The following is a 67,810-nucleotide window of genomic DNA, read 5'->3' as shown; positions in this document are numbered from 1 at the left end:
GCTCTCCCCGGACCCCACATTCACTATAACCGGTCACCCCGGACCCCGCATTCACTATATCCTCTCTCCCCGGACCCCGCATTCACTATAACCGGTCACCCCGGACCCCGCATTCACTATATCCGCTCTCCCCGGACCCCGCATTCACTATATCCGCTCTCCCTGGACCCCGCATTCACTATATCCTCTCTCCCCGGACCCCGCATTCACTATATCCGCTCTCCTCGGACCCCGCATTCACTATATCCGCTCTCCCCGGACCCCGCATTCACTACATCCGCTCTCCCCGGACCCCGCATTCACTATATCCGCTCTCCCCGGACCCCGCATTCACTATATCCGCTCTCCCCGGACCCTGCATTCACTATATCCGCTCTCCCCGGACCCCGCATTCACTATATCCGCTCTCCCCGGACCCGGCATTCACTATATCCGCTCTCCCCGGACCCCGCATTTACTATATCCGCTCTCCCCGGACCCCGCATTTACTATATCCGCTCTCCCCGGACCCCGCATTCACTATATCCTCTCTCCCCGGACCCCACATTCACTATATCCGCTCTCCCCGGACCCCGCATTCACTATATCCGCTCTCCCCGGACCCCGCATTCACTATATCCGCTCTCCCCGGACCCCGCATTCAGTATATCCGCTCTCCCCGGACCCCGCATTCACTATATCCGCTCTCCCCGGACCCCGCATTCACTACATCCGCTCTCCCCGGACCCCGCATTCACTATATCCTCTCTCCCCGGACCCCGCATTCACTATATCCGCTCTCCCCGGACCCCGCATTCCCTATATCCGCTCTCCCCGGACCCCGCATTCCCTATATCCGCTCTCCCCGGACCCCGCATTCACTATATCCGCTCTACCCGGACCCCGTATTCACTATATCTGCTCTCCCCGGACCCCGCATTCACTATATCCGCTCTCCCCGCATTCACTATATCCGCTCTCCCCGCATTCACTATATCCGCTCTCCCCGGACCCCGCATTCACTATATCCACTCTCCCCGGACCCCGCAGTCACTATATTCGCTCTCTCCGGACCCCGCATTCACTATATCCCCTCTCCCCGGACCCCGCAGTCACTATATCTGCTCTCCCCGGACCCCGCATTCACTGTATCCGCTCTCTCCGGACCCCGCATTCACTGTATCTGCTCTCCCCGGACCCGGCATTCACTATATCTGCTCTCCCCGGACCCCGCATTCACTATATCCGCTCTCCCCGGACCCCGCATTCACTATATCCGCTCTCCCCGGACCCCGCATTCACTATATCCGCTGTCCCCGGACCCCGCATTCACTATATCTCCTCTCCCCGGACCCCGCATTCACTATATCCGCTCTCACCGGACCCCGCATTCACTATATCCGCTCTCCCCGGACCCCGCATTCCCTATATCCGCTCTCACCGGACCCCGCATTCACTATATCCGCTCTCCCCGGACCCCGCATTCACTATATCCGCTCTACCCGGACCCCGCATTCACTATATCCGCTCTCCCCGGACCCCGCATTCACTGTATCCGCTGTCCCCGCATTCACTATGTCCGCTCTCCCCGGACCCCGCATTCACTATATCCGCTCTCCCCGGACCCCGCATTCACTATATCCGTTTTCCCCGGACCCCGCATTCACTATATCCGCTCTCCCCGGACCCCGCATTCCCTATATCCGCTCTCCCCGGACCCCGCATTCCCTATATCCGCTCTCCCCGGACCCCGCATTCCCTATATCCGCTCTCCCCGGACCCCGCATTCCCTATATCCGCTCTCCCCGGACCCCGCATTCACTATATCCGCTCTCCCAGGACCCCGCATTCACTATATCCGCTCTACCCGGACCCCGCATTCACTATATCTGCTCTCCCCGGACCCCGCATTCACTATATCCCCTCTCCCCGCATTCACTATATCCGCTCTCCCCGGACCCCGCATTCACTATATCCGCTCTCCCCGCATTCACTATATCTGCTCTCCCCGGACCCCGCATTCACTATATCCCCTCTCCCCGCATTCACTATATCCGCTCTCCCCGCATTCACTATATCTGCTCTCCCCGGACCCCGCATTCACTATATCCCCTCTCCCCGCATTCACTATATCCGCTCTCCCCGCATTCACTATATCTGCTCTCCCCGGACCCCGCATTCACTATATCCGCTCTCCCCGCATTCACTATATCCGCTCTCCCCGGACCCCGCATTCACTATATCCGCTCTCCCCAGACCCCGCATTCACTATATCCGCTCTCCCCGGACCCCATATTCACTATATCTGCTCTCCCCGGACCCCGCATTCACTATATCCGCTCTCCCCACATTCACTATATCCGCTCTCCCCGGACCCCGTATTCACTATATCTGCTCTCCCCGGACCCCGCATTCACTATATCCGCTCTCCCCGCATTCACTATATCTGCTCTCCCCACATTCACTATATCCGCTCTCCCCGGACCCCGTATTCACTATATCTGCTCTCCCCGGACCCCGTATTCACTATATCTGCTCTCCCCGGACCCCGCATTCACTATATCCGCTCTCCCCGGACCCCGCATTCACTATATCCGCTCTCCCCGGACCCCGCATTCACTATATCCGCTCTCCCCGGACCCCGCATTCACTATATCCGCTCTCCCCGGACCCCGCATTCACTATATCCGCTCTCCCCGGACCCCGCATTCACTATATCCGCTCTCTCCGGACCCCGCATTCACTATATCTGCTCTCCCCGGACCCCGCATTCACTATATCCGCTCTCCCCGGACCCCGCATTCACTATATCCGCTCTCCCCGGACCCCGCATTCACTATATCCGCTCTCCCCGGACCCCGCATTCACTATATCCGCTCTCCCCGGACCCCGCATTCACTATATCCGCTCTCCCACAGTACACAGTACATGGAAATGCAATTATTGTAGTAAATATAAACTGCTAAATCCCTTTTCTCATCAGCAGTATATAGCAGTCTTGTGACTTCTATAAGTGTCCAGCAGAGCAATGGTTAAAGCTTGTAGGAGGAGTTTTCATTCTGTTCTAGGAGGATGGAGGACCCCTGACCCTCTGTCTGGAGAGTGCTGATTGGCCCTGTGATGACCACATGCACTCTCCGAAGAAAAAAATAAAAAAACCTCTCTAGCAATACACACCAAACTGAGCATGTGCAGAGTGACTCCACGCAATCTGTCTTACAAGGAGAGAAGAGGGGGTGACTGGAAAAAGGGCAGGATTAGAGAAGACAGGATCAAACACAATGCAGAGGATTAACCCCTTAGGTCCCACAGTGAGTATAACCAGCATGCTTTGCTGCATCTACAGACTGATGTCACTGCGGGGGGTTTAGTAACACTTTAAATACATTTATGAAAAACGTATCTGTGAAGAATGCGGTGAAAGGAGCGGAGGAGAGCAGAAGGCGGAGCTATGGTCTCTGAACATTCCAAAGTGTGAAGTAAGGTGACGGGGACACAAACAGCCAATCACATGCCGGAAAATAATAATAATAATTAAAAAAAAAAAAGAAACTTAAAGTGTCTCTGACGGCAGTTTGTATTTCGGATCCGGTGGGGAGGGGTGACAACTCATCAGATTCTTTCCTTTTTGTGACATCTGTTTCTCATTAGGGAGATTATTCCTACCCTGTAGAGTATTGCGTGTGTGAGGACCACGTGTGTGAGGATTGCGTGTATGAGGATCGTGTGTGTAAGGATTGCGTGTATGAGGACCACGTGTGTGAGGATCGCATGTGTGAAAACCACGTGTGTGAGGATTGCGTGTATGAGGACCACGTGTATGAGGATCGTGTGTGTGAGGATCGCGTGTGTGAGGACCACATGTGTGAGGATTGCGTGTATGAGGACCGCATGTGTGAGGATTGCGTGTATGAGGATAGCGTGTGTGAGGACCACATGTGTGAGGATTGCGTGTGTAAGGACCTCGTGTGTGAGGATCGCATGTGTGAGGATTGTGTGTATGAGGACCACGTGTATGAGGATTGCGTGTGTGAGGACCACATGTGTGAGGATTGCGTGTGTGAGGACCTCGTGTGTGAGGACCGCGTGTGTGAGGATCGCATGTGTGAGGATTCCGTGTATGAGGACCACGTGTGTGAGGATTGCGTGTTTGAGGACCACGTGTATGAGGACCGCGTATGTGAAGATCGCGTGTGTGAGGACCACATGTGTGAGGATTGCATGTATGAGAACCACGTGTACGAGGACCGTGTGTGTGAGGACCACATGTGTAAGGATCGCATGTGTGAGGACCACATGTGTGAGAATTGCGTTTATGAGGACCACATGTGTGAGGATTGCATGTATGAGAACCACGTGTACGAGGACCGTGTGTGTGAGGACCACATGTGTGAGGATTGCGTGTATGAGGACCACATGTGTGAGGATCGCGTATGTGAGGATCGCCGATCTACCCAACCAGCCCATGCAGACAAAAGGTAAGGAGCGGCCTCTGCCTACAAGTCTCTACTCAGCCAAGCCCTCTGACACGCGGGTGTCAAACTGGCGGCCCTCCAGCTGTTGCCAAACTACAAGTCCCATGAGGCATTGCAAGATTGACAGTTACAAGCGTGATGGTGTGAACCTCCTGCGCTCCCAAGTGTTATTTGAAATTTTTTAAATAAAATAAATATGTGTCTAAATCCCAAAGAAAGCTGCTAACATCAAATCATATACCAGTGACCATATACAATGAAAGTAATAAGGGATGCAGCGCTACATTCAAATAATGCAACTATGTGAATGAGGGATCTTAAATCAACAAATTAAGTGAAATTAGATAACAATGGCAACAATAATAATACATATCGATACGTGCTCGTTAAATATCATTAACACAAATAAAGTAAATAGCTCAAAACTTGTGAAAAACATGTATGAAAAACACCATCCATATATAGATGAATGAAGCAAAAATACACATATATATGGTGCAATCCCACGTGCCTATTGTGAAGTGAAATGATGGTAATAATAGTACAAACAAAATGAAATCTCAAAGTCCAAAAAAATATATATACTAATGGTGACAAAACAGTAAATGGTGCTTCCAAATAATACTGTTAGTGACCATAGGTGAAACTCGTGCAAATTTCTGAGTGCGTCCAAATCTGAGAATCCAACCACCATCTGGATTAGCCTCTCACCTCATCCCTTCGACCCTTGCGGATCAAAGAGCAGTAGTGGATCCCTCTCACGGATCCTCCAGGCAATGAAACACTCCAAGGGCAGTTTTCTCAGACCAATATTCCCACACTGGCTCTTCTCCAGGAAAAGTTGTAGTATCAATCTCTCAAATGAGACAAAGGAATCCTCCCATAGTGTAGTATATTTAATTATACCATAGGGACAAACAGCATTTTTTGCATTACACTTACGTAGCAGCCAGTTCAAGAAAAAAACCTCATGCTTTCAGATGAGGATATATCTGTTTGGGTGTACAGCTGAATCCACAGGTGTACCAAGATGGCCGCCACGCCGGAAATACGTCACCACGTCAAGCCGACGCGTTGCGTCACAATGTCATGTGACTTCATCAGGGCTCTGGATCCACTACTGCTCTTTGATCCGCAAGGGTCGAAGGGATGAGGTGAGAGGCTAATCCAGATGGTGGTTGGATTCTCAGATTTGGACGCACTCAGAAATTTGCACGAGTTTCACCTATGGTCACTAACAGTATTATTTGGAAGCACCATTTACTGTTTTGTCACCATTAGTATATATATTTTTTTGGACTTTGAGATTTCATTTTGTTTGTACTATTATTACCATCATTTCACTTCACAATAGGCACGTGGGATTGCACCATATATATGTGTATTTTTGCTTCATTCATATATATATGGATGGTGTTTTTCATACATGTTTTTCACAAGTTTTGAGCTATTTACTTTATTTGTGTTAATGATATTTAACGAGCACGTATCGATATGTATTATTAATGTTGCCATTGTTATCTAATTTCACTTAATTTGTTGATTTAAGATCCCTCATTCACATAGTTGCATTATTTGAATGTAGCGCTGCATCCCTTATTACTTTCAGTTACAAGCATGACTCCCAAAGGCAGAAGCATGATGGGACTTGTAGTTTCGCAACAGCTGGAGGGCCGCCAGTTTGACACCCCTGCTCTGACACATTTCGCCCCGCCCTCTGGAGCTTCGTTATAGACGCAATGACTAAGCCCCATTGGGTGGTCGGGGCGGAATGCGTCAGCAGCCGAGGCCGCTCCTTACCTTTTTACTGCACGGGCTGGTTGAGCAGAGTGATGATCCTCACACACACATGATGGCTTTTTGGATCGGCACACGGACACGCCAGCACCCCGCTTTCCTAAGAATTCAGGGAACAGGCTCTTTTCCTGTTTGGATCGGCACCCCAAACAATGTCTATCAGATCGGAGGAAGTCAACTCGAGGGAAATCCCTTCTTAGTTGGCTGTCACAGGTACAAATGTCTCCATTGGAAGATTCATCCACTGTTCCTGTTCTGGTGGCAACTGGGACGAAAAATATCGGGCTGGGCATTTTAGACTGAGCAGCCCCAAGCCTGGGGGCCCTTCACTTGGAGTCCGTTGGCGGAGTGCAAGTGCGACCATTGCGACCCTGGTAGTTCCCCCACTGGTGTCAGTAGGTTTTTTTTTTAATTATTATTATTTTGTAACATTTTATTTATACATATATATACAGGGAAGGAAATGTGTATTTGCTCCCCGGCTTATGCTGAATGTTCACCCCTCACACAGAATTGATCGATCTAACAATGGAATGTTCGCCCCTCACACAGAAATGATCGGTCTAACAATGGAATGTTCGCCCCTCACACAGAAATGATCGGTCTAACAATGGAATGTTCGCCCCTCACACAGAAATGATCGGTCTAACAATGGAATGTTCGGTGTAACACTGAGAGACAGAATACAACAACAAATTCAGCAGAAATGCGTCTAACAAATGATGACTGATCTGCATGTTCATGAGGGAAAGAAGGATTTGATCCCCTATCATTCAGCAGGATTTCTGGCTCCTAGGTGTCTCTCATACAGGTAACAAGCTGAGATTAGAAGCAGTCTCTTAAAGGGAGTGCTGCTAATCTCATTGTGTTACCTGTATAAAAGACACCTGTCCACAGGAGCAATCAAACCATCAGATTCCAAACTCTCCACCATGGCAAAGACTAAAGAGCTGTCCAAGGATGTCAGAGACAAGATTGTAGACCTTTTGATGTTTTTTATTATGTTTTACTTTTTCTTAGGAACCCCCGTTGGGGGTGGGGGGAGGTTTGCTGAGATAGCAGGGGTCTAAAGAAACCCCTGACATGTCATCTTTTAGACAGAGGAAGGAGATTGAGGGCACAGCCCCTCCTGCAGCACAGAATGAATGGACAGGAATAGTTCTGTACACAGCTTCCTGTTCATAAACCGTTTACTATGCTTCAGGTATGAATGAACAGAGTTAGTGATCAGTACAGATCACTGACAGTCCATTCAGACAAGGAAGGAGCTAATAAATGAAAAATTTACTGGCCCGTTCCCTGCTCTCCATCCTGACAGATCCCCCGCAGCAGCCAGCAGGAGAGGGGAGCGGGGAACCCGGCACCACTGCAGGGAAGGAAGGGGGCCAGGAGAGAGCACAGGGGCCCAGGGGCAGCAGAAAGAAGATGGATAGGAGGGTCGGTGTGTAGAGGAACCGATCCGCCCCTTTTTGCTCCTATTGCCTCTGAATGCCTGCAGGAGGGAGAGGGGAAATGGGCATTCAATGGTGGCAGGAGGGAAATGGACGGATCGGTTCCCCTATATGCCACCCCCCCCCCCACCCCTCCTATCCAGGCGGCTCCAGCCCACCTGGCAAATGCCCAGTGTGCCCTATGTTCAGTCTAATGAAAATGGGATTTCACACCCTCTATATGGCCAAAGGTATGAGGACCCCTGACCACCGCACCTCCCATTATATGGCCAAAGGTATGAGGACCCCTGACCATCACACCTCCCGTTATATAGTCAGAAGTATGAGGACCCCTGACCACCACACCTCCCATTATATAGTCAGAAGTATGAGGACACCTGACCACCACACCTCCCATTATATAGTCAGAAGTATGAGGACCCCTGACCATCGCACCTCCCAGTATATAGTCAGAAGTATGAGGACACCTGACCATCACACCTCCCGTTATATAGTCAGAAGTATGAGGACACCTGACCACCACACCTCCCATTATATAGTCAGAAGTATGAGGACCCCTGACCACCACACCTCCCATTATATAGTCAGAAGTAAGAGGACCCCTGACCATCACACCTCCCATTATATAGTCAGAAGTAAGAGGACACCTGACCACCACACCTCCCATTATATAGTCAGAAGTATGAGGACACCTGACCACCACACCTCCCATTATATAGTCAGAAGTATGAGGACACCTGACCATCACACCTCCCATTATATAGTCAGAAGTATGAGGACCCTTGACCATCACACCTCCCATTATATAGTCAGAAGTATGAGGACCCCTGACCACCACACCTCCCATTATATAGTCAGAAGTATGAGGACACCTGACCACCACACCTCCCGTTATATAGTCAGAAGTATGAGGACACCTGACCACCACACCTCCCATTATATAGTCAGAAGTATGAGGACCCCTGACCATCACACCTCCCGTTATATAGTCAGAAGTATGAGGACCCCTGACCACCACACCTCCCATTATATAGTCAGAAGTATGAGAACACCTGACCACCACACCTCCCGTTATATAGTCAGAAGTATGAGGACACCTGACCACCACACCTCCCATTATATAGTCAGAAGTATAAGGACCCCTGACCACCGCACCTCCCATTGTATAGTAAGAAGTATGAGGACCCCTGACCACCACACCTCCCAGTATATAGTCAGAAGTATGAGGACACCTGACCATCACACCTCCCAGTATATAGTCAGAGGTATGAGGACACCTGACCACCACACCTCCCATTATATAGTCAGAGGTATGAGGACACCTGACCACCGCACCTACCATTATATAGTCAGAAGTATGAGGACCCCTGACCACCACACCTCCCATTATATAGTCAGAAGTATGAGGACACCTGACCATCGCACCTCCCGTTATATAGTCAGAAGTATGAGGACACCTGACCATCGCACGTCCCGTTATATAGTCAGAAGTATGAGGACACCTGACCATCGCACCTCCCGTTATATAGTCAGAAGTATGAGGACCCCTGACCACCACACCTCCCATTATATAGTCAGAAGTATGAAGACCCCTGACCACCGCACCTCCCATTATATAGTCATAAGTATGAGGACACCTGACCATCGCACCTCCCGTTATATAGTCAGAAGTATGAGGACACCTGACCATCGCACCTCCCGTTATATAGTCAGAAGTATGAGGACACCTGACCATCGCACCTCCCATTATATAGTCAGAAGTATGAGGAAACCTGACCATCGCACCTCCCAGTATATAGTCAGAAGTATGAGTACCCCTGACCACCACACCTCCCTTTATATAGTCAGAAGTATGAGGACACCTGACCATCACACCTCTCGTTATATAGTCGGACGTATGAGGACACCTGACCACCACACCTCCCAATATATAGTCAAACGTATGAGGACACCTGACCATCGCACCTCCCAATATATAGTCAAACGTATGAGGACATCTGACCATCACACCTCCTATTATATAGTTAGAAGTATGAGGACACCTGACCATCGCACCTCCCATTATATAGTCAGAAGTATGAGGACCCCTGACCACCACACCTCCCATTATATAGTCAAACTTATGTGGACATCTGACCATCACACCTCCCAGTGTATAGTCAGAAGTATGAGGACACTTGACCACCACACCTCCCATTATATAGTAAGAAGTATGAGAACACCTGACCACCACATCTCCCATTATATAGTAAGAAGTATGAGGACACCTGACCACCACACCTCCAATTATATAGTAAGAAGTATGAGGACACCTGACCATCGCACCTCCCATTATATAGTCAGAAGTATGAGGACCCCTGACCACCACACCTCCCAGTATATAGTCAAACTTATGTGGACATCTGACCATCACACCTCCCAGTGTATAGTCAGAAGTATGAGGACACCTGACCACCACACCTCCCATTATATAGTAAGAAGTATGAGGACACCTGACCACCACACCTCCCGTTATATAGTCGGACGTATGAGGACACCTGACCACCACACCTCCCGTTATATAGTCGGACGTATGAGGACACCTGACCAACACACCTCCCAGTATATAGTCAGAAGTATGAGGACACCTGACCATCGCACCTCCCAGTATATAGTCAGAAGTATGAGGACACCTGCCCACCACACCTCCCGTTCTATAGTCGGACGTATGAGGACACCTGACCAACACACCTCCCAGTATATAGTCAGAAGTATGAGGACACCTGATCACCACACCTCTCATTGTATAGTAAGAAGTATGAGGACACCTGACCATCGCACCTCCCAGTATATAGTCAAACATATGAGGACACCTGACCATCACACCTCCCAGTATATAGTCAGAAGTATGAGGACCCCTGACCACCACACCTCCCAGTATATAGTCAAACGTATGTGGACATCTGACCATCGCACCTCCCATTATATAGTCAGAAGTATGAGGACACCTGACCATCGCACCTCCCATTATATAGTCAGAAGTATGAGGACACCTGACCATCGCACCTCCCATTATATAGTCAGAAGGAGGATGTTATAGCCACGAAAGGGGGGCAACTCCATTTTAATGGCCATTGGGGATAGGGACAACTCCATATTAAGGGCCATGGGGGAGGGGGACAACTCCATATTAATGGTCATGGGGGAGGGGGACAACTCTATATAATGGCCATGGGAGAGGGGGACAACTCTATATAATGGCCATGGGAGAGGGGGACAACTCTATATAATGGCCATGGGAGAGGGGGACAACTTTATATAATGGCCATGGGGGAGGAGGGCAACTCTAATGGCCATGGGAGAGGGGGACAACTCTATATAATGGCCATGAGGGAGGAGGGCAACTCTATATAATGGCAATGGGGAAGGGGGACAGCTCTAGAATAATGGCCATAGGGGAGGGGACAACTCTATAATAATGGCCATTGGGGAGGGGGACAACGCCATATTAATGCCATGGGGGAGGGGGAGAACTCTATATAATGGCCATGGGGGAGGGGAACAACTCTATATTAATGACCATGGGGGAGGGGGACAACTCTATATAACAGCCATGGTTCTGGAATGGGATACCCAGCGTGCCCATATAGATGTGGCGGTTGGGTGTTCACAAACGTTCGGCCATATAGTGGATATTACCAAAGGCCAGAAGAAGAACAATGTATTTGGGCCGCATTTTTCTTTTACAGTCAGAGATCAGAAGAAATCTTCTCGCCGTCCGATCTCCTACCCTCGGCTGCTGTCAGGTTCTAGTTGCTGCCGCTGATGTGAATCCTAAATCCAAACTCATTCACAATGTGTAGTATTGGATGGAGGGAGAGAAGAGTCAGAAACGTCCCGATCTGTGTTCTGTCGGGAGATTTCCCCCAATTCCTGGCACAGTGGAGATAAATTGCCAATATTTTATTACTGTTTGTTGTCCCCCTGAAATGTTTTCCTCTCACTGCCTGTGCTGGTGACACCCTGGGTGCTCGAATGTCACCAATCTCTCTACAGACGATATTGGAGTTGGGGGAAATAATATCGTTTTCTGTTCAATGACACTTTATGGGGTTTCCAACCCGAGGTCCATGTTTTCCCAGAGGCCCGCTCCTGCTGATTGTACACAGGCCTTATGAGGGGAGATGTGAGCAGCCATTAGACCCACCCTCCCCCCATGTGTGTGGGGTCTGTACAGGGGATGAACAGACAGGAGGGAGCTGTATGTACTAATGATGAATAGGAGGGGGGACTCCGCACAGTCCAAGGACCACTGTCACACCATGGATATCAGAGGGCCATTCATAGACAAAAGCAGGAACATAGAGACTACACAAAAATGGCCACCTGACTATAAAAATAAGTGGCTACAGGAAAATGGCTACCTGACTATAAACACAGACTACAAGAAAATAGCCACCTGACCATAAAGAGTGGCTACAGGAAAATGGCCACCTGACTATAAACAGATCAGCTACAAGAAAATGGCCACCTAACTAGAAACAGAGAGACTACAAGAAAATGGCTGCATGACAATTTACATAACTTGGGTACAAGAAAATGGCCGCCTGACTATAAACAGCAGCTACAGGAAAATGGCCGCCATTGTATGCAGAGAGACTACAAGAAAATGGCCACCGCTTAGTGTCTGTTACTATGGTAACCCGTGGCCATGTTTCCTCCATACACGGTGTTTACAATGTGATCTCCACCGGACTGACACCCTGGAGGGAGAACCGTCAGCGAACATCCGGGGTTTTCATTCTACACCACGGGCTCCGCCCACCATCTTCTGCCTTTCACTGCCCCTGGACCCTGGGGGGGGGGGCGACTCTCTTTAAGGAGGAGACTGAAGTTGATACAGAGGTAAGGGGGGGCTCTGATGGGGATACAGAGGTAAGGGGGGGCTCTGATGGGGATACTGATGTAAGGGGGGACTTTGATGGGGATACTGATGTAAGGGGGGACTCTGATGGTGATACTGATGTAACGGGGGCTCTGATAGGGATACTGATGTAAGGGGGGCTCTGATGGGGATACTGATGTAAGGGGGACTCTGATGGGGATACTGATGTAAGGGGGGGGACTCTGATGGGGATACTGATGTAAGGGGGGACTCTGATGGGGATACTGATGTAAGGGGGACTCTGATGGGGATACTGATGTAAGGGGGGAATCTGATGGGGATACTGATGTAAGGGGGACTCTGATGGGGATACTGATGTAAGGGGGACTCTGATGGGGATAGTGATGTAAGGGGGGGACTCTGATGGGGATACTGATGTAAGGGGGGACTCTGATGGGGATACTGATGTAAGGGGGGGACTCTGATGGGGATACTGATGTAAGGGGGGGACTCTGATGGGGATACTGATGTAAGGGGGACTCTGATGGGGATACTGATGTAAGGGGGGGACTCTGATGGGAATACTGATGTAAGGGGGGGCTCTGATGGTGATACTGATGTAAGGGGGGACTCTGATGGGGATACTGATGTAAGGGGGACTCTGATGGGGATACTGATGTAAGGGGGGGACTCTGATGGGGATACTGATGTAAGGGGGACTCTGATGGGGATACTGATGTAAGGGGGGGCTCTGATGGGAATACTGATGTAAGGGGGGACTCTGATGGGGATACTGATGTAAGGGGGGAATCTGATGGTGATACTGATGTAAGGGGGGGGGGCTCTGATGGAGATACTGATGTAAGGGGAGAATCTGATGGGGATACTGATGTAAGGGGGGACTCTGATCAGGGGTGTTGAAAGAACTCCTTGTCCTGGGACTATATCGGGGCCCCAATCTGCTTGTCCAGATATAAAATGCTTCTCAGCCAATCGGTGTATAAATGGGCGGAGATATCAGGAATGTCGGGTTTATGGCGACTTAAACGTGTAATAATATTTCACCATTGCGCTGTATATCCCCTCCCCCTCCCCCGCCTCTCTCCAGCACCGCACCCGGGGACTAGCAGGGAGGGGAGACACCCTGCAGTGTAATGAGCACGGATTGGCTGCTCCTCAGGAAAGGGGCGTGTCCAGCTTACCTTTTATCCCTTTCACTGCCAGAGACGTTTTTGCATTTTTTTGTTCACGTTTAAAACAATAATTTCCGTCCTGAAGATGACACAAATCCCCCCAAACACCGTATATTTCCTGAAATCAGAGACCCCAGAGAATGAAATGGCGGCAGTTCCGATGTTTTATGTCGCATGATAATACCGCAAAATGTCAGTAAAACCTACAAGTAAGTTCATTTTAGGGCACAAAAAGCAATAAATGACAATATTTTGTGTAAAGTATAAAAGCCGAGGTCGCAGCGAGTAAATAGATCCCCAACATGTCAGACCTTACATTTGTGTGCGCTCGTGAAATGGCGAGGAGCGTCAGCCCCCCGTATTCTCTATAGGTGACACTTCTAAAGCCCCTCATAGGACATCAGTATAGTGTACGGAGGGGGTCTGCTGCTAGAATCATCGCTCTCATCCTGCCGTGCGCGGCGATATGTCACATGTGTATCGCCATCAACGTTTTCATGCGCAGGCGCCCCGGCGTGTGTTTGTACGTTTCTACGTGCGTATATGTGGGGGGCTCAATTTTTTGGGGGGTTGTGCTTGGGTGTAACTTTCATTTTTTAAAATTAAAAAAACACATTTTTTTTTATTCTTTTTTTTTCATCACATAGGGGACCTCTGTGATGATTTTTGGTGACAGGTTCTCTTTATTGAGACATCCGAGGTCTGAAAGACCCCCAATGCCCCCCCTGTGCTCCCCCCACATTGCACCACATTACATTCTTTCCTGGCTTCCATGGCCGGGAATATCTCAACGGGGACCCGGAAGTGACATCATAACGTCACTTCGGAATCAGGACAGGAAGGGTAGGGGACGTGTCCGCTCTCCTCCCTCCCCTCTAGCCAATGGCGGTGAGCCGGTCCCGGGCCCTCAGATTGGCAAGCAGAGCCCGTGAGACCTGAGTGCTGCCACCTGACAGGTGAGCCCGCTGCTTGCCCACCGAAGGGCTGAAGGTTGAAAAAAAACGACCTGCCCGGCACCCAGAACTACATATCCCGGCATCGGGCGATATAAATTCAACATCCCTGCTGATGTAAGGTGGGAGGAGCTCAGATGTAAGCGATGTGTCATGATTGGATGTAATAACAAGGCGGAGACATGATAGAAAAGGGGGCGTGGCTCTTGTTTTCCAATAATATACTGGAGAGGGAAATGTATAGAAACAGAATACAATGTACTTCCCAGATGATGATCTCCCCCATACTCCTCCCCCACAGAGACCTCCAACCAATCACAGCCTCTCCAGCAGCTTCTCGTTGCTTTTTGGAGATTATTTGTTTTTTGTTTTGTTTGTTTTTTTCATAAAAATATATTCCAACACAAAATGTATTTTATTTTCTGTTTGATTCAGATTCCTGTGTGACTGCGGAGGGGAGGACGCAGCTCCGAACTCAGGGTGACTCCTCCTCCAGGGCGGCCATGATTGTGGGGAGTCCGAAGAGCGATATTGGGGAGGAATGTGACACCTGAGACCCTGAAGCAGAGAGGTTGTCCTGGGAGCCGTGGATGGCGTGACGTGGCGTGATGTGACGTGATGTGATGTGACGTGGTGTGATGTGACGTGGTGTGATGTGACGTGGTGTGATGTGACGTGGTGTGATGTGGCGTGATGTGATGTGGCGTGATGTGACGTGGTGTGATGTGACGTGGTGTGATGTGACGTGGTGTGATGTGGTGTGATGTGACGTGGTGTGATGTGGCGTGATGTGACGTGGTGTGATGTGACGTGGTGTGATGTGGCGTGATGTGACGTGGCGTGGTGTGACGTGGTGTGATGTGACGTGGTGTGATGTGACGTGGTGTGATGTGATGTGGTGTGATGTGACGTGGTGTGATGTGACGTGGTGTGATGTGATGTGGTGTGATGTGACGTGGTGTGATGTGACGTGGTGTGATGTGATGTGACGTGGTGTGATGTGACGTGGTGTGATGTGATGTGGTGTGATGTGACGTGGTGTGATGTGACGTGGTGTGTTGTGACGTGGTGTGACGTGGTGTGATGTGACGTGGTGTGGTGTGACGTGACGTGGTGTGATGTGACGTGGTGTGATGTGACGTGGTGTGATGTGAAGTGACGTGGTGTGATGTGACGTGGTGTGATGTGATGTGGTGTGATGTGACGTGGTGTGGTGTGATGTGATGTGACGTGGTGTGATGTGATGTGACGTGGTGTGATGTGACGTGGTGTGATGTGGTGTGATGTGGCGTGGTGTGATGTGGCGTGGTGTGATGTGACGTGGTGTGATGTGACGTGGTGTGATGTGACATGGTGTGGTGTGATGTGATGTGACGTGGTGTGATGTGATGTGACGTGGTGTGATGTGACGTGGTGTGATGTGGTGTGGTGTGATGTGGCGTGGTGTGATGTGGCGTGATGTGACGTGGTGTGATGTGACGTGGTGTGATGTGACGTGGTGTGACGTGGTGTGATGTGACGTGGTGTGATGTGACGTGGTGTGATGTGACGTGGTGTGACGTGACGTGGTGTGACGTGACGTGGTGTGATGTGACGTGGTGTGATGTGACGTGGTGTGACGTGGTGTGATGTGACGTGGTGTGATGTGGTGTGATGTGACGTGGTGTGATGTGACGTGGTGTGACGTGGTGTGATGTGACGTGGTGTGACGTGGTGTGATGTGACGTGATGTGACGTGGTGTGATGTGACGTGGTGTGATGTGACGTGGTGTGACGTGGTGTGATGTGACGTGGTGTGATGTGGTGTGATGTGACGTGGTGTGACGTGGTGTGATGTGACGTGGTGTGACGTGGTGTGATGTGACGTGGTGTGATGTGACGTGGTGTGATGTGACGTGACGTGGTGTGATGTGACGTGGTGTGATGTGACGTGGTGTGATGTGATGTGACGTGGTGTGATGTGACGTGGTGTGATGTGACGTGGCGTTGGGCTTGGCTGTCTGGTGAGTTTTTCAGTAAGATTGGTCCCGCAGTTACAGGTCTCAGAAGGCAGCAGGCCAAGAGGGGGGTGAACTTCCACTTGGATCCCCTAGGTGTCGCAGTGCTGTTCCCCAGTGCCCCCCATCCAGGTTCTAGCACTGTGACTCCAGCTCCTGCAATATGGAGCCCACGCTGGGTGTGGCGTGTGGTTGCCCATGGCAACAGCGTTGAGGCCGGTCCTGCAGTCCATGTACAGCGAATGCTGCCTACCGAGGATTGTAGCAAATTTAAAGAGGAACTAAACCCTCCTGTGCTTCACAGCCAAGGAAGCCGCCATCTTAGCCTCCCGGTGCCAGGGTGCTGCACATGTGATCAGTTATGTCACCGCCCATTTGATGGCTTGACAGTTCAGTTGAGAGCACAAACAACTGTGACCGTTATCATTCATAGCATGCCTTGAATGCAACCATTTTGGGTAACATGTAAATCAATGGGTGTACTGCCCCTTTAACCTCTTGTCTACCAACGTCCTGGTATATGAGGGGTTAAAAACCGTCATGGCTGCTATTGCAGCTTCACCTGGGGGAGGGCCAACTCTCCTAGCAACCAGGGAGGTGGAGCTGCAGGGGAGGTGTGGCTCAGAGTTGCTGCCTGTCGGGAGTCACCAGGAGAGGAGCTCCTTGATGGGAGGTCGGCCGGTTCCTTGGTATGCGGTCAGTGGGGGTCATGGTATGGTGAGTACCGCAGGTGATGATGTCGGCTTTATCTGCAGGGCCGGTTCCCACTACAAGCATGTCTGCCGTCTCCCCCGGCAACGGTAAGCCAGTTCCTGTTATGCCTGCAAGGGGGAGCTAAGGAGCTTGTGAGGTCTGCTACCATTCTTCCTTATGGCCCCATGGGTGGAAGGGCAGATTCAAGTGGAACAAGGGGATTGGACAGATCCCTCCCTATCCCAACGCACTCCAATGAAGGTGGGCAGTGGGAAGACCGCCATTAGATGGTGGAACTGCTAGGAGAGGAGACTGACAGTAAGACTGTCCGCTGTGAAGTGGGGTGACCCCAGTTGGGAGACCCGCTGTAGATCCTGAGAGAGTCTTACCTCTGTACAACGCCCTGTGTGGCGGGGAGGCAAGAACTAGAAATATCCGTGCAATCCGGATGTCGGTGACTGATGGTGGAAATGTGAAGATCGCTGCTGCTGGGAGGACACCGGGGTCAGGAGACCAAATGCTGAGGTGAGGTTGGTGGGGGTGACCACTGACAAAGACGTATCATCCCCCTGGCAACCGTATCTAAGGCGGTAGAGGTGTCCTTGGAAACTTCCAGGTCAGAGCCAGAGGTTACCCAGGACAACTGTGGCGCCGCCCTGGTGGGTGAGAATATTTCCACCAAGAAATGTGAAAGTCTTTCTGTGTATTTTTGAAGAGCCAGAAGCTCCTAGTTATGAGACGGTGTGACAGCCGCCCGCCATTGAGGAAAGTACTGGTGGGGTCAATGGAGATGTGGATGTCTATAGGGGAGGTGTGTGGGACAGACATTGTCCCTGGCAGGACGGTGGAGAGGGTCAAGGTAGCCGAGAGGACTATAGTAGATATGACGCAACGCTCTGGGAGAGGACCGCGCTATTGTGGCCGCTGAAGACGAGATCGCCTCTGGGGAGGTCCTTTAACCCCTCACCTACCAGGCACTTATACCCCCTTATTTACCAGGCCAATTTTCAGCTTTCAGTGCTGTCGCACTTTGATTGACAATTGCGCGGTCATGCAACATTGTACCCATATGAAATTTTGATCATTTTTTTCTCACAAATAGAGCTTTCTTTTGGTGGTATTTAATTGCCACTGGGCGCTTTACTTTTTGCGCTATAAATAAAAAATTGCCAAAAATTTGAAAAAAAAAAAAAAAGTTTCTTTGTTTCTATTATAAAATTTTTCAAACAGGTAATTTTTCTCCTTCACTGATGTGCGTTGATGAGGCGGCACTGATGGGCACTGATAGGCGGCACTGATGGGCACTGATAGGCAGCACTAAAGGGCACTGATAGGCAGTACTAATGAGGTGGCACGGATAGGCGGCACTGATAGACAGCACTAATGAGGTGTCACGGATAGGCGGCACTAATATGCAGCACTGATAGGTGACACTGATGATGGGTACTGATAGACGGCACTGACTGGCATCACTGCTGGGCACTGACTGGCACAACCACTGGGCACTGACTGGTGGCACTGACTGGCAGCACTGCTGGGCTGCACTGGTGGGCACAGGTGGGTGGCACCTCTGGGCACAGGTGGGTGCATTGCTGGGCACAGGTGGGTGCATTGCTTGGCACAGGTGGGGGCACTGCTGGGCACAGGTGGGCGGAGCTAGTGGGCGCACTGCTGGGCGGAACTTGCGGGTGGCACTGCTGGGCACCGATCATCAGGGCACTGATCATCAGTGCCCTGATGATCGGTGCCGATCCCCGCTGTGACAACTGCCAGTTCTCGGCAGTACTTTCCTCACGATCTGACAGTGTGAGGAAAGTGCAGCCGAGAACCGGCACTTGCATTTCCCTCTGATCAGCGTGTCATTGGACACCGCTGATCACGTGGTAAAAGGCCGCTGTGATTGGCCTTTTACCACATCACGTGATCAGCTGTGTCCGTAGGACACAGCGATCACGGAGATCGCCGGGTGTGCGCCCCCCGGGGCGCGCAGGAGAGCGCGTTCTGGGGGGACGTCATATGACGTCCACTCAGAACTGGCCGGCCGCAGTGCAGCCGTCATTCGGCTATCTGCGGTCGGCTACTAGTTAAGGCCCGGTTCACACCTATGCGTTTTCTTAGTGTGTCTTGCAGAAACGCAGTACAGTCCATGTACCATGGTTTCCTATGGGACGCATTCACATCTATGATCTTTCAGACGCAGCGTTTCTAGAAAGGGTCAGGGATTTGTTTTCCCCCGAAGCAGATTGCGTTTTTGATGCAACAGACTTCAATGGAGGCGCACCAAAGACGCAAGTGTTGCCTTATTTATGCATTTTCTGGACAAACAGAAAGTATTGAGTGCGATTTTGATGCGACTTTACACTCTCTGGAACTCAAAGTCGCATCAAAGTAGTGCAGGAACCTTTTCAAAGTCAATGATGCGACTTTGAGTGCCAGAGAGTGTAAAGTCGCTCCAAAGTCACACTCAATAATTTCCTATTCAAAAGAAAAAACTGCAAAACGTTCAAAAATGCAGAATGTACAGCAAAACGCTCCGGAAAAATGCATCAATCACACCACGCGTAGGCGTGAGCCAGGCTTTAAGCATTTCGCTGCCAGACACGTGTTTAAAAAATATTTTTAGGCCCGAAGATTAGTCCAAACCCCCAAATGTTATATATTTTCTGAAAGCAGACACCCTGGAGAATAAAATGGTGGAGACTCCAATGTTTTATGTCACACATATTTATCAGGTGCAAATTTTCAGTAAAAAAATATATTTAAGTTCATTTTAGTGCATATATTATTTTATACAATATTTTATTAAAATATAAAAACTGAGGTTACACCGAGTAGATAGATACCCAACATGTCAAGCTTTAACCACTTCAATACCGGGAACTTACACCCCCTTCACCCCCAGGCCAATTTTCAGCTTTCAGCGCTCTCACACTTTGAATGACAATTGCGCGGTCATGCAACACTGTACCCATATGACATTTTTATTGTTTTTTTTCACACAAATGGAGCTTTCTTGTGGTTGTATTTAATCACCACTGAGTTTTTATTTTTTGCTAAATAAAACAAAAAACACCTGAAACGTTTGAAAAAAATGCACTTTTCTTTGTTTCTATTCTAAAATTTTGCAAATAAATAACGTTTCTTCATAAATTTAGGTCAAAATGTATTCTGCTACTTTTCTTTGGTGAAATTAATAAAAATAATAATTAAATTTTTTTTTCAAATGTTTCTATTTTTTTTTTTTTTTTATTTTATTATTTTTTCTTTTTTTACTATTTTTTTTTCAACATACTGTAACCAAAGCAATGCATTGTTACCATAGTAACATGGAACTACTCTGGGCAAGTGATCAGGATTTTTTTTTTTACACATTATAATTGCTAATACCGATGTATTTCATTGATAATTGCAATCATTGTTACTGAATGAGACGGATTCATTCAGTCTTTTGTTGTGATTAGCTGTGATTGGGCAACGCTGATCACATGGTACAGATGGGCTGTGAATGGCCCTGTCTGTATCATGTGACTGCTTTGATCAATCACATCTAACAACATAATTGCATACAATGGATGGCATGACAGGAAGCCGTCCATTATATACAATTGATATGTGATCTGCTGTGATTGGTGACGGCGGTCACATGACACTGGCAACGGGCCGGTGTAGTGATATGTCATTGGTTGTGTCCCGTGGACACAGCCGATGACAGATCGTGCCCCCGCAGCTGCATGCGCGGCTCGTTTTGACAGGACATCGCCCAGTCACAACGGCGAGTGTCCCGCCCGGCCCTCTCCTGCTATTGGCCAAGCGGGAAGGTGTTAAAGTGGTGTGCGCCAGTAAGATGATGAAATTTAATACCTTATATTTTCTGTTGGTGACACTTTAAAAGCCCCTACAGGTCATCAGTTAGAGATAAATGTGAATAATGGGCCTAGAATTATTGCTCTCCGATGTGCACGGCAATATGTAATGTGTAGCGCAAGCAATGTATTCGTACATAGCCACCCCCAATGGGTGTGTATGCATTTGTTTTTGTGGGCGGGGCGGGGCAGGGCAGGATCCGCTTTTTTTGGGGGGAGGGTTTTAAGTGCTTGGGTGTAACTTTATTTTTTGACACTTTTTTCCTTCAAACTTTATTTTTATCAACAAGACAAATTTGCAACAGGTTCTCTTTATTAAACTCGGAATAGACCCTCTGCACTCTGTTATAACCTTTTGTAGCAAACTTTGCACAAAATAGGGATTTTTAGTTCACACATATTGCAATACATGTTTATGCCGGTCAGTCCCTACTCTACTCTGCAAAATACTTACCTGCTTAGGTCAGTAGATATAGTGACTGTATGTGGCAAATAGACACAATCTGTAGTACAGTCACAGGTTCAGATCTGGTCACTGACCTGCAGTGTGCAATAGAAATAGGTTATACCTGTGTGCTCAAATCCAAACACTTTCTACATATATATAACCTATCAGGTGTAAAAGTGACCATATGATAACCCGAAAAATTCTGGATGATTCCGCTGCACACTGCTATGTAGCCTTTCTAGCAAACTTTGCAATAAAAAAAACAGGGATTTTTAGTTCACATACATTGCAATATGTGTTTAAGCCGGCCAACTGCGTCAAAGTAATCCCTCTCTGGCCAGTCCCTACGCTACTCTGCAAAATGCAGATTCCTTAAATAAAATCCCTAAAACTATAAAGTATGAATCACATAGACTATTGGTATTCCCCATTTCCCTACACTCTGTACCCCCTGCATCCTCCATTTTCCTGCATTCTGCACCCCCTGCGTCCCCCTATTACAGCTCACTCTGCAACCCCTGCATTCCCTTATTACAGCTCAATCTACACCTTCTGCATCCATCTTCACCTGGAGGAGTAAGTATGTGAGAACCGTGCTACCCTGAGACGGTCTGACTCCACCACTGTGAGGTGATCATTCTTTCCAATGACCAACAATGTAAGGGGCATCCTTCCCACTGACCCCCTGATGAATATAATTTCACAAGGGGTTCCCTAGGACTTGAAAATAACTTCCCCGGGGTAAAAAGGTTGAGGGAGGGTGATATACTGTGCAGTTTTGGCACATGAAAAGAATGGGCGATTGCACAGGACCCATAAATGCACACCATTCCTATGTAATGTGTGTGAGCAGCCCTGATTTGTTACCAGCGCTTGCCAAGCTGGCCATACCCTCCTAGAGGAGTGACTTCACTAAATGGGGTGCTAACCCCTGCTTACACATGGCCTTTACCGCCATCATTTGACTAATATACAGAGACTAGACTTTTGGGCCCTGATTCACTATTGGGCGTGGGCGCATATTTATGGGCTTAAGCCCAATTTTCATGGGCGTCCGTCATTTTTTACCCTGCAACCTAATTCACTATTGAGCAGAGCCCATAAGCAGACGCCCAATCTAATTCACAAAGAGACACACGCCCGAAATCAGACTCACAAAACAGACTTGCTAAGAAGCAAGTCTAAAACCATGAAAAATCACTGCAGAGACATGTTCACTTAGAAATTTGCTTTGCCAAATATCAGGACTTCACTTTAAACAATATCTGCTATTTCCAAAAAAATTAAAAATGTGTTAAAAATCGTTTTTTTCAAGGAAATCGACACAGTAAAAATCTAGAAGCCCGTGCAGTGTCTTTGGCAGATACAACTGAGCATGTGCAGAACACATTTTAGACTTCTGCCATGGGCGTTTGCTTTTTAGCCACTGACTAATAGTGAATCTGATTGTGGATTCCTCTGACAGCCGGCACTCGCTCGCGACTATTGTGTTTAATAAACAGCACTCGGCATATCTTCATGTAATCTAACTAGATTTCCTTAGTTCTAGTGATTCTATTTTTGTTTCTTATCCTTTATAATTATTTCTGTAATGATTTTACTTATTTCAAAGGTCTAGATAATATATATTTTGACAGCTGAATGTAAAAATAAAGGTCCACAATAAAAAAAAAAAAAAAAAAAACAGCGTGGGTCCCCCCTCTCATCCATACCAAGCCCTTCAGGTCTGGTATGGATATTAAGGGGGAACTCCACGCTGAAATTTAAAAAAAAAAACAGCGTGGGTCCCCCTCAATATCCACACCAGACCCTTATCCGAGCATGCAGCCCGGCAGGTCAGGAAAGGGGGGGGACGAGCGAGCGCCCCCCCCCCCTCCTGAACCATACCAGGCCACATGCCCTCAACATGGGGGGGTGCTTTGAGGCAGGGGGGCTCCCCCCCCAAAGCACCTTGTCCCCATGTTGATGAGGACAAGGGCCTCTTCCCCACAACCCTGGCCGGTGGTTGTGGGGGTCTGCGGGCGGGGGGCTTATCAGAATCTGGAAGCCCCCTTTAACAAGGGGGCCCCCAGATCCCGGCCCCCCCCCCACGTGAACGAGTCTGCGGTAGATGCTCCCGCAGACTCCTTCACAAAAAAAAAAAGTGTGGTGTAAAAAAAACACAGTACAGGGTCTTTGACAAGTCCTTTATTAAAACAATGTCCCCCGAAGTAGATCCAACGTCAATCACGGCGGCGGCGGCAGGGACCCGAAAAAAGAAAAAAAAAAAAAGGTTCCGCTCCCGTCGGAGGCTCCCAGCCTTGTGAAGAAGAGGCTAGCTGACAGTTCTTATATAGGTATGGGGCGGGGCCAGCCGGGCACATCATCCCCGCCCCTTACCTATTTGAGAAATGTCACCCTGTCTCTCCGCTGAGGCTAACTAGCTGAATGCAGGAGACAGTCTGACATTTCTTATATAGCTATGGGGCGGGGCCAGCCGGGGACATCATCCGAGTGACCCGCCCCATGTCACATGCTTGCTGTTCCTGGCTGGCCCCGCCCCATAGCTATATAAGAAATGTCAGACTGTCTCCTGCATTCAGCTAGTTAGCCTCAGCGGAGAGACAGGGTGACATTTCTCAAATAGGGGATGATGTGCCCGGCTGGCCCCGCCCCATACCTATATAAGAACTGTCAGCTAGCCTCTTCTTCACAAGGCTGGGAGCCTCCGACGGGAGCGGAACCTTTTTTTTTTTTTCTTTTTTCGGGTCCCTGCCGCCGCCGCCGTGATTGACGTTGGATCTACTTCGGGGGACATTGTTTTAATAAAGGACTTGTCAAAGACCCTGTACTGTGTTTTTTTTACACCACACTTAGTTTTTTTGTGAAGGAGTCTGCGGGACCATGTACCGCAGACTCGTTCACGTAGGGGGGGGGCCGGGATCTGGGGGCCCCCTTGTTAAAGGGGGCTTCCAGATTCTGATAAGCCCCCCGCCCACAGACCCCCACAACCACCGGCCAGGGTTGTGGGGAAGAGGCCCTTGTCCTCATCAACATGGGGACAAGGTGCTTTGGGGGGGGAGCCCCCCCTGCCCCAAAGCACCCCCCCATGTTGAGGGCATGTGGCCTGGTATGGTTCAGGAGGGGGGGGGGGGCGCTCGCTCGTCCCCCCCCTTTCCTGACCTGCCGGGCTGCATGCTCGGATAAGGGTCTGGTATGGATATTGAGGGGGACCCACGCTGTTTTTTTTTTAAATTTCAGCGTGGAGTTCCCCCTTAATACCCATACCAGACCTGAAGGGCTTGGTAAGGATGAGAGGGGGGACCCACGCTGTTTTTTTTATTATTTATTTAATTCACGGAAATAATTTAAAATTCAGCTGTCAGTGGGAAACCCCGATGACAGCTGAAACATTCCTTCTGTCCCTGCAGAGAGCTCCGCTATTATATTTGACATTAAAAAGTATAGAGACTGCAACATTGTATCCATTTGTATCCATTCCGGATATAGATGTTTTTATTCGGATACAAATAGATACAATGTTGCAACCTTTATACTTTTTAATGTCAAATATAATAGCGCAGCTCTCTGCAGGGACAGAAGTAATTACTTCGCTATTATATTTGCAGGCCGTAGATGGGGCGAAAATCGAACAATTTTTTTGCCATTGGTGGTAACGTCGGCCCATTGAACAACCGATTTTTTTTTTTTAAAACGGTCAGTTTTCGCCTCATCTAAGGCCTGCATTTTTCTTTTTCTTATTCTTTTTTTTTATTCTTTTTCTTGCAGGTCATGGCTCATGTGCAGATTATTTATCTGTTAAAAGATCAGCCAATTTGCCGATCATTGCAGCTAAAATCGGCCGATCTGCAAAATCGGCCAATTTTTATCCAAATTTACCAATTAAAAAAAGTTGCAAAATCCCCAAAAATGGCTGACCAATTAACCCACTAACGGGCTGAAAATCAGCCGATTTTTTTTGCGGACGATTTTAGACCCATGTAAAGCAGGCCATAGATGGGTCTAAAATCGGCCGATTTTTCTGCCGAAAAGAAAATCGAACGATTTTCGGGCCGTTAGTGGGTTAATTGGTCAGCTGTTTTTCAGGATTTTGGCACATTTTTTTTATCAGTAAATTTGGAACAAAAAATTTTCAACTTTACTGGTAAACAAAATATGCTAAAATCCCAAAAAATGGCTGACCAATTATCCCAATAACGGAAGAGGCCCTTGTCCCCATTAACATGGGGACAAGGTGCTTTGGGGGGGAGCCCCCCTTCCCCAAAGCACCCCCCCATGTTGAGGGCAGGTGGCCTGGTATAGTTCAGGAGGGGGGGGGCGCTCGCTCGCCCCCCCCTTTCCTGACCTGCCGGGCTGCATGCTCGGATAAGGGTCTGGTATGGATTTTGGGGGGATCCCCAAGCTGTTTTTTTTTATTTCAGCGTGGAGTTCCCCCTTAATATCCATACCAGATCCGAAGGGCTTGGTATGGATGGGAGGGGGGACCCCACGCTTTTTTTTTTTTTTTTTACATTCAGCTGTCAGTGGGGAACCCCGCTGACAGTTGAAACATTAACACATGGCTGTCGCTCCTACAATCCCGCATGAGTTATGTTATCAACTCATGCAGCATTTTAGTAGCGAAAACCAATGCAGCGCTCATGTTTCAGCTGTCGGCGGAGTTCCCCACTGACAGTTGATGTAAAAGTATTGCAGGGAATTATAAACAATTTGTAAAAAACCCGGCGTGGGGTCCCCCCTCCCATCCATACTAAGCCCTTCGGGTCTCGTATGGATGTTAAGGGGTAACTCCACGCTGAAATTAAATAAAAAACAGCATGGGGTACCCCCCAAAATCCATAACAGATACTTATCTGAGCATGCAGCCCAGCAGGTCAGGAAAGGGGGGGGGGGGACAAGCGAGCGCCTCCCCCCCTCCTGAACCATACCAGGCCACATGCCCATACCAAATTATTCAAACATTTGTAAACAGACCAATTAACTGAAATGGTTTGGCATTTGTACCCCAAATATGACGTTCCCTGAGGCATTGGTAAACCGAGGTACGCCTGTATTAGTATTGCAATCCTTTGTATTGGGATACATAGAACCATCATACATGTGAATTGGCAACATAGCACAACATTTGTGTCACATTGGAGATATCTGGTAGTTACACTGAACTTGCCCAGGGACCTAAGATTGATTCACAGCACAGAAATACAGGCTGGATTAGCAATGTAGCTCCGTGGATTAGTGGTTAGCACTACTGCCTCACAACTCTAGGGTTGTCGGTTTGAATCCCAACCACGGCAAGGAAGTAGTATGATCTCCGTGTGTGGCTGTCTTCAAATAGATGTTCTGGCAACATCTTTGCTTTCTGTCTAAATGATCCCTAAAATGTGAATTAGAATGAGGCCTTGTCTGTTGAAACACCTTCAAAGCTGCACCTTATGTGAATGTCATACAATGGGGTAAGATAAGAGCCTGGAGCACTAATAGATTTGATAATGATGGTTTACACTCAACCCACTTTTGTGAAGGATTTGGCAAGCAAAGAGCTGACAGAGAGAGAGAAGAGCGAGCCAGTGAGATGAAGAAGAGGGAGCGAGAAAAACATACTGAAGAGTGATAAAGAGAGACATACAGAAGAGTGAGCGAGAGAGAAGAGCGAGCCAGTGAGACAAAGAAGAGTGAGCGAGAGAGAAAAGACTTGGTTGGTGAATCCACACATCAAACTTGTCACAAATACTGGTATGGATTTTTCCACCAAATGCAAAGCAGACCGCACGCCTTCAAAGATTTATTTCCTTTGTTAATTCTCCTGCTTCGTTCACACTATATGCAAATGAAAATTACTGTTTAAGTTGCCAATTTTACTGTGTTTTCTAGATAATTACTAACTAGTTGTGTTTTCAATTGTGTGTAGCATTGCGATTTCTATTTGAGTCTAGATGTTAAATTGCTAATAAATGGCCAAAATCTTCAAATACCTTTGAACTCTCACTGCAACAAATGGCGTACGTTAATACACTCACATTCACATTCATTATATCCAATATCAGGTACCATGTCAATTCACAAATCGCACCTGAAATTGCACACCCTGGATGCGACTTGTCATGCGATTGGCATGGCCAGCAACTTGCCCTTTGCATGGCAAATTGCACACAATGTTACTGGGGGCCAACACCACTGTCACATCTAATCCGATGCGGCAATTGCCCAACTTACAGTGAAGTTGCACGAGTTCACAATCCAATTGGATGTGAACAGAGCCTACAGTGGCCAATAGGGTGCGACTTGGTCTACGATTTGCAAGTCGCCTGTAATGCCAATTGCATGGCAATCGCAAACAATGTTACTGGGGGCTACCCGGTCACATTAAAGCAGATTTCTAAGTGGTGTTATTGACACCACAGTCACATCATGTGACTTGCATAGAAGTTGCATGATTTCAAAGTTAGGGTACATGGTGATTTCAAGTGCAATTTGCAAGACAATCGACACCGATCTCTCAGCAAATTGCATGAAAAGTAGTGTATTCATTACTCTATTATTACTTGCGGCTCCAACCAAGTTTGAACCACAACAATATGAACGCTCCAATAGCGTGCACATTGAGTGGGACTTGGCATGTGATTTGCACAACATGCAAGTTGTAAATCGTCTGCAAAGTCGCACCCTATTGTCTGCTATTAGAGTGACCACATGGGTGCGTTTCAAACACTGATTTCTATAGTAGTACATGTACTACTTTAGTGGCAATTTGCATAGAGATCTGTGTCAGATGTCTTGAAAATTGCATTAAAATGGTCAACTTTACTGTAAGTTGCATGATTTGTAAATCAGCTTTGCCCAGAGTGTAATGTTTGGTGATGTTTGATTTCTGGAGTGTTTTGCCAATTGATGGGAAATTCACCATACTAGTCAAATCGATTTGTCATTTTCAGTATTGCATACAAGATGTGGTCATGTGACTGTCTTAACTCATGCGAGAATCTGGAGGGAATTGTGACCATAGTAGCAATAAAGGTTCCAATTGGGGTTCCCTTTCACATCCCTGCTCAATGTTCTGTGGTATGCTGCACACGTACATTTCACTGTATATTTCTTTCTGATTTGTGGGGCCTGTATACCAAGGGTTAATGCAGGTAGGAAGCGGATTCATCAGGTGAAAACACTTTCACTGACCAAATTAAGGTCAGTGGTGGGTGTGGCTTCATTGGGGGTGGGGCCTTGTTTGGCGCGCTCCAAATACAACCTAGCTTATATAAAGACGTGCAGTAGGGAGTGATTTGGCCTGTTACTAGGCCGGGTGGTTTGGGGGAAGAAGAGATTTTGTGCTGAATTGCCCCAGACACCACTCAGGCTGTGTTTGGAAGTGGGCTGGAAATGTTTGCATATTTTTGGCCTTGTAAAGTGTGTTTGTGTGTTATTGCACAATGATTGTGTTTTTTCTTTTTGCATTGAAAGCCTCACACATGTCAATCGTTTTGTTTAAAATCTGCCCTTGTTTTAATTTTGCTTGCTTATTTAGACTCCAATGCATTTTTCTGACAAACCTGCTGACAAATGTATGTGTAGGGGATTTGTAGAGGGGGGAGGGGATTTGTAGAGGTGGGAGGGTTTTTTTTTCACATGCTTTGTTTTCTTGATATTTTGATCTGAAGACTTTTTTTTTGTGAATGGATCTTCATACTAAGTGATTGATTGTGTAAGTAAATCCTATGTGCATGAAAATGTTACTTGATTCATCTTCCCCTTTGTTTCCTGCTATAACCTGAGCACACACAGTTCACTAGAAGTATCTTTAGATTGTAAGCTCTTATGAGCAGGAGTGTTTTATTTTTGCCACATCAATCCTATTTTTGTGACTCACCAAGATATTGACTGTACCTACTTGTTCCTGCTGACCAAATAAATGACGATATATTTGATCAATAAATATTTGACCGATGTTTTTGTGTTTATTTTATGTTCAATATATGAACAACCTTAATAGTTACTTTGTATACTTATATAATCTGCTCAAATGTAGCTTGTAAGAGCGTGAATATGCAAGTGGGTGCAAACTGGCTTTTTCAAAACCAAAAAAAAAACCCACTTGCACCACAATATTATGTACTAATGAATGTCACATTCACTGTGCAGCCAGCTACAGGTTTTCTACAATTCGATTTACAGTAATAAAATAGTCCACACTTTGTTGATTTTTGGCCTTTGGCAACAAATATTAGCCAAGGTTAAAAAAAACAAATCAATAAGAAACACACATTTGCGAAAGCTATCATAGCCGCACATAAAAATGCGCGATTGCAAACAAATAAGCACCAAACAGGTGTCCGCATGGAGCATGAACGGCTATCCTGGAAGTCCGTCATCACGTGCGTGCGCACCCGGAAGTGGTTGTGGGGAGTGTAAGTGGATGAGAAGTGGTTGGAGGTTTTGTGTTGGTTGAAAATTTTGATAACCTTATTGGCATTTGGACATGGCGAGAGCACAGTTCTCAACTGAGGAGATGATCCTTATATGTACAGTAAGTGTGGCCATTGCAAACATGTTTATAACATGTGAGGGACAGGTAATTGCAATTTTGTGGGTGGAGCCTAGCAGAATCTCACTTGGTGCACATGCTACTTATCTGTACATTAGCTCCTGGGTATTGATGGGTCAATGATATTAACCACTTGCCTACTGGGTACTCCTACCCCCTTCCTGTCCTGGCCAATTTTCATCTTTCTGCACTGTTACCCTTTGAATGACAATTGTGCGGTCATGCCACATTGTACCCATCTTAAATTTATATCAGTTTTTTCAGACAAATAGAGCTTTCTTTGGGTGGTATTGACTTGCTGCTGTGTGTTTTACTTTTTGCTCGATAAACCACAAAATAGCTCATAATGAATAAAAGTCTGTTTATATTATAACATTTGGTAAACTGGTAATTTAGCAACACTGATGTGCGTTGATGAGGCAGCACTGGTGGGTGGCACTGCTGGCCACAGGTGGGCGTAACTGTTGGGTGGCACTGGTGGGCACTGATCATCGGGGCCGACCCCTGCTTTGATAACTGCTGGTTCTCGGCAGTACTTTCCACACATTCTGATAGCGTGATGAAAGTGCAGCCAAGACCCGGCAAATGCATTTCCCGGTGATCAGCGTGTCATTGGACATGGCTGATCACATGGTAAAAAGCCGCTGTGATTGGCCTTTACCACATCACGTGATCAGCTGTGTCCTTAGGACACAGCAATCACGGAGAGCGCGTTCTGCCAGGATGTCATATGACACCCTCCCAGAGCTGCCTGGATGCAGTGTAGCGTTATTCGGCTATCTGCGGTCGCCCAATAGGTAACCAGCTAGGCCTTCATGGCTAATCTTTGAATATCTGGACATGTATACTGCGTATAATGCATTACATTCTACAATGTGTTGGTGTACATGGTATTACAGTGTGCAATGTGTTGCTGGATTCTGCATGACAGTGGACAGCGTATCACAGTGTGCAATGCGTAGCTCCATCCTGCATGACAGTGTACAGTGCATTACAGTCTACAATGTGTGGGTGTACACGGTATTACAGTGTATTACAGTGTGCAATGCGTTGTACACTGCAGTGTGCACTAAAGCATTTTACACTCATGCACTGTACACACTAAAGCATTTTACACTCATGCACTGTACACACTAACGTATTTGACATTTTTAGTGTGCAATGCGTTAGTGTGCAATGCCTTGGACAGTACAATACATGTGCATACCCTGAAAAAGGGTCCTGCACATTTTTGGCCCGGATGCGGTGCAATTTGAGGTGTGCAAAATGTTTGTCTCTAATTGCAACGCACACAAATTGCATGTGATTTGCCCAGGAGTGCGGTGTTAGACCACAATGCATGTATGTGAAGCCAGAATAAAAGGATGTGGATTTTGTCTACTTTTACTTGCGCATGTTAACATTATGTAAGTGCATCATTCTTCTGTTTAACATGCTATAGAAATGCAACATGCATTTGGATGGAGTGTTTTTGTATGTGCATTTTGGAAGTATTCTAAACACACATTGACCCTAGGGCCACACCATATCTTATGCAGGCCATAGATGGGTCGAAAATTGGCCGATTTTTCGTCCGGAAATAAAATCGGCCGATTTTCGGATCGTTAGTGGGCTATTTGTTCGGCCGTTTTTCGGTATTTTGGCAGATTTTTTTTTTCGGTAAAGTTGGAAAAAAAAACGGCCGAATTTGCCGATCGGCCGATTTTCGCGGCAATGATGGGCAAATTGGCCGATTTTTTACTGATAAAAAATCTGCACATGAGCAGTGACCTGCAAGAGGAAGACAAAAAGAAGAAAAAGAAGAAGAGGATGAAGAAGAGGATGAAGAAGAGGATGATGATGAAGAAGAAGAAGAGGATGATGATGAAGAAGAAGAAGAGGATGAAGAAGAAGAAGAGGATGATGATGAAGAAGAAGAAGAAGAGGATGATGATGATGATGAAGAAGAAGAAGAGGATGATGATGATGATGAAGAAGAAGAGGATGATGATGATGATGATGAAGAAGAAGAAGATGAAGAAGAAGAGGATGATGATGAAGAGGATGAGGATGATGATGAAGAAGAAGAGGATGATGATGATGATGAAGAAGAAGAGGATGATGATGATGAAGAAGAAGAGGATGATGATGAAGAGGATGATGATGAAGAAGAGGATGATGATGATGATGAAGAAGAAGATGATGATGAAGAAGAGGATGATGATGAAGAAGAATAAGAGGATGATGATGAAGAAGAAGAAGAAGAGGATGATGATGATCAAGATGATGAAGAAGAAGAGGATGAAGAAGAAGAGGATGAAGATGATGAAGAAGAAGAGGATGAAGAAGAAGAGGATGATGATGAAAAAGAAGAAGAGGATGATGATGAAGAAGAAGAAGAAGAGGATGAAAAATGAGAGGAATTCCAGTATGGCAAAAAGTGTCCCTGCAGAGAGCTCCGCTATTTCTTTGACAGTTCCTTGACATTTACAGCGGTTGCAACATTGTATCTATTTGTTTCCGAATAAAAACATCTGTATCCTAAATGGATACAAATAGATACATTGTTGCAACCGCTGTAAATGTCAAGGAACTGTCAAAGAAATAGCGGAGCTCTCTGCAGAGACACTTTTTGCCGGCTGTAGACGGGATGAAAATCGGCCGATTTTTTTTTTTACCATTGCTGGCAACGTCGGCCGCTTGAACAACCAATTTTTCATTTTTTAAAAGAAAAATCGGCCGTTTTTCTCCCCGTCTATGGCCTGCATAAGCATTAGTGTGCCTGGGGGAGGGGGGGGCCTTTGGCCTTTCCAAACACAGTAGATGCTCCAAGAATGTTTCCTTGAACTCTTGAAATGGTTAAAAAGGAAAGACACTCTAGATAGCCTGCACTGAGAATTGACTGTCATGATGACGTGTCAATGATTATTTGCTCTCATTTTTCAGGAGTGGTACTGCTTGCGGTTGAAGCTGGTAGAAATCCACCTTCACGTCCTCCACTCACCTTCACTTGTGGCCAGTGGATATTTTGTGGCCGCAGGCAAGAACTGGCATCGAGGACCTGCCTAATGACCCTGGCATGCCAGAGGTGGTTTGGAAGCAGCACAGCAATTTGACCATCCCTTTCCTCTATGTTGGTTTTAGGGGTGCAGAATTGCTTCTCGTTCGTGAACGGACTGTCGCCAGATATCAGAGTCCCCATATTTTCAAGATATGTTTTAGCCATGTTGGCTTATTTTTATGTTATTTTCCAAGTGTGTCGCACCTAACCGCACAGTAGTGTGGTGCCATGCGTATTTGTGGCTGTGAATGGGGCTGTTTTTAATAGACGTGTGTAGGTGCAACAACGTTTTCATCATGGTACCTGCGCACATCTACATAGGGCATTGCATTTCTTTGCTGTGCTGGAAAATGTGTGTTCTTGCATGCGTTTCTGCACCACCAATGGTGTGAACAAGTCCTAAGGGCTGGTTCACACTATAGAAACAGTCTAGATGTGTTCCTGATGGGTTTTTTTCATGCCCTTTTGGCATGCATGTTTAGTGTGTTCCAGTACATTTTGAATGCGTTTTGGACATGTTTACATTGCATTTTTATATCCCTTCCACTTATTTTTTTCTATTTTCTTTGTATTCAATGTAGTTAGGGACATGTGCGTTTTAGTACATTCAAGGACGTTTCAATGTGTTCCAGTACAGTTCTGTGCAGAAACAATGCAGCGTGGTCAACTTTGTTTACAGCACCTGCAATGCACTGAAAATGCAAGTGCTGATGTGAACTATGACATTGACAACCATATAACCTTCTTTCTGTGCGTTTGTGATGCTGAAAAAGCAACTGAAACACATGTAGTGTGAACTGGCCCTAAAGGTTATTAGAGGTCAGGGAACGGGACTGACCAGGAATTGTGAATTCAATCAGACTAGTGGTGAGATACAATCAGCAATTGTATAATAATGTGAGATCTGAGCTGTAGCTGATAGAAAATGAGACACATTCACTTGATCAGTAAATAGATAGTTAAAGAGTGGGGCGGTGATCCATAGATTTGCATATGGGACAGGTGATGGCGGGGTGGGGGAGGGGGTCAAGTTGTATAAGGAGACAGATTTAAAAGAGAAAAATGTTACAATGAAATATACACGGCATGAAAATGGCACATTTCCTAATTGGCAGAAGAGTACATTCATCCACTTTCTAGTCATTAGGCAAAATCATAATTGTTTGATCAATATTCCTGGCACTGACACAACCCAGAAAATTGATCTCCATTTTTTAGGATGTAGCCATGACCGGGATTAGAACCCATGACCCAAGTGCTGTAAGTTCTGAGCTCTAACCACTAAACCACTGTGGGAGACACAGTTTGAGTTATAATGTAGAATAGTTCCATTGTTTGAAAATGATAGAGCGAGCGCTGGTCACATGATATAGACTAGTAAAATGGTATTACACAAGATAAATATAACCACGAACAGTAGTGCATGAACTCGTGAAAGGTCATCCACCCCTGTGACAGTGTACTACACTATTGAGCACCTTTCTGGCTCCTGTGGCTGAGCTAATTCCTCCCCAGGACCATTTGGGCACCCACCCTGATGGATGGATGGATGGATGGAGCTGGATGACTAACCCATAGCTGCCAGCATACCGCTGCACCCCCAGATGTGTGATGTGTATAACCCATGCACATTAATACTTTTGTTCTGGTGAGTGTAGACCAGTCCCAAGGGTGGTTTACCTTTCACAAGTTCATGCACTACTGTCCGTCACGGAGAGACCACACGTGCCATTCATAGGCACTCTCTGAGTTGGTACTCTCACACGAAGGACATTCCATTATTCAGGAATGATTCTATGAACTTATTTTAGCACCATTTACAATATTACATCATTGTTGCAATTCTTTGCACTTTTTGGTTTTTACATGCGTTCATTATTGATCACATGCATTTATAGCGCTGCACTTGTCTTTACCATAGAATAGTTACGTGATTAAAGAGAATGAAGATATATAATTATATTGGGAAATTAGAAGTATATAAATTATTTGAGATATAAGTGTGTAAATGTTTAACATTTGAGTACAGAATGTTTGACATTCATTAGTAAATGCATTAGTTTCCTGATCATTTTGGAGACACAGCAAGAAAATAAATAGAAGAAAATAGAAAATTCTAATACAGGTGTACAGGTGTATTTATAACATTCTAAGAATTCTTTTGCCATCATGAAAACGCCAATGTAAATAAAGCCCGCGCTTGTGCGCCATCTAGCGAACATATCCGGTATTGCACCTAAAAATGTGCCAGTGATAGCAAAGTAGTCAATAGACGCTCGTCAATGAGCTTGCTAGACGCTGGTCAGACGACTGATTGATTGACCGGAGTCTGCCTGAATGGTCAGTCTCTGCTATTACACTCACATCTTAGTGAATCAGGGCCTTGGTGTCTTTCCCATCGCCATCCCATGTCCTAAGGGTGGTATAATGGTGACATATGGGGTGAGATTCCCCACCCTACTGTCATTCATCATTGCATTCATTCACAAATCTATAAAGGAAAATAATCCTTCCCATACAAAAGATAATTAAGGTATAAACTATTTTTTGGAAGTGAAACCTTTACAAGGAAATTATTGTAGACCTTCAGACAACATTGGAGGTCTATCACTTTTATCCTCTGACTCCTCAGAGTTAAGACCTTTTCAAACCCCTAAACCTTCGGATGATTCAGAGGAAGGCAAAAAATACCCTCAGTCAGATGGGCTTCAAAGGGGAAAAAATTCCTTCCTGACCCCCTAAGGCAGTTGGAAAATCCCTGAATCATCGGTTTAGGATGACCAGTTCATCATCCTATATATCTATGAAAAAATTAATCATTGTTATCCTCTGACTCCTCAGAGGTAATGCCTTTTGAGACCCCTAAATCTTCGGATGATTTGGAGGAAGGCAAAAAAACCCTTCAGTTAGATGGGCTCCAGAAGGGGAAAAAATCATTCCTAAGCCCCTAAGGCGGTTGTATAATCCCTGAATCATTGGTCTAGGGTGACCAGCTCATCATCTATCTATGGGAAATCAGTCATTGTTATCCTCTGACTCCTCAGAGGTAATGCCTGTTCAGAGGAAAGCAAAAACACCCTCAGATGAGCTCCAGAAGGGGAAAAAACATTCCTGACCCCCTAGAGTGGTGGGATAATCCCTGAATCACCGGTCTAGGATGACCAGTTTATCTATCTATCTATTATCTATCTATTATCTATCTATCTATCTATTATCTATCTATTATCTATCTATCTATTATCTATCTATTATCTATCTATCTATCTATTATCTATCTATTATCTATCTATCTATTATCTATTATCTATCTATTATCTATCTATTATCTATCTATCTATTATCTATCTATCTATTATCTATCTATCTATTATCTATCTATCTATTATCTATCTATCTATCTATTATCTATCTATTTATCTATCTATTATCTATCTATCTATCTATCTATCTATTATCTATCTATCTATTATCTATCTATCTATCTATCTATTATCTATCTATCTATCTATTATCTATCTATCTATTATCTATCTATTATCTATCTATCTATCTATCTATCTATCTATTATCTATCTATTATCTATCTATCTATTATCTATCTATCTATTATCTATCTATTATCTATCTATCTATTATCTATCTATTATCTATCTATCTATCTATCTATTATCTATCTATTATCTATCTATCTATTATCTATCTATCTATCTATTATCTATCTATTATCTATCTATCTATCTATTATCTATCTATTATCTATCTATTATCTATCTATCTATCTATTATCTATCTATCTATTATCTATCTATTATCTATCTATCTATTATCTATCTATTATCTATCTATTATCTATCTATCTATCTATCTATCTATCTATCTATCTATCTATCTATCTATTATCTATCTATTATCTATCTATTATCTATCTATCTATTATCTATCTATCTATCTATTATCTATCTATTATCTATCTATCTATCTATTATCTATCTATCTATCTATCTATTATCTATCTATTATCTATCTATTATCTATCTATCTATTATCTATCTATCTATCTATCTATCTATCTATCTATCTATTATCTATCTATCTATTATCTATCTATTATCTATCTATCTATCTATCTATTATCTATCTATCTATTATCTATCTATCTATTATCTATCTATCTATCTATTATCTATCTATCTATCTATCTATCTATCTATTATCTATCTATCTATCTATCTATTATCTATCTATCTATTATCTATCTATTATCTATCTATCTATTATCTATCTATTATCTATCTATTATCTATCTATCTATCTATCTATCTATTATCTATCTATCTATCTATCTATCTATCTATCTATTATCTATCTATCTATTATCTATCTATTATCTATCTATCTATCTATCTATCTATCTATCTATCTATCTATCTATCTATCTATCTATTATCTATCTATCTATTATCTATCTATTATCTATCTATCTATCTATCTATTATCTATCTATCTATTATCTATCTATCTATCTATTATCTATCTATCTATCTATCTATCTATCTATTATCTATCTATCTATCTATCTATCTATCTATCTATCTATCTATCTAGCTATTATCTATCTATTATCTATCTATCTATCTATCTATCTATCTATCTATCTATCTATCTATGAGAGATCGGTCATTGTTATCCTCTGACTCCTCAGAGGTAAGTCTGTTTTAGGGCCCTAAATCTTCAGATGATTCAGAGGAAGGCGAAAAAACCCCTCATTTAGATGGGTTCCAGAAGGAACAATATTCCTTCCTGCCCCCCTAAAGCGGTCCAATAATCCCTGAATTATCAGCCTAGGGTGACAAGTTCATCATTTATTTTTTATATATGGGAGATCAGTCATTGTTATCCTCTGAATCCTCAGAGGTAAGGCCTTTTCAGCCCCTTGAATCTTTGCATGAGTTCGAGGAAGGCGAAGAGCCCCCTCGGCCAGATGGGTTCCAAAGGGGAAATAATTCCTTCCTGATCCCATAAGGCAGTCATAGAGTCCCTAAATCATTGTTCTAGGCCCGGGTGATCAGTTCATCATCTACCTATGAGAAATCAGTCATTGTTATCCTCTGACTCCTCATAGGTAAGGCCTTTTCAGACCCCTAAATCTTCAGATGATTCAGAGGAAGGTGAAAAACACCCTCAGGCAGATGGCGGTCGGATGATCCCTGAATCATCGGTCCAGGATGACCAGTTCATCTCCCTGTAGAATGCTTGTCTTTCTTTACCGTCCAAGACAATCTAGATGAGAACATACATTCTATTATCACCAACATGGAGTCTCGGATTGTTAGACTCTGAAGGATCTACAAACATCTGATGTGACATTTATTTTACAGGGACAAAGTCAGACAGAGCCGAGCACACTCTGCCGCTGGGACACTTCACTTTGCAGCTGCGGCATTATTAACTCAATGTGCAGAGTTTGACCGTGGTACCACCTGTCATACTCATCCACTGAGCCGAAGGCTTGGCTCACCGTTTCTGCACGGTTCTACCATGTAAAATTGCCATTTGGCATTAGAAAACAGTGGGTGCTGCCCACCTTCACCAGCGGGTCGTGAGGACCTCAAACAGTGTGCCATGCCACCCCCACCAGTGTGTCCCACCTACCTCTACCAGGCGGTCCCACCTAGCTCCAGTATGACCAGCCTACCTCCACCACTGGGTCCCACCGAGCTCCAGTGTGTCCCACCTACCTCCACCAATGGGTCCCATCGAGCTCAAGTGTATCTCGCCTACCTCCACCAGTGGGTCCCACCGAGCTCCAGTGTGTCCTGCCTACCTCCACCAGTGTCTCCCGCCGAGCTCCAATGAGTCCCGCCTACCTCCACCAGTGGGTCCCACCGAGCTCCAGTATGTCCCGCCTACCTCCACCAGTGGGTCCCACCGAGCTCCAGTGTGTCCCGCCTACCTCCACCAATGGGTCCCACCGAGCTCCAGTGTGTCCGACCTACCTCCACCACTGGGTTCCGCCTACCTCCACCAGTAGGTCCCACCGAGCTGCAGTGTGTCCCGCCTACCTCCACCAATGGGTCCCACCGAGCTCCAATGTGTCCCGTCTACCTCCACCAGTGGGTCCCACCGAGCTCCAGTATAACCAGCCTACCTTCACCAGTGGTCCTACCAAGCTCCAGTGTGTCCCGCCTACCTCCACCAGTGGGTCCCACCGAGCTCCAGTGTGTCCCGCCTACCTCCACCAGTGGGTCCCACCGAGCTCCAGTGTGTCCTGCATACCTCCACCAGTGGGTCCCACCGAGCTCCAGTGTGTCCCGCCTACCTCCACCAGTGGGTCCCACCGAGCTCCAATGTGTCCCGCCTACCTCCACCAATGGGTCCCACCGAGCTCCAGTGTGACCCGCCTACCTCCACCAGTGGGTCCCACTGAGCTCCAGTATAACCAGCCTACCTCCACCAGTGGTCCTACAGAGCTCCAGTGTGTCCCGCCTAACTCCACCAATGGGTCCCACCGAGCTCCAGTGTGTACTACATACCTCCACCAGTGGGTCCCACCGAGCTCCAGTGTGTCCTGCATACCTCCACCAGTGGGTCCCACCGAGCTCCAGTGTGTCCCGCCTACCTCCACCAGTGGGTCCCACCGAGCTCCAATGTGTCCCGCCTACCTCCACCAATGGATCCCGCCAAGCTCCAATGAGTCCAGCCTACCTCCACCAGTGGGTCCCACCGAGCTGCAGTGTGTCCCGCCTACCTCCACCAGTGGGTCCCACCGAGCTCCAATGTGTCCCGCCTACCTCCACCAATGGGTCCCGCCAAGCTCCAATGAGTCCAGCCTACCTCCACCAGTGGGTCCCACCGAGCTGCAGTGTGTCCTGCATACCTCCACCAGTGGGTCCCACCGAGCTCCAATGTGTCCCGCCTACCTCCACCAATGGGTCCCGCCAAGCTCCAATGAGTCCAGCCTACCTCCACCAGTGGGTCCCACCGAGCTGCAGTGTGTCCCGCCTACCTCCACCAATGGGTCCCACCGAGCTGCAGTGTGTCCCGCCTACCTCCACCAGTGGGTCTCACCGAGCTACAGTGTGTCCTGCCTACCTCCACCAGTGGGTCCCACCGAGCTTCAGTGTGTCCCGCCTACCTCCACCAATGGGTTCCACCGAGCTCCAGTGTGTCCTGCCTACCTCCACCAATGGGTCCCAACGAGCTGCAGTATGACCATCCTACCTCCACCAGTGGGTCCTACTGAGCTTCAGTGTGTCCCGCCTATCTCCGCCAATGGGTCCCACCGAGTGCCATTGTGTCCCGCCTACCTTCGCCAGTGGGTCCCGCCGAGCTCCGGTGGGTCCGGCCTACCTCCGCCAATGGGTCCCACCGAGCGCCAGTGTGTCCCACCTACCTCCGCCAGTGAGTCTCGCCAAGCTCCGGTGGGTCCCGCCTACCTCCACCAATGGGTCCCACCGAGCGCCAGTGTGTCCCACCTACCTCCGCCAGTGGGTCCCGCCGAGCTCCAGTGTATCCTGCCTGCCTCCACCAGTGGGTCCTGCCCAGCTCCAGTGTGTCAGTGTGATACACACTGACAGGAAGAGACAGTGCACTACCAGAACGCTCCACAGTGCCGTGGTGGTTCACTGGGAATTTCAAGCCCACAGCCACAAAGATTTTCCCATTCACAGAATACTGTGAATGAGTGACACAGCCGGGTGGGCGGAGCCCTGCACAGCCACGTTTTTTTTTTTACTTTGTGACAACTAGCGGGGGAAGAATAAGAATCTCTCTCTCTTCCCCCTCTCTCTCTCTCTTCCCCTCCCCCCTTCCTCTCTTCCCTCTCTCCCTCTTCCATCTCTCTCCTCTCTCTCTCACCCCCCCCCCCCTCTTTTTCCTCCCTCCCTCTCTCTTCCCCCCTTTCTCTTCCCCCTCTCTCTCTCCCCCTCTCTCTCTCCCCTCTCTCTCTCTAGATGGTTGTAGATCCTTTGGAGTCTATTGATCCAAGGCTCTCCATTGATGATTTTGGCTCTACGTTGCTGTTACCAGTTTTCCAATGGTGGTGATGTGGTCACTGGCGCAGCAGACGCTCGCTCACGAAGGTGAAGCCGTAGAATTTCTGCTGCTCCTCTTGAGTTATTGGCAGCTTGAGTTGAAATCGAATTAATGCCTCCATTGGCAGTCCTTCATCCAGACGTTCCTCAGGCATCTGATGTCCGGGTGGAAATGGTGGTGGTGATTTTCCTTCCTCTGTCTTCTTCCAATCCACGCCCATTAAGAATCTGTGCTGTTTGATCTCACATACTAGCCTCATCCGATTCTCTTGGTTTTTGCAAAGGAACTGTAAAGAAGAACAAAATATAATTAAAAACACTGAAACAACATGAACAATATCTGAACAATAGAAACCCCTTTACAATCCTTACACAGACAACATATAGAACTCCCCTGAACTGCCATTGTCATAAGGAAAAAATCATGGCAGTTGCAGATTCATAAAAAGATCATTTTTAATACATTCTTCACAACAGATCCTTCCCTTAAGGGATGTATTGCTATGACCCACATCAATGTGTGTAGGTAAGAATAGGAAATCGTGTTTTCTAAAATCTTGTTAAGATATATGTAACCAGGACAGGATTTTGTCCCTTAAAAGATGCAAAAGTAATGTGTGTACTTACCCTTTGTATGATGTCACGGAGGTTGTTGTCCATGTATTGTGGATAATGCGGTTCCATGGTGGTCACTATCCTCACTATTTCCTCGATGGTCTCGCCACCTCTAAGAAACGGATGTCTCCTGCACACCATTGCATAGACTATTATTCCCAGGGAGTAATAGTCAGCCATGCCAAAGTATGGATACTTCTGAAGGATCTGTAGAAACATAACAGAGAGAAAGATGGATTAGATTATTGCCAGGCCAGGCAGAGGACAAAGATGACTCCTTGCTTGTATATGTCACCTATGAAGCCTCCCCGGAGTCCTAAAATTGTGCGCAAATGATATCAAACAAAGGTGGAGCTTGTGAATATTGAAGGTGGGGCTTTAGTTCTCTCAGAGATACAAAAGGAAATTGGTTGGAATTTCCCAAATTGAGGGAAATTTCTCTCTAGGAGAATTGTCCCCAGAACAGGTGCCCCCATTGAAGGTTTCTCCTCATGTTCTGGGGAAAACTCTAAAACATTTGACCTTCCCTCACTTTCTTTCTCAGTGACAATGGTCACCAATACCGAGAGGGTGAACCTATGTGTCCCCAATGGGGACGCAGACACTTATGTAAAGCTGACAGGAGGTCTAACCCTTCCCCAAAACAAAAAAACAAAGGTTTTTGTCTACACTTTAACAGTCCCTTTTTAAATGGGCAGATAAAGGTGTACTGACCCCAATAGCTCAATATTCACAAGCGTTCATCATGTTAAAGAGAAGGAGGAGTACAGCAGGTAGGCAATTCCTGAAGCTTTTTTCCCATTTGTATGTGTGAATTGGGTCGGACAGAGCCAGCCATCTACACCCGGTCTCAATGTCCCCTAAAAAGCATTTCAGAAATTCCCACCTTTTGTTGAGGATATAGCTCCAGCCTGGAAACCCATTGGGAGCAACCAGGGCACCAGTGGAGAAAATCTTCATTTTGAAAAGTGAACCCCTCTTTTAACTCTTCTCTATATCTCATAATAACAAACAGTAACTTACTTCTGGCGCCATGTAGATTAGTGTTCCAGCTGCTCCTTGAATCCTCTTGGTCTCTGTGACACCGACGACTGACAAGCCGAAGTCGGCAATTTTGATGTGGCCGGCGTCATCCAAGAGGATATTTTCAGGCTTGATGTCTCTGTGGATGATCTCCTTAGAATGCAGAAACTGCAGACCGCAGTGCATTTCCGCTATGAAATATCTGATGGAGAAAAAGATATATGAATTAGTATCCCAAATCATGCCAAACCAATGAAAGCTAAAGATGAAATGACTTCCCCCTATAGTACATAGGGGTATAGATGTTCAGGGCTCAGGTGAAGGGGCTGACTACTGCCTGTCCTCCGTGGTCAGTCACCCCCGACTCCAGAGTGACCCGGTTATTGATCTTACCTTATGCTGTCAGCAGAAAATGTACTTGAAAACAAGATACTAAAGAGATCCCCTCTGCTCAGACACTCCATGACATAGACAAGATGATTCTGTGTGGAAATAAGAGATAGAGGTTACATTATAGACATGCAGGATTTCATTTTGTGGAGGAATAGACAAAGACACACAATGTAGGAAAACCAGACAGAGAAACTACGTAGGCCGCCATTGTTGGACTATCCTTATTGCAGTGCTAGTTGTGTCTGGCTGTTCTGGCGATCCAATGAATTCATTTCTTTGGTTCACCATCCTGGAAGTCCTAGTAGATCAGTAGGCCTGACTGTCTTGCTGGCTGTGGACTTGTTCTTAGTGACTCAAAGTTTTGAGACCAGAAGCTACCAGGCAACTAGCAATTTCAAAAGTAGGTCTGCAATGGCAGCCTCTTAAAATGTGGTTTCTTTAACTAAAACGTCTACTCTGTACAGGTTACCCAACCATCCTCCAGGATTGTAGGAGGCACTCTAGAGATCTGCTCTTACCCATACTGCTTTCCACCCACTACATCTGGAGCCTTCAGGAAAACCTGGTGTGGGACACAAGTGAAACTCCATCCGCCTCTCACAATTCAGCACTTGGTGACTACGGGACTAATTGTCAGGTGTGAAGACTATCATATGAGGTGGAAGGGGGTTGCTTAGCCTTGTGTATATTTTACTTCCCAAAAAAGTCACCATTTGCATAACAATTTTAGGAGGTCTGGATCAGTAGTGGAGTGCAGTATAGGAAAGAAATGAAGAAATTGAAAGGTGAAAAGACTTACCTTTGTCTGGAATGATGCAAACAGATGTATAACAAGCGGACTCTCCCCGACTGCTTTCAGCACATCACGTTCTATGAAAACACTCTTCAAATTACCAGAATCAAGTAATTTTCTCTTTTCCACAAATTTAACCGCCAGTTTCTGGTTCATGGCGGGATGGGAGGCCAACATTACCACCCCGAAGGCCCCCTCTCCAAGGATTTTATGGAAGGTCATTTTGTCTAAGGAGAATATGCAGGACTGGTCCCTGATGGCACTGCCGGAGGCCATCTCATGGTTGGTGCTGCTGATGAATGCAGATAGATTTCTTAATATTGCCCTGTGGCATGCCGAGAGTCCCTGTGATTGGTCATTGATGGCACTTCCAGATGGGATTAGTGGGGCCATCTCATGGTTTGCGCTGATCATGGATGAACATTTCATTCTATAAATACCACTGCGGAATTCAATAAATGAATACAGATCGCTTGATGTTTCCCCGTGACATGATGAGAGTGAGAGGGACATACTCCATGTGCTACTGCATTCAGCTGATTTCTTGTCCTCTGTGAATGGACTGTCTTCAGCTTTGCTGTCCTCAGTGGATGGACTGACTTTGTCCTCCATAGTTGCAGCCAGTGCTGTCTCCTGGTCCTCACGGATTGATGGAGTGACTTTTTCTTCGTCCTCCGTAGTTGTGTCTTGTACAGTATCCTCGTCCTCAGTGGATGGAGTGACAGGCATGTCGTTCTCCTCCATGGGTGAGGCCTGTACAGTCTCCTGGTCCTCACGGATTGATGGAGTGACTTTTTCTTCGTCCTCCGTAGTTGTGTCTTGTACAGTATCCTCGTCCTCAGTGGATGGAGTGACAGGCATGTCGTTCTCCTCCATGGGTGAGGCCTGTACAGTCTCCTGGTCCTCACGGATTGATGGAGTGACTTTTTCTTCGTCCTCCATAGTTGTGTCTTGTACAGTATCCTCGTCCTCAGTGGATGGAGTGACAGGCATGTCATTCTCCTCCATGGGTGAGGCTTGTACAGTCTTCTGGTCTTCACTGGTTGATGGAGTGACTTTTTCTTCGTCCTCCGTAGTTGTGTCTTGTACAGTATCCTCGTCCTCAGTGGATGGAGTGACAGGCATGTCGTTCTCCTCCATGGGTGAGGCTTGTACAGTCTCCTGGTCCTCACTGGTTGATGGAGTTGATGGAGGTGTTTGTTTGTCCTCCATCATGTAAGGTGTCCTGACGTCGAGATGTTCATCAATTTGTCCTGGAGAGAGAGGAAAACAGTCATTTTTATTCTTGCTCTATACACGCCATTGATATTACACAGAATCTGTACACATGTAGATGGATTGTGTTTTACATATATGTGTCATGAGTGTTATGGGAATAATCTGGTGTTACGTGTCGCCCTTTATTAGGATTCTCTATATACATGGACAATATGGGAGCTCTCTGCTCCGGGGGGGGGGGGGGGGGTGGATTTGGGGGTCTATTCTCAGTGCCTGGCTTTCTATTCCAGAACAAGGAAATGTTAAAAATCCCTGTGACATCTCCAGCAGCTACCCCCCCCCCCCCCATCCCCCACCTTCCCTGAATCCCCATACCTAACGCTGATCAAAATAATAAAAATGACTTCTATGAAGCAATCTGACACTGGTATGAACACGTCTTGTTTTTCTGGGTCTCCCCGTAACAGTTTCATTCCCTGGTGATCCTGCCAGGAAGTATGTTATTTTTTCCAAGTTCCTTTATCAGACCAAGCTGTCCAGCAAAAGTGACGGTTAGAGGGCAGAGACAAACCATTTAACACTGGCAGGGCCCTTTCACACAGGTGGTAAAAAAAAAAAAAAAAAGCTTGATTTGCATTTTTACCACCTCTGGTAGCCCACCTAAATCCTACCATGGCAGCCAGAAGGGGCGGTACAGACGCCGCAGGTTTGATCGGGATTTATCAACACAAACTTGCCCATTGAGGTCAATAGGATCATCCCACTGCGCTCTGATCACAGCTGCGGCGCCGTATTTCAATACAAAATCACACTTGGGATTTAAAAAAAATAAAAAAAAAAACCATACAGGAGGCGGCAGGATCACCTCCCAAATGTAGGGAAACCGCCGCTCTACCGCCGCCATTCATAAAAACGGATCTTCTCATATAAACTATACGGTGAGACGTGGTGCCGGATGTGCTAAAAATAGGTGTGGCCATGGAGACATCGCGCTCAATATAGGGCGTGGCCTAAAGGGTCCTGGGGAAACCATGTCTGAGCCTAATTCCAGAATACACTGCGCATAGATACTGCAGTCACTGGAATACATAATATATTCTATATTGTAACAAATATTTCTAAAGCCAAAACTTGTTCCCCGATTTTGGGGGGAGGAGGGAATAGTAGAACCTCGGTCAGTTTGTTATTGTCATTTGTGTCCCCGTGGAGAGATTTTCCTTCATTTTCTGTTCTGGGGACACAGCGAAGAAACCTCCCCTGAGTGAGCCCATCCCCCTCCTGGACAGTTGTCGCCGGAAGCCGTGTCCCCATCGGGAGATTTCTCCTCTCTTCCTGCCCTGGTGGATCTTCCATCACTTTCTATCTCGGTGAGATCGGTGATCAGGACTGTTAGAGAGGGTGAATCTCGCTAACGGGGACCTGATGGGTTCTAATTCTTCCCCTTCCCTCCTCTATTCAGTGACCCCACTACTGAATGTGTATATAGAGGTCACCCCCTCCCCCCCCCCCAATGTCTATATACCTGTCTACAGATATACTGTATTCACAGCTCCTGACTATCCATCATGTGGAGGGGAGTCCTAATACAGTGTGTGTGTATATATATATATATATGAAAAAAAATTTAGATATACAAAACATTTTTTTTCTTATACATAGTCTAAAATATTAAATAAAAAAAAAATATGTGTGTATATATATATATATACAGTGGGGATGGAAGGTTTGGGCACCCCAGCTAAAAATTTGTATTAATGTGCATAAAGAAGCCAAGGAAAGATGGAAAAATCTCCAAAAGGCATCAAATTACAGATTAGACATTCTTATAATATGTCAACAAAAGTTAGATTTTATTTCCATCATTTACACTTTTAAGATAACAGAAAACAAAAATATGGCGTCTGCAAAAGTTTGGGCCCCCCGCAGATTTTTTTCCCGTTTTCTCCATGTTTTCTGTCTCCAGCCCATCATAAATCCGTGTCTTCCTGGCTGTAGACTGCAGTTACACAGCTTTACCAGCAGGAGGACCATTCTATTTTTAGCTCTGTAACTGATCAATTCAAATCAGCTGGGCGGTGTGATAATAAGCTCCGCCTACATGACTTAACCCTTCCCCTGCCAGGGCACTTTTACAAGGTTTTGGGACCCATGTTATAATCAGCAGAAATGGCTGTAAACACCCCAAAAAGTATATATTTTCTGAAAGCCGAGGCCCTGCAGATTACAATGGAAGCAGTTGTGATTTTTTATGTTGCATGATATTTGCGCAGTTATTTATCAAATGTAGAGTTTTTTAGGGGAAAAATGTATTACACTTTAGCGCAAACAAAGCAATTTTATAGTAATTTTTTTTTACCCCTTCCCCCCAGGCCAATTTTCAGCTTTCAGCTCTATCACACATTGAATGACAATTGCGCGGTCATGCAACACTGTACCCATATGAATTTTTTCGCATTTTTTTAAGACAGATAAAGCTTTATTTTGGTGGTATTTATTCACCGCTGGGATTTTTATTGTTTTGCTATGAAAATGAAATGAAAAAGTCCAAAAATTTTGAAAAAAAGTGTTTTTCTTATAAAAGTTTGCAAATAAATAATATTTCTTCATAAATCTTGGCCAAATTTTATTCCGTTATCTTTTTAGTAAAAACAAAAATAACTCAAATTAGTTTATAACCAAAAATTATAATTTTTAAACTTTTTTTTATTTTTTTTTTGTTTTATTTTTTTTTACATACTGTCACCCTACCAGTACAGTGTCACTATGGTAACACCGTACTACTTGTGGGGGGTGATGAAGATTTTTTTTTTTTTACAGTGATTGCTTTTACACCCATAAAGGTTGTAAAAGCAATCATTTCTCCTTCTCTCTGGCTGCATTCCTGCAGCCATTGAGAAATACTGTGTGAGCTGTGATTGGTGACGGCTATCACATGGTACAAGGCTGTTGTGAATATCCCTGTACCATGTGACCTCTGTGATCATTCACAGATTTCACACGTAGTAAGCAATGATGTCAGAAGTGACATCTTGCTTACTACTCTGCATGTGATCACTGATTGGCCAATCAGTGATCACATGATCAGGACCTCACACAGAGGGTCCCGTACGACGATCGGTGTTCCACTGTGTCTGGAGGATACAGTGGGCACCGGATCGCGGTGCTGCTCGCTCCCAGGGATCGCACACAAGCCCCCTGGTTGTGCCCCCTGCAGGGAGGCCGTTTATAAACACCCCCCCCCCCCTGCACTGCCACCCTCCCAGCCGGACGGGAGATGGTTAAATATAATGGATGGGGTTGCGTTGAGTAAACAGATCTCAGTGTGGCGTATGCGATGATCCCTCCCGTGTGCGGCACAACTGATGTCTACATACGGGGGGGTCGCCCTACACTGCGCTTTTCATATCAGGGGTGTGCGATGGCGACATAAAATTGTTTAATTATTTGTATTTATTTAATTTTTTTTTTTCTTTTACTTTTTTGTTTAACTTTATTACAATCACAAGGAGGAGAATATAGACAATACCAATCTCTCCGACCAGTCCGATCGCTCTCCGACCAATGGCGGACGTGATATTTCGCGGTGCAGACAATGGGGGGGCGGTAATGAAACGTGTCTGAGACCACATTTCTCCCAACTTTATCTCAGCCGGGAGCCAATCCACTTTTATAGTTTTGTTTTCTGATCTGCGATGAAAAATTGAATGAGAGAAGCTGATTGGTTACTATGGATAATGACATATTATTTATGTAATGAATCCCCCCCCCCCATGTGTGTGGGGTCTGCACTGGGGATGAACAGGCAGGAGGGGGCTGTATGTACTAATGATGTATAGGAGGGGGGACTCTGCACAGTCCATGGACCACTGTCACACCATGGATATCAAAGGGCCATTCATAGAAGAGAGCAGAAACACCGAGAGACTACAAGAAAATGGCCGCCTGACTATAAACATAGAGCGGCTACTGAAAAATGGCCGCCTAATGTAATCACATACTGGCTACAGAAAAATGGCCGCCTAATGTAATCACATACTGGCTACAAAAAAATGGCCGCCTAATGTAATCACATACTGGCTACAGAAAAATGGCCGCCTAATGTAATCACATACTGGCTACAGAAAAATGGCCGCCTTATGTAATCGCAGACTGGCTACAGGAAAATGACCATTTTAAATATACAGAGCGGCTTCAAGAAAATGGCTCCTGTAAAAAAGCATTACTAAAGCTACAACATAATGGCCGCCTCATCCCTTTGCTCGCTCCTAGCGTCTGTTGCTGTGGTAACCCAGGACTTGTTTCCTCCCTCCAGGCCGGGCCGCCCCTCCCCCTCCGGACAATGTACAATATGATCTCCGCCTGGCTGACTCCAGGCTGAATGTAAAGGAAACCCGGATTTCTGTCGGGTGTTATTTTCGGGTGTTTCTGCAACAAAGGCTCCGCCCAGCATGGCTGTCCATAACTAATGGTTGCTAGGGATGCAACATATTTGGCGACCAATCTTATACTGCCTCCCCCACCCCCCGTTCCCGGCTCCGGCATTCAAAGGTAAATGGAACCTAATCCCCCCTTATAATAATAGGGGGGGGGGTGTCAGGGAACCTTTATAATGGGGGGGCTCTGGGGACCCTGATGTGCATAGTGGGAATTCTGGGGACCCTGATGTAGGGTAAGGAGGGGGACTCTGGGAACCCTGATGTAGGGGGAAATGGGCTATGGGGACCCTGATATAAGGGGAGGGGAACTCTGGGGACCCTGATATAAGGGGAGGGGAACTCTGGGGACCCTGATATAAGGGGAGGGGAACTCTGGGGACCCTGATGTAGGGGAAATGGGCTATGGGGACCCTGATGTAGGGGAAATGGGCTATGGGGACCCTGATGTAGGGGAAGGGGGGCTCTGGTGACCCTAATGTAGGGAGAGGGAGGCTCTGGGGACCCTAATGTAGTAGGAGGGGGGAATCTGGGGACCCTGATGTAGGGGGAAGGGGCTTTGGGGACCCTGTTGTAAGGGGGGAGGGGAGTTCTGTGGATGCTGATGTAGGGGGGCTCTTGGGACCCTGCTGTAAGGGGAAGGGGGGCTCCTGGGGCCCTAATGTAAGGGGGAGGGTTGCTCTGGGGACTCTGATATAGGGGGAGGGGGGCTCTGGTGACCTTTATGTAAGGGAGAGGGGACTCTGGGGACTTTGATGTAGGTGGTGGGGGGCTCTGATGACCTTTATGTAAGAGAAGGGGGGACTCTGGTGACCCTTATGTAAGGGGGAGGGGGCTCTGGGGACCCTAATGCAGGGGGAGGGTGAACTCTGGGGACCCTGATGTAGGGGTAGAGGGGACTCTGGGGACCCTGATGGAGGGGGAACTCTTGGGACCCTGATTTAGGGGGGAGGGGAGCTTTGGGGACCTTGATGTAAGGGGGAGGGGGGTTCTGGGGATCTTGATGGGGGGGGGGGACTCTGGCAACCCTGATGTAGGGCGCAGTGACTCTGGGGCCATACACTCCCAGGGGCCCTCTATTACACAAAGTATATATATTCTATAGCCGTGCTCTCATTGGGTGATTATAAATTCCAGGAACTCAGCGGATTTCTCCATGGTTTCATCCATATCTCACATTCCTGTATTTCTATTGGGTCATGGAAGGATTTGGAGGAGGTTCCCGGGCCCCGGAATGACTACGGTTGGGGTCCCCGGCAGTAGACTTCAGTTATAATGTATATAACTTCTCCTGACTTCTGATCTACTTCTCTAGGACAGACTCTCCCGGAATATTCCACGGATCTGTCCTCGGAGAATGGAGGAGGGAAGGAAGACGATGGTGGAGAGGATACTGAGCCTTACTATGGAGTTCATCTACCTGATGACGGGAGAGGTGAGGAGGATTCTGGGAACTTCAGTCATGTCATTTGTATGTTAACCAGAAAAAGTGTCTTTTAGATATAAATTCTTATCAGTTTATATGAGATCTAATATATCATCTTATGTATAATGATGACATCACTGTTGATGGGGGGGGGGGGATCAGGAAAGATAAAATATAATCAGGTTACCGTATTTTTCGCTCCATAAGACGCACCTAGGTTTTAGAGGTGAAAAACAAGAAAAAAAAATATTCTGAACCAATGGACTGCAGACACAGTACAGGGGATGACCAGAGACTGCAGAAACTGTACAGGAGATGACCAGAGACTGCGGACACAGTACAGGAGATGACCAGAGACTGCAGACATAGTACAGGAGATGACCAGAGACTGCGGACAGTACAGGAGATGACCAGAGACTGCGGACACAGTACAGGAGATGACCAGAGACTGCGGACACGGTACAGGAGAGGACCAGAGACTGCGGACACGGTACAGGAGAGGACCAGAGACTGCGGACACAGTGCAGGAGATGACCAGAGACTGCGGACATAGTACAGGAGATGACCAGAGACTGCGGACATAGTACAGGAGATGACCAGAGACTGCGGACACAGTGCAGGGGATGACCAGAGACTGCGGACACAGTGCAGGGGATGACCAGAGACTGCGGACACAGTGCAGGGGATGACCAGAGACTGCGGACACAGTGCAGGGGATGACCAGAGACTGCGGACACAGTGCAGGGGATGACCAGAGACTGCGGACATAGTACAGGAGATGACCAGAGACTGCTGACCTTTGGGGAGGGAGGGGGGGCGGGTACCTGAATTTGACAGGTACCCGCTCCCACTTCCGCGGAGTTGCCTTCCCTCTTCTTCCCGGGCCGGCTTCTTTGACAGCCGGGTGCCCACTGCGCAGGTGCGAGAAGCGCTTCGCTTTGTGAATGGCCCGGCGCCTTCTGGGACCTTTCATGTGTTCCAGAAGACAACGGATCATTCACAAAGCGCAGCGCTTCTCGCACCTGCGCAGTGGGCACCCGGCTGTCACAGAAGCCAGTGCGGGAAGACTGTACAGCGCTGGAGCGAGGAACAGGTAAGGCCCTGCAAGAGACAACAGCTGAGCGGCCGGCCGGTATTCTGACATGGTGGCCGCAAAAATACCGGACCGGCCGCTTTATATTCGCTCCATAAGACGCACTGACATTTTCCCCCCTTTTTGGGGGGGAAAAAAGTGCGTCTTATGGTGCGAAAAATACGGTAATCTTCATCTTTAAAAGCACCAGAACCGCCTTCATTTTGTCTTCCCCCATTGATTGACTCCAATGTATTTCACAACAATAGTGAAATTTTACCAAAATGTCCGCAACTCTGATTCAAGTCCTGTGATAGTTATTATAGTGACTTGTATGTCTCTCCTAACACACAGGAATACACAATGGTGAAGAAGACATCTGGTGATCATGTGACATTCAGCAGCCAATCTTGTGTCTCAGAAGAGTGGAGCAGGAACCAGAGAACCATCATGGAGCCTCCACCCCACTGCCTGATACCAGAGAGGAACAACGACAAGAAGATTCTGGAGGTCATCAACAAGATCACTGAGCTTCTGACAGGAGAGGTGAGCGGTGCCGGGAATTATGGGAGGTGAGCGGTGGCGGGGACTATGGGAGGGGAGCGGTGCCGGGAATTATGGGAGGTGAGGGGTGCCGGGAATTCTGGGACATTATCCGGGATCAGAAGCGGTATGTCTGGATGGTGACTGTATCATTGTGTGTGTCAGGTTCCTCTCCGGTGTCAGGACGTCGCCGTCTATTTCTCCATGGAGGAGTGGGAGTATATGGAAGGACACAAGAATATCATGATGGAGAACCAGGAGCCTCTCATATCATCAGGTAAGAGGAGGTCAGGTTTGTAGAAGCAGTTCCATGTATTTTCCACCCACACGGGACACTTCAGACAGACATGAATGAATACAGTTCTCCCCAAATGTCTGCAGTTTTGAGCTACAGCCACCATGTTGGGGAAGCCAATGTCTTGACTGGGTGTTGGTCGCTTTGGAGTACAACCACCAGTGCCTTCAAAGTGAATGTGGTTCATATCAGAACAGGACGTGCGTCTGCATACCAGAGAGTACACTCCCGAGAAGCTAACCACATCCATATACTGTACTTCCATGCTTACAGTCACTGTACATTATGTGACTGGGGGAGTACAAGGATTGTTATGACATATATACACAATATATTGTATCAGTAGTGTAAACCATCATTGAAAGGCCTATATGCAAGAAAAATATTCGGGTTCCTAATCATGAACAATCAACCCACCTCCTGAACCATTGACTACCCTCCTGGACCATTGACTACCCTCCTGGACCATTGACTACCCTCCTGGACCATTGACTACCCTCCTGGACCATTGACTACCCTCCTGGACCATTGACCACCCTCCTGAACCATTGACCACCCTCCTGGACCATTGACCACCCTCCTGGACCATTGACCACCCTCCTGAACCATTGACCACCCTCCTGAACCATTGACCACCCTCCTGAACCATTGACCACCCTCCTGAACCATTGACCACCCTCCTGAACCATTGACCACCCTCCTGAACCATTGACCACCCTCCTGAACCATTGACCACCCTCCTGAACCATTGACCACCCTCCTGGACCATTGACCACCCTCCTGGACCATTGACCACCCTCCTGGACCATTGACCACCCTCCTGGACCATTGACCACCCTCCTGGACCATTGACCACCCTCCTGGACCATTGACTACCCTCCTGATCCATTGACCATCCACATGAATCATTGACAATCCATCTGAACAATAGACCCTCCAGCTGAACCATTGATCATCCCCCCGAACTCCTGTAGTCTGACAGTCACCAACCACAACCCCCTCTATATGCAAAACTCTCCTGCATCCATCCAGACTGACTGCTCACATCACCTGCCAGGCTTATAGTCACTGTATGCTATGTGGCTATGGGGGGGTACAAGGACTGTTATGACAGCTATACACAATATACTGTCTCCGTAGTGTAAGCAGTCTCCAAAAGGCCCATGTGCAAAAACAATTTTTGGGTCCCTAACCATGAACCATCCACCTGAATCACTGACCCTCCACTTGAACCATTGACCACCCACATGAACCACTGACCCTCCACCTGAACCATTGACCATCCACCTAAACTCCTGTAGATTGACAGACACCAACCACAACCCCCTCTATATGCACAACTCCCCTGTATCCATCCAGACTCACTGCCCACGTCACCTGCCATGCTTATAGTCACTGTACATTATGTGACTAGAGGAATACAAGGACCTTTATGACATCTATACACAATATATTGTTTCAGTGGTTTAAACAGTCACCAAAATGCCCCTGTGCAAAAACAGCGTTTTGGTCTCTAATCACGAACCATCCACCTGAACCGTTATCCTTCTGTCTAAGCCACTGATCATCCACGTGAACCAATCAGCATCCACCTGAACTATCCACCTAAACCATGAACCCTCCACATGAACTCCTGAAGTGTGACAGTCACCAACCCCAACCCCCTCTATATGCACAACTCCCCAACAGCCTTTCAAACTGCCCACATTGCTTTCCAGTCTTATAGTGACTGTACTAATGTGGCTGGGGGTCATACAAGGACTTTTATGACACGCCGTATATACACAATATGTTGTATCAGTAGTGTAAACCGTCATTGAAAGGCTTAAATGCAAGAACAATGTTTTGGTCCCTAACCATGAACCATTGACCTTCCACCTGAGCCATTGACCTTCCACCTGAGCCATTGACCTTCCACCTGAGCCATTGACCTTCCACCTGAGCCATTGACCTTCCACCTGAGCCATTGACCTTCCACCTGAGCCACTGACCTTCCACCTGAGCCACTGACCTTCCACCTGAGCCACTGACCTTCCACCTGAGCCACTGACCTTCCACCTGAGCCATTGACCACCCTCCTGGGTAACTTATCTTCTCCCGAACCATTGACCCTCCACATGAACTATCCAACTACACCATGGACCCTCCACATGAACTATCCAACTACACCATGGACCCTCCACATGAACTATCCAACTACACCATGGACCCTCCACATGAACTATCCAACTAAACCATGGACCCTCCACATGAACTATCCAACTAAACCATGGACCCTCCACATGAACTATCCAACTAAACCATGGACCCTCCACATGAACTATCCAACTACACCATAGACCCTCCACATGAACTATCCAACTAAACCATGGACCCTTCACATGAACTATCCAACTAAACCATGGACCCTCCACATGAACTATCCAACTACACCATGGACCCTCCACATGAACTATCCAACTAAACCATGGACCCTCCACATGAACTATCCAAATACACCATGGACCCTCCACATGAACGTCTGTAGCCCGACAGACCCCAACCACAACCCCCTCTATATGCACAACTCCCCCGCATCCATCTAGACTGACTGCCCACCTCACCTTCCATGCTTAGGGTCACTGTACATTATGTGACTATGGGGGATACAAGGCCTTTCATGGCATCTATTCACAGTAAATTGTATCAGTGGTGGAAATGGTCACCAAAGGGCCTGTATGCAAGAACAATGTTTGGACCCCCAATGTCGCTACTGTCCAGGTACAAACACTTAGGCATCGTTCACACCATGTGCAGAGATGTCAGTTTTTCTGCAAAGGCACAAAGAAAACAATTGTTCTCTATGTGCCTTGTTCACACTGCAACACTGGTATCACCTGCGGATTTATTCTGCTCAGGAATCTGCAACGTGTGAAAAAATGAAACATTCATGAAAACTGATGTCTGCAAGTGAAATCTGCACGTTTTTTCCGTCAGTTTTTCAGTGCGTATGTTGTGAACTAGGCCTTATCACAATGGATGGATAGATAATAGATGGATGGATGGATGGATCAATGAAGAGCAGCCTTTGTGATATCCATGTAATCTTTTAGACATAAGATTTCATACAAATTTAGAGATATTCTAGAGAAGTCTTTCTCATAATTTTTATCCCAAAGAAACCCCAAAATAATTTTCAAGTCTTGGGGAACCCTTAAACCAGTTCATCGGGGGGTCAATGGGTATATTGCCTTTTATATTAGTGGCCAATAGAAATAATGCTCATTACATTGGTGGTCAGTGGAAAGAATGTCCCTTACATTGGGGGTCAGTGGGAAGAATGTCCCTTACATTGTGGGTCAGTGGGAAGAATGCCCCTTACATTGGTGGTCAGTGGGAAGAATGTCCCTTACATTGGGGGTCAGTGGGAAGAATGTCCCTTACATTGTGGGTCAGTGGGAAGAATGCCCCTTACATTGGTGGTCAGTGGGAAGAATGTCCCTTACATTGGGGGTCAGTGGGAAGAATGTCCCTTACATTGGTGATCAGTGGGAAGAATGTCCCTTACATTGGGGGTCAGTGGGAAGAATGTCCCTTACATTGGGGGTCAGTGGGAAGAATGTCCCTTACATTGGGGGTCAGTGGGAAGAATGCCCCTTACATTGGTGATCAGTGGGAAGAATGTCCCTTACATTGGGGGTCAGTGGGAAGAATGTCCCTTACATTGGTGGTCAGTGGGAAGAATGCCCCTTACATTGGTGATCAGTGGGAAGAATGTCCCTTACATTGGTGGTCAGTGGGAAGAATGTCCCTTATATTGGGGGTCAGTGGGAAGAATGTCCCTTACATTGGGGGTCAGTGGGAAGAATGTCCCTTACATTGGTGGTCAGTGGGAAGAATGTCCCTAACATTGGGGGTCAGTGGGAAGAATGTCCCTTACATTGGGGGTCAGTGGGAAGAATGTCCCTTACATTGGTGATCAGTGGGAAGAATGTCCCTTACATTGGGGGTCAGTGGGAAGAATGTCCCTTACATTGGTGATCAGTGGGAAGAATGTCCCTTACATTGGAGGTCAGTGGGAAGAATGTCCCTTACTTTGGGGTCAGTAGGAAGAATGTCCCTTACATTGGGGGTCAGTGGGAAGAATGTCCCTTACATTGGTGATCAGTGGGAAGAATGTCCCTTACATTGGGGGTCAGTGGGAAGAATGTCCCTTACATTGGTGGTCAGTGGGAAGAATGTCCCTTACATTGGGGGTCAGTGGGAAGAATGTCCCTTACATTGGGGGTCAGTGGGAAGAATGTCCCTTACATTGGGGGTCAGTGGGAAGAATGTCCCTTACATTGGGGGTCAGTGGGAAGAATGTCCCTTACATTGGGGGTCAGTGGGAAGAATGTCCCTTACATTGGGGGTCAGTGGGAAGAATGTCCCTTACTTTGGGGTCGGTGGGAAGAATGTCCCTTACATTGGTGATCAGTGGGAAAAATGTCCCTTACATTGGTGGTCAGTGGGAAGAATGTCCCTTACATTGGGGGTCAGTGGGAAGAATGTCCCTTACATTGGTGATCAGTGGGAAGAATGTCCCTTACATTGGGGGTCAGTGGGAAGAATGTCCCTTACATTGGGGGTCAGTGGGAAGAATGTCCCTTACATTGGGGGTCAGTGGGAAGAATGTTCCTTACATTGGGGGTCAGTGGGAAGAATGTCCCTTACATTGGTGATCAGTGGGAAGAATGTCCCTTACATTGGTGGTCAGTGGGAAGAATGTCCCTTACATTGGGGGTCAGTGGGAAGAATGTCCCTTACATTGAGGGTCAGTGGGAAGAATGTCCCTTACATTGGTGGTCAGTGGGAAGAATGTCCCTTACATTGGTGGTCAGTGGGAAGAATGTCCCTTAAATTGGTGGTCAGTGGGAAGAATGTCCCTTACATTGGTGGTCAGTGGGAAGAATGTCCCTTACATTGGGGGTCAGTGGGAAGAATGTCCTTTACATTGGTGATCAGTGGGAAGAATGTCCCTTACATTGGTGGTCAGTGGGAAGAATGCCCCTTACATTGGTGGTCAGTGGGGAGAATGTCCTTTACATTGGGGGTCAGTGGGAAGAATGTCCCTTACATTGGTGGTCAGTGGGAAGAATGTCCCTTACATTGGAGGTCAGTGGGAAGAATGTCCCTTACATTGGGGGTCAGTGGGAAGAATGTCCCTTACATTGGGGGTCAGTGGGAAGAATGTCCCTTACATTGGGGGTCAGTGGGAAGAATGTCCCTTACATTGGAGGTCAGTGGGAAGAATGTCCCTTACATTGGGGGTCAGTGGGAAGAATGTCCCTTACATTGGGGGTCAGTGGGAAGAATGTCCCTTACATTGGGGGTCAGTGGGAAGAATGTCCCTTACATTGGTGGTCAGTGGGAAGAATGTCCCTTACATTGGGGGTCAGTGGGAAGAATATCCCTTACATTGGGGGTCAGTGGGAAGAATGTCCCTTACATTGGGGGTCAGTAGGAAGAATGTCCCTTACATTGGGGGTCAGTAGGAAGAATGTCCCTTACATTGGGGGTCAGTGGGAAGAATGTCCCTTACATTGGTGGTCAGTGGGAAGAATGTCCCTTACATTGGTGATCAGTGGGAAGAATGTCCCTTACATTGGAGGTCAGTGGGGAGAATGTCCCTTACATTGGTGGTCAGTGGGGAGAATGTCCCTTACATTGGGGGTCAGTGGGAAGAATGTCCCTTACATTGGTGGTCAGTGGGAAGAATGTCCCTTACATTGGTGGTCAGTGGGAAGAATGTCCCTTACATTGGGGGTCAGTAGGAATAACCTCCCACATGCAGATGGCTAAAGATCATTGGTGTCATACTGATGTCTCTGCCAAGTGGTGTTGACTCGGGAACTGTACAGCCACCATGAAATTGGAGGTCAATCAGGCACAGCTCTGGTGACCTCTGGAAGGACCCTAGTTTAGAATGGTTGTTCTAAAGAGATGACTTAAATCCTTTACATACACATATATATAAATACATTTTCTGTCCATTTCTTGTGTCCTGCAGATGGACGACACGACGACGGTGACATTATGGAAATTACGATCCCCTTTCATGACGTGGATGATGATATCACATCGGATTGTGTGGGAAAAACATCCATCAGCTCAAATCTCTCTCCGGAACTTCACTGTGATGATCTGTCTCTTCCTTCCACCCATGAGATATTTTATCCCGACACCCTCACTGCCACCAATCAAAACGTTAGTCCAGGAGGAGAGATGCTCCCAAGTTCTGAGCACAGTGAGTGTCTTACAGAGAGAACTGAATTTGTTTTATTTCAGGAAAGTGAACCGGAGGAGAAGCTGTATTCCTGCCCTGAGTGCGGGAAATGTTTCCCGTACAAATCACTCCTTCTCAGACACGAGAGCGCTCACACGGGGAAGGGGCCGTTTTCCTGCTGGGAGTGCGGGAAATGTTTTTTATACAAATCGGCTCTCGTCATCCATGAAATGATTCACACGGGAGAGAAGCCATACTCGTGTTCCCAGTGCCAGAAACGGTTTAACCGCAAATCTACTCTTAGCCGCCACGAAATCCTGCACACGGGGGACAAGTCCTATTCCTGTTCCGTATGCGGCAAATGCTTTTCCCAGAGACTGCATCTACAAAAGCACGACCGAGTCCACACCGGGGAGAGGCCGTTTCCCTGTGCAGAGTGCGGGAAACGTTTCTTCCAGCAATCGGATCTTAACAGACACGAGAGGGTTCACACGGGGCTGAAGCCGTATTCCTGCTCCCTGTGCGGGAAATGTTTTTCCCAGAAGTCTATTCTTACCAGACACGAACGAGTTCACATCGGGGAGAAGCCAGATTGATGTTCTGGATGTGGCAAGTCGTTTTCCCAGAGATCGATCCTCATCACACACGAGGGAATTCACAGACAGAAGCCATATCAATGCACCCAGTGTGGGAAGTGTATTTCCCATCATTTTATTTTCTCACACATGAAAAACTTTATCAGGGGGACCAACCAATTGAATGTGCGTGTAACTGACAGAGCGGCCATTGTCTGACATCAGAGATCTCCCCCCAGACTTTGCTGTGTTCACACATGGAGAGGAGGTGTTCAAATCAAGACGTATCTTCTGTTACATCTGGAGGGTTCTGTGTTGGGATGTGGCAGTTCGTTATGTGTCTGCACAGATATGGTGTCACGCACCAGACTTGGAGGTGTGCAGTGGTTCTCTCTGCTCTCTCTCTTCACTGGATAAAGAGGCAGCAGTGGGAGCCATTGACTCCTGTTGCTGTCAATCAAATCCTGTGATGAGGGAGTAGGAGGCAGGGCTGAGCCACACTGTCTGTGTCTATGGATGCAGTCAATGTGGCCAGGGGCTTCCCTAGGCTTGGTGTCACCCGGTGCGGTAACACTTGGTGACACCCCCTCCGACGATCCCCGCAGAATGGATCAGATTTGCGGATTGAGCATAATGGATTGGACTCCGATCCATTATCCTCCCCAATCCGCAGATCCGATCCATCCTGCCGGGATCGCCGGCTTTCTTTCGTGGAGCGGGTCCGGTGTCACCCCGTTTAGGTTGCATACCTATGATCCCCCGCAAAATGGTTCGGATCTGCGGATTGAGCATAATGGATCAGAATCCGATCCATTATGCTCCCCAATCCACAGATCCCATCCATCCTACGGGGATCGTCGGCATGCAACCTATACGGGGTGACACCGGACCCGCTCCACGAAAAAAGGTAAGTTGTAAAGCAAGCCGGCGATCCCCGCAGGATGGATCGGATCTGTGGATTGGGGAGCATAATGGATCGGATTCTGATCCATTATGCTCAATCCGCACATCCCATCCATTTTGCGGGGGATCGTTGGCATGCAACCTATACGGGGGGACACCGGACCCGCTTCTCAAATAGGTAAGTTGTAAAGCAAGCCGACGATCCCCACAAGATGGATCGGATCTGTGGATTGGGGAGCATAATGGAGTGGACTCCGATCCATTATGCTCAATCCACAGATCCCATCCATCCTGCGGGGATCGCCGGCTTGCTTTACAACTTACCTTTTTTCATGGAGCGGGTCCGGTGTCACCCCGTATTGGTTGCATGCCAACGATCCCCCGCAGAATGGTTCGGATCTGCGGATTGGGGAGCATAATGGATCAGAATCCGATCCATTATGCTCCCCAATCCACAGATCCCATCCATCCTGCGGGGATCGTCGGCTTTCTTTACAACTTACCTTTTCGTGGAGCGGGTCCGGTGTCACCCCGTATAGGTTGCATGCCGATGATCCCCGCAGGATGATTCGGATCTGCAGATTGAGCATAATGGATCGGAATCCGATCCATTATGCTCCCCAATCCACAGATCCCATCCATCCTACGGGGATCATCGGCATGCAACCTATACGGGGTGACACCGGACCCGCTCCACGAAAAGGTAAGTTGTAAAGAAAGCTGTCCTGTGGGTCATCTTCGGCTTGCTTGCAGGATCATCTTGCGGGGATCGTCAGCTTGCTTTACAACTTACCTTTTCGTGGAGCGGGTCTCGTGTCACCCCGTGCGGTAGGTGTCACCCGGTGCGGCATGCACCCTCCGCACCTGCCTTGGGACGCCCCTGAATGTGGCTCAGGATCCAGTCCGCATGAGTGCCCCCATATTTAGCAGCTCACTATGGAGGCACTTGTTTGAAGAGAAGCCAGGAGCTCCAGCAGGGGACCTCTGAAGAGGAGGATCAGGGCTGCTCTGTGTAAAACCCCTGTAAGTACGACATGTTTGTTATTTTTTAAAAATGAAGAGTTAGAATGATTTTAACCAAAGCTTCCCTGATCTTTGGAGTCCAGTTCTCTTGCAGGGTTCAGTCTGACTCCGTATCCTTGGTAGTTTCAATATTAACCTCTTCACACCGGCGCCACCCGGCCCTTTAAGGGGTTTCAGATGCCGGGAGGCGGGGTGGTATTTTAGGGTCATGTGACCGCCGTGATTCACTATCACTTGATCAGCAAAGTTCGCAATCGCAAGGGGAGATTGGAACCTTTCCGTGAGATACCGACATATGTGCTGGGTGCGCAAATATGTGGCCGCTCGGCTTCAAGGCCCAGACACCGAGAGGCCGCATATTTGCATACGGTCGGCATGAAGGGGTTAAACAGGAGCTATAGAAAGTACTCCTGCGCTATTACACATACAGTTTCAAGAAAAAGTATGTGACCCCCTTGGGATTACGTGGAGTTTTGCATGAATTGGGCATAAAATGTGCTCTGAACGTCATCTAAGTCACAACAATAGAAGAACACAGTCTGCTGAACATAATACTACACAAACATTAGATGTTGCCATGGTTTAATTGCACATAACATGTAAACATTCACAGTGCAGGGAGGAAAAAGTATGTGAACCTTTGGACTTAATAACTGGTTGACCCTCCTTTTGGCAGCAATAACCTCAACCAAACGTTTCCTGTAGTTGCAGATCAGACCTGCACAATGATCTGGAGTCATTTTGGACCACTCCTCTTCACAAAACTGTTTCAGTGTAGCAATATTCTTGGGATGTCTGGTGTGAATCGCTCTCTTAAGGTCATGCCACAGCATTTCAATGGGGTTGAGGTCAGGACTCTGACTGGGCCACTCCAGAAGGCATATTCTGTGCTGTTGCAGCCATTGTTTTGTTGAATTACTTGTATGCTTTGGGTCATTGTCCTGTTGCATCACCCATCCTCTGCGGAGCTTCAGTTGGCGGACAGATGGTCGTACGTTTTCCTGCAAAATGTCTTGATAAACTCTGGAATTCATTTTCCCATCAATGACAACAATCCGTCCAGGCCCTCAGGCAGCAAAGCAGCCCCAAACCATGATGCTCCCTCCGTCATGTTTCACAGTGGGGATGAGGTTTTGATGTTGGTGTGCTGTGCCTTTTTTTTCTCCACACATAGTGTTGTGTGTTCTTCCCAAACAACTCAATCTTGGTGTCATCTGTCCACAGTATATTTTGCCAGTAGTGCTGTGGAACATCCAGGTGCTCTTTTGCAAACTTCAAACGTGCTGCAATATTCTTTGTGGACAGCAATGGCTTCCTCCGTGGTGTCCTCCCGTGTACTCCATTCTTGTTTAATGTGTTCGTTATTGTAGACGTGTCAACAAAAATGTTAGCATGTGCCAGAGATTTCTGTAGGTCTTTAGCTGACACTCTGAGATTCTTCTTTACCTCATGCAGCATTCTGCGCTGTGCTCTTGCAGTCATTTTTACAGGACGACCACGCCTAGGGAGAGTAGCAACAGTGCTAAACTTTCCCCATTTGTAGACAGTCTGTCTTACCGTGGACACATGAACATCAAGGCTCAAGGAGATACTTTTGTAACCCTTTCCAGCTTCATGCAAGTCAACAATTCTTGATGGTAGGTCTTCTGAGAGCTCTTTTCTGCGAGGCATGGTTCACATCAGACAGTGCTTCTTGAAACCAGTAAACCCAAAACAGCTGTCAGCAACACATCCAATATCATCACACTGATTGGAGTCAAGGTTGGCTCACTCCTGGCTCCAATTAGCTCTGGGAGAAGTCATTAAGCTAGGGCCTCACATACTTTTTCCTCCCTGCACTGTGAATGTTTACATGTTATGTGCAATGAAACCATGGCAACATCTAATGTTTGTGTAGTATTATGTTCAGCAGACCGTGTTCTTCTATTGTTGTGACTTAGATGACGTTCAGAGCACATTTTATGCCCAATTCATGCAAAACTCCACCTAATCCCAAGGGGTTCACATACTTTTTCTTGCAACTGTAAACACTATGCAGCCAGCACTATATTGGAGTACCTCGGCCCCAAAACAATGCAATATAAACGTAGTGCAGCGCTAAATAGTACAATAACACATCAATGGCTAAAATAACAGGTATGCCACAAGAGGCTCAAATCTCATAGGTTGAAAACGACCCTCAATGGAGGGATCAGTAAGTGCTGAACTTGTGCATGAATCCCTTATGGGGGGATATAGAACATGCAAATTATAACATGAACAGAAAAGTGTCCTTATGAATAGAAAAAACACTCTCCATGCAGGTGCTCAAAATTGCGTGACAATCCTCAGTGCCTGGGGTGCCCCCTCACCTGCCTGCCCAGGCCCCTCAGGACCAATGAGCCTTATGCTGCAGCTTAATACTCCTCCAAAGGATGGGGTCCTCCTTAGCAGTGATGTTGGGACTCTCTCCTCCTCTGTTGGGTACGTTTCCAATGCAGCCCCCCGCTACTAAGTCCAGTGCCACTCCATACGCGTCCCCTCCGTACAAGCCTTTTTGTTCACATAAATGGAACCTGCTATGATTGGCTGCAGCATAACATAGGTGTTGGGTGTCTCCTATGCCTCCTTGTCTGCTCGTTACCCCTGCAGGGATCTCTCCTTTTTATTTTATAGTTAAACAGGAGCTGCAGTTGCCAGGTGCATCAGCATTTTGTAGGCCATGGTGTTGCAGATCTAATGCCATCCAATTAAAGGATGTGACTGTATCAGTAGGTGTGTTGGAGTATTTTATTACACATAACATACATAGTTCACCTTCACCAAAGAGCTGCCTGTGCAGGTGAGGGGCGTCTGTGGAGACAAAACAAACGATGTGACTTTGACAAAAGTTGAATAGTTGGGCAGCACAGTGGCTAAGTGGTTAGTTCTTCTGCCTGTCAGCACTGGGGTTGTTGGTGCGAATCCCAACCACGGCACCATCTGCCTGGAGTTTGCATGTTCTCCCTGTGCCTGCGTGGGTTTCCTCCGAGTACTCCAGTTTCCTCCTACACTCCAAAGACATGCTGGTAGGTTAATTGGCTCCTGTCTAAATTGTCCCTAGTATGTGTATGTATGGATGTGTGTTAGGGACCTTAGATTGTACGCTCCTCGGGGGGCGGGGACTGATGGGAATGTACAATATATATGTGTATATTAGATGGTGCTATATAAGTACCTGTAATAAATAAATAATACCCTCGCTATAGGTGTCGGCCATTTACATAGCTCATGAAGCCTGACTGGAATACTCCCAGGAGATCACTAAGCGAGACCTAGTCCTTACTGCTCACCCCCCACCATCACAGGAGCGAGCTCTTTCTCTAATTCAGACCCCCTCACATGCTCCTTCTCTCCCCTGATGAAGTTCAGCGGCTGAGATCTCACTCCTGTGATAGAGGAGGTGAGCAGTAATGACTAGGCCTCACCCAATGACCCCCTCACATGTCCCCTCCTTCTCTCCCCTGATGAAGTTCAGCGGCTGAGATCTCACTCCTGTGATAGAGGAAGTGAGCAGTAATGACTAGGCCTCACTCAGTGACCCCCTCACATGTCCCCTCCTTCTCTCCCCTGATGAAGTTCAGCGGCTGAGATCTCACTCCTGTGATAGAGGAGGTGAGCAGTAATGACTAGGCCTCTCTCAGTGACCCCCTCACATGTCCCCTCCTTCTCTCCCCTGATGAAGTTCAGCGGCTGAGATCTCACTCCTGTGATAGAGGAGGTGAGCAGTAATGACTAGGCCTCTCTCAGTGACCCCCTCACATGTCCCCTCCTTCTCTCCCCTGATGAAGTTCAGCGGCTGAGATCTCACTCCTGTTATAGAGGAGGTGAGCAGTAATGACTAGGCCTCTCTCAGTGACCCCCTCACATGTCCCCTCCTTCTCTCCCCTGATGAAGTTCAGCGGCTGAGAGCTCACTCCTGTGATAGAGGAGGTGAGCAGTAATGACTAGGCCTCGCCCATGACCCTCTCACATGTCCCCTCCTCTCCCCTGATGATGTTCAGAGGCTGAGAGCTCACTCCTGTGATAGAGGAGGTGAGCAGTAATGACTAGGCCTCACTCAGTGACCCCCTCACATGTCCCCTCCTCTCCCCTGATGAATGTTCAGCGGCTGAGATCTCACTCCTGTGATAGAGGAGGTGAGCAGTAATGACTAGGCCTCACCCAGTGACCCCCTCACTTGTCCCCTCCTTCTCTCCCCTGATGAAGTTCAGCGGCTGAGATCTCACTCCTGTGATAGAGGAGGTGAGCAGTAATGACTAGGCCTCACCCAGCAATGTCCTGGGAGTCATCCAGTCAGGCTTCATGAGGTACGTAAATGGCCGACGCCTATAGCGAGGGTAATATTAATATTATTATACAGTATTTATATAGTGCCAAAAGGTTTGCTCAGCGCTGTACATTGTAGTGGGGGACAGTACATGAGACAATACAGTAACAATACAATACACGAGGGGATCGAGGGCCCTGCTCCTTGGAGCTTACAATCTAGGAGGGAGGGGGTAGAGCTACAGGAGGAAGTGGCTGTGGGGGATGGAGTGGTAGGAGGAGTGGAGGAGATCGGCAGTTTGGTGAGGGTGGGGTAGGCTTCCCTGAAGAGATGGGTTTTCAGGGTGCGCCTAAAGGTGAGGAGGATAGGTGACAGTCTGATGGATTGGGGTAGTGAGTTCCAGAGGATGGGGGAAGCTCTGGAGAAGTCCTGAAGTCGGGTGTGGGAGGAGGAGACCAGGGAGCTAGAGAGTAGGAGGTCTTGTGAGGAGCGAAGATTACGGGTAGGGTGGTATTTGGGTATCAGGTCGGTGAGGTAGTTTGGGGCAGCGTTATGACTGGCTTTGTATGTCAGTGTTAGTAGTTTGAATTTAATGCATTGGGCAATCGGGAGCCAGGGGAGGGAATGACAGAGAGGGGTGGAGGACACTGAGTGGAGGCCAGTGGAGGGATTGGCAGAGAGGGGTGGAAGACTCTGAATGGAGGCCAGTGGAGGGATTGGCAGAGAGGGGTGGAGGACACTGAGTGGAGGCCAGTGGAGGGATTGGCAGAGAGGGGTGGAGGACACTGAGTGGAGGCCAGTGGAGGGATTGGCAGAGAGGGGTGGAGGACACTGAGTGGAGGCCAGTGGAGGGATTGGCAGAGAGGGGTGGAGGACACTGAGTGGAGGCCAGTGGAGGGATTGGCAGAGAGGGGTGGAGGACACTGAGTGGAGGCCAGTGGAGGGATTGGCAGAGAGGGGTGGAGGACACTGAGTGGAGGCCAGTGGAGGGATTGTCAGAGGGGGGTGGAGGACACTGAGTGGAGGCCAGTGGAGGGAATGACAGAGGGGGGTGGAGGATACGGAGTGGTTGGTGAGGTGGATGAGTCTGGCCGCTGAGTCAGGATAGACTGAAGCGGGGATAGTCTGCGGTGAGGTCGGCCGGTGAGGAGGGAGTTGCAGTAGTCCAGACGTGAGATAATCAGGGAGTGTACGAGTAGTTTAGTAGTTTCTGGGGTGAGGAAGGAACGTATTTTGGAGATGTTGCGGAGGTGGAGCCTGCATGAGTTTGCCAACGATTGGACATGGGGCTGGAAGGACAGGTTTGGGTCTAGAGTGACACCTAGGACTTTGGCTTGTGGGGTGGGACTGATGGTGGCGTTGTTGGTCGTGATGGAGAGGGTGGGGGGGGGGGGTGGCACGGGCTGGGGGGAAGACTAGGAGCTCGGTTTTGGAGAGGTTCAGTTTAAGGAAGTGGAGTGACATCCAGTCTGATATGTCGCTCAGTAGGTGTGTGATTCGGGCAGAGACCGAGGGGGTGAGGTGGGGGGTGGAGAGGTAAATTTGCGTGTCTTCGGCATAGAGGTGATAGTTGAAGCCGTGGGAGTGTATGAGTTGGCCAAGGGAGGAGGTGTAGATGGAGAAGAGAAGGGGCCCAAGGACAGA

The 67,810-nt window shown here is 47.3% G+C and overlaps 1 protein-coding gene across 2 annotated transcripts; it reads left to right on the top strand.

Moving 5' to 3' along the window:
* The first annotated feature begins 12,456 nt into the window (after positions 1 to 12,456).
* Positions 12,457 to 60,113, top strand: LOC149435321 (gastrula zinc finger protein XlCGF66.1-like). Of its 2 annotated transcripts, XM_089662789.1 has the most exons (6): positions 12,457 to 12,586; positions 15,148 to 15,192; positions 51,118 to 51,232; positions 52,650 to 52,841; positions 53,004 to 53,115; positions 59,162 to 60,113. In XM_089662789.1, exons 3-6 carry the CDS (start codon positions 51,155 to 51,157, stop codon positions 59,971 to 59,973), a joined length of 1,194 nt encoding a protein of 397 aa, XP_089518915.1. In that variant the 5' UTR covers positions 12,457 to 12,586; positions 15,148 to 15,192; positions 51,118 to 51,154; the 3' UTR covers positions 59,974 to 60,113. The 2 variants fall into 2 exon arrangements, with proteins under 2 accessions (XP_089518915.1, XP_089518914.1); XM_089662788.1 differs by lacking the exons at positions 12,457 to 12,586; positions 15,148 to 15,192 and adding an exon at positions 49,664 to 49,912 and having other exon boundaries at positions 51,113 to 51,232.
* The last annotated feature ends 7,697 nt before the right edge of the window (positions 60,114 to 67,810 follow it).

This window comes from Staurois parvus, unplaced genomic scaffold (genome assembly GCF_062004578.1).
Source record: "Staurois parvus isolate SC_StPar_1 unplaced genomic scaffold, SC_StPar_1.0 ptg001542l, whole genome shotgun sequence".
Taxonomy (NCBI): domain Eukaryota; kingdom Metazoa; phylum Chordata; class Amphibia; order Anura; family Ranidae; genus Staurois; species Staurois parvus.
This window is presented reverse-complemented; position numbering and strand designations above follow the sequence as displayed.

Excerpts from the sequence above, each read along its gene's own strand:
- LOC149435321 (XM_089662789.1), top strand. The coding sequence starts at position 51,155 with ATGGAGGAGGGAAGGAAGACGATGGTGGAGAGGATACTGAGCCTTACT. Across the intron at positions 52,842-53,003 it reads CTGAGCTTCTGACAGGAGAG|GTTCCTCTCCGGTGTCAGGA; the intron begins GTGAGCGGTGCC and ends TGTGTGTGTCAG. Across the intron at positions 53,116-59,161 it reads GGAGCCTCTCATATCATCAG|ATGGACGACACGACGACGGT; the intron begins GTAAGAGGAGGT and ends TGTGTCCTGCAG.